Source organism: Stegostoma tigrinum, chromosome 29 (genome assembly GCF_030684315.1).
Source record: "Stegostoma tigrinum isolate sSteTig4 chromosome 29, sSteTig4.hap1, whole genome shotgun sequence".
Classification (NCBI taxonomy): Eukaryota; Metazoa; Chordata; class Chondrichthyes; order Orectolobiformes; family Stegostomatidae; genus Stegostoma; species Stegostoma tigrinum.
Genome location: NC_081382.1, coordinates 2,779,682 through 2,851,770, shown reverse-complemented (window position 1 = coordinate 2,851,770; position 72,089 = coordinate 2,779,682). Strand labels below are relative to the sequence as shown.

The 72,089-nt window shown below is 45.6% G+C and overlaps 2 protein-coding genes, 1 long non-coding RNA gene and 1 other non-coding gene across 5 annotated transcripts in view; 2 read left to right on the top strand and 2 right to left on the bottom strand.

The window, feature by feature from the left end:
• Positions 1-16,669, bottom strand: part of LOC125465531 (protein FAM166A-like) — a 29,328-nt gene extending 12,659 nt beyond the window's left edge. Inside the window, exons 1-4 of the mRNA XM_048559157.2 lie at positions 16,574-16,669; positions 12,638-12,855; positions 3,640-3,788; positions 1,664-1,799 (exon numbers count right to left, since the gene is read on the bottom strand). Coding sequence (XP_048415114.1) covers positions 1,664-1,799; positions 3,640-3,788; positions 12,638-12,855; positions 16,574-16,626 — 556 coding nt within the window. The 5' untranslated portion in view covers positions 16,627-16,669. The remainder of the gene's footprint in view (positions 1-1,663; positions 1,800-3,639; positions 3,789-12,637; positions 12,856-16,573) is intronic.
• LOC132206040 (uncharacterized) lies at positions 15,830-22,492 on the top strand. The gene is made up of 3 exons (XR_009442771.1): positions 15,830-15,916; positions 20,957-21,026; positions 22,073-22,492. It is a non-coding gene; the product is annotated as an uncharacterized LOC132206040 (long non-coding RNA).
• A 2,691-nt stretch (positions 22,493-25,183) lies between these two features.
• LOC125465246 (sodium-dependent phosphate transport protein 2B-like) lies at positions 25,184-63,582 on the bottom strand. Of its 2 annotated transcripts, none has more exons than XM_059638190.1 (13): positions 63,556-63,582; positions 56,405-56,511; positions 53,724-53,852; positions 53,508-53,636; positions 51,580-51,723; positions 51,014-51,125; positions 46,928-47,123; positions 43,808-43,903; positions 41,785-41,902; positions 41,160-41,327; positions 34,937-35,053; positions 33,739-33,863; positions 25,184-28,414 (listed from the first exon to the last, which is right to left on the bottom strand). In XM_059638190.1, the coding sequence occupies exons 2-13, from the start codon at positions 56,493-56,495 to the stop codon at positions 27,899-27,901; spliced, it is 1,941 nt and encodes a 646-aa protein (XP_059494173.1). In that variant the 5' UTR covers positions 56,496-56,511; positions 63,556-63,582; the 3' UTR covers positions 25,184-27,898. The 2 variants fall into 2 exon arrangements, with proteins under 2 accessions (XP_059494173.1, XP_059494172.1); XM_059638189.1 differs by lacking the exon at positions 63,556-63,582 and adding an exon at positions 63,477-63,534.
• Positions 47,688-47,758, top strand: trnag-gcc (transfer RNA glycine (anticodon GCC)). Its single transcript has one exon. It is a non-coding gene; the product is annotated as a tRNA-Gly (tRNA).
• Positions 63,583-72,089: the final 8,507 nt, after the last annotated feature.

Below are 72,089 nucleotides of genomic sequence, written 5' to 3'. Positions count from 1 at the left end.
GGGTGTGTGTGTAGGTAGAGGGATTGTTGGGGCGTGGGAGTGTGTGTGGGGAGAGGGAGGGTTGGGGTGTGTGTGTGGGGGGGTAGAGGGAGTGTTGGGGTGTGTGTGTGGGTAGAGGGAGTGTTGGGGTGTGTGTGAGGGTAGAGGGTGTGATGGGGTGTGGGAGTGTGTGTGGGTAGAGTGAGTGTTGGGGTGTGGGAGTATGTGTGGAGAGGGAGGGTTGGGGTGTGTGTGTGGGGGGGTAGAGGGAGTGTTGGGGTGTGTGGGTGGGTAGAGGGAGTGTTGGGGTGTGTGTGTATGTGCGGAGAGGGAGGGTTGGAGTGTGTGTGTGGGGAGGGGTAGAGGGAGTGTTGGGGTGTGTGGGTGGGTAGAGGGAGTGTTGGGGTGTGTGTGTATGTGCGGAGAGGGAGGGTTGGGGTGAGTGTGTGTATGTGTGGAGAGGGGCTGATGGTGTGTGTGTGTGTGTGTGTGTGTGTGTGTGTGTGTGTGTGTGTGTGTGTGTGTGGGGGGGGGGGGGGGGGGTGGTGGGTGAGGGAGTGTTGGGGTTTGAGAGTATCTGTGTGTGTGGAGAGGGAGTTTTGGGGGGTGTGTTAATGGAGTGGGAGTGTTAGAGTGTGTTTGTGTGTGTGTGTGTGTGTGTGTGCGCGTGTGTGTGTGCGCGTGTGTGTGTGTGTGTGTGTGTGTGTGTTTAGAGGGAGGGTTGGGGTGTGTGTGTGTGTGTGTGTGTGTGGTGGGGAGAGGGAGTGTTGGGGTGTGTGTGTGGGTAGAGGGAGTGTTGGGGCGTGCGAGTGTGTGTGGGGAGAGGGAGTGTTGGGGTGTGGGCGTGTGTGTGAGTAGAGGGAGTGTTGGGGTGTGGGAGTGTGTGTGGGGAGAGGGAGGGTTGGGGTGTGTGTGTGGGGGGGGTAGAGGGAGGGTTGGGGAGTGTGTGTGGGGAGAGGGAGTGTTGGGGTGTGGGAGTGTGTGTGGGGAGAGGGAGTGTTGGGGTGTGGGAGTGTGTGTGTGTGTGTGTGTGTTTGTTAGTGGAATCACTCATTTTAATACACATGGACAAAGCGGGACACCAATTTGACTGGGATAATGTGGCCATCCTAGGACAAGCCAAGCAAATGCACGCACGAGAATTCCTGGAGGCACGTCACTCAAACCGGAACTCTATTAACAAACATGTAGAGCTGGACTCCATTTACCAACCACTAAGAAAGTAATCTGGAAGTGATGCCACCCACCGCAGCAAACCGAGATGTAAATAACAAGTCAGACAGAACACCGACGTTTCACTTGAGGCGCACCGATGATGCTACCTAGCATGGTGTTGAAACATTTGCAAACAAACCTACCTGCTCAGCAAGCATGTCAACAACCAGAAGCTCGTGTCCTTCAAAGTAAAGTTATAACTTTTCAAAACCTGTGGACAAATGTTTGTGTGGGATTAGTTCCATAAATGAATCACCATTTGGGTGAAGAAAAATGTTCCTGTGAACTTCCTTTCACCTGCTAAAACAAATAACATCCCATCCCATGGGACTGAAAGCAGAGTGCAGTCTGATGTGTTTAAACATGTGCTGTTTTAACTCAGATGTGACTGGATCACATGTTCCATGATTAAGTGGGATTTACCATCTCTCAGTATGAATTTGTTTTCACGATTGTTTGTGTCACATACCTGAGATATTTCTTCGCTGGAGTTCAGGAGGTTGGGTGGTGAACTCATGCTTGTGCTTGTACAAATGAGTCCAGACTAGTGGATCCACATTTGGAGCCAAAGGTTTCAGTGGCCTGTTCTCACCAAGTACTGCGACCTAAGAAAGGGAGCGTCACCATATTAGCTGCATCTTAAGATCTTGCCTGTGTTCCCAGTGGAAGTGTTAGTGTCCTCCGTGTCAATGTGTGTCATTCTCTGTCTCCCTTCACCCTAATCATTCATTTCTGGGTTTTCCAGGCCAGTGAATGAGAATATTACTGAACGTTAGTCACATAGTTACTCCCCTGTCTGATACTGTCACAACCAGTGCATTCATGTGTGGACAGGGTCCTATATTTTTTCTGTGAGCGTTAAACTGAAAGTGAAGCTCCCTTGACACTGACACCATCAAACACACCCAGGACACGTTGCACCTGATTAGAGGCAGTGTAAGTGTCCCAGTACTCTCTTAAACTGGAAATAAAGCTGATCCTAATCTTTTAAACTGAAAGTAAAGCTCTTTCAACACTATCTCCATCTGACGCTCTCAGAAACATAGAAGATAGGAGCAGGAGAAGGCCATTCAGCCCTTTGAGTCTGCTCCACCATTTTTCACAATCGTGGCTGACCATCTAACTCAATAACCTAATCCTGCTTTCTCCCCATAATCTTTGTTTCCACTTGCCCCAAGTGCTGTACCTAATCCCATCCTGAATACATTCAATGTTTCGGCATCAGCTACTTCCTGCGGTAATGAATTCCACAGGCTCACTACTCTTTGGGTGAAGAAATGTCTCCTCATCTCTGTCCTAAATGGTCTACCCCAATCCTCATACTGTGACCCCTGGTTCTGGACACAGCCACCATCAGGAACATCCTCCCTGCCTCCACCCTGTCCAGTCCTGTTAGAATTCTATAAGTCTCTATGAGATCCCCCTCATTCATCTGAACTCCAGCAAAAACAATCCCAACCTAGTTAATCCCTCCTCATACATCAGACCCACCATCCCCAGGATCAGCCTTGTAAACCTTCGCTGCACTCACTCGAGAGCAAGAGCATCTTTCCTCAGAAAAGGAGACCAAAACTGCACACAATATTCCAGGTACGGTCTCACCAAGGCCCTGTACAAACGCAACAACACATCCCTAGTCCTGTACTCAATACCTCTTGCAATGACGGCCAACATACCATTTGTCTTCTTTGCATGTGGTTAGATACAGAGTAAAGCTCCCTCTGATCTTTTAAACTTAAATTAAAGCTTCCTCTACCCTTTTAAATTACATGTAAAGCTGTCTCTACACTGTCCCCATCAAACATTCCCAAGGCAGGGGCAGCACAGAGTTAGAGACAGGGTTAAGTTGCCTCTACACTGTCCCCATCAAACACTCCCAGGATAGAGACAGCACAGGGTTGGATAAGACACATTTACACTTTTACTCTGTAAGAAAAGCTTTTAAGCTTATCTGGACGAAGCATCACAGTGCTGGATGAATGGAACATTGTCTGAATTCAGGCGTCTAATGTCAGCCTCAAGCACATCCAGATCAGGTCTAGAGCTCCTATTTGCAACTTAAAGCTTCCTCGACTTTGATTCAGGAGTGACGCCTGGACCCAGAATTGGAAGAGCTGCCATATACGGGGAATGGTCACTACTCCACTCTGACCTTCCACTATCATACAGCGTAGGAGATAAATCCCAGGAAGACCCAAGCTGTGGCTGCCTTCATTCATTTCATGTTGCCTTCTTACAACCAGAAATACATTCAGTCTGATTGAATTATAACACAAGTTGTTTCTAACTCCTCTGAACTAAAACAGATTAAAATGGAGTTGGGTAATATCACAAAAGATCAGTTTCTAAGCTACTTCTACTCACCGAGCCCACGTACATGTGCACCTGCCTATGTATGTGCAAAAATTAATCTTTCTGTTGCCCTCAGTTTCCTACAGCTCCTACCTTTCTCCTCCCATCCACGTAAGTGATGAGCACGGGCTCTTTAAGTTTCTGTGCATATTCCATTTGCTTTCTCCGTAAGTCCAGGCCACACTGGAGGGTCTCCTGGTAGTAGTTTCCACCATAGTTGAATGCCTTTTGAGGAACATAACCTGATGAATGAAGGATGCGGAAGTGTTACAATTCCAGTCCAGATCTTTGATATGGAAATGTTAGCTTTCACCACAAGGTCAATGAAATTCAAAGAGGTAGAAGGGTTTTTAATTTTGTTTGAGTCCAGTGGCCTGATCTAATTCAAGGTGATTTAAAGATTCTATAGGGTAGAAAGATAAGGGTTATATCCTCTGGTGAACGTTTCAATACTGAAGTTGATGGAGTTTTATGAAGGAGGATGTTTGATGAAATGGAACCAAGGAGCAACAGAATGCTACCTATACAGAGTGAAATGTGAAGAGTTGAGGTGAGTGTAAGGGTTTAGGGAAGTGGGGGAAAGAAGCCTTGCTGTGCCTTGCTGCCCTTACTATTTCCTCAGGTCCAGTGAGGGGCAGGGCTAGACCAGATGGAATGGTTCAGAAAGTGAGTGGGTACAATGGCAGCTGCTAATTGGTCAGTTAGTCCTGGTGGGCATTTCCAAACTATTATTTTGTGAGTTTTTGTTTAAGCAAAGGTAGGGATTTTTTTTAAAAAAGTCTTCTAAAGTTTTTACAGTTTAATTTGTTCAGTCAAAACAAACTAGCTATTAAATGGGCAGAAATGGCACTCAGTGGAGTGGTGTCGTCCTCCTGTCAAATGTAGGAGATCAGGGAGCAGTCAAGTGTGCATAGTGACTACATCTGCAGGAAATGTGACCGGCTGCGGTTCCTCTCAGACAGTATGAAATTGTTTGGAGCAGCAATTGGATGCTTTGAGGAGAATACTTTGAGGAGTCAGAGAGTGTGATAGATAGTAGCTTCAGGGAGGTGGTCACATCGCAGGTTCAGTCAGGTAGATGAGTGACCAGCAGGAGCAGTAGGCTGGTAATACAGGAGTATCCTGTGGCCATTCCCCTCTCAAACAAGTTTACCGCTTTGGATTCTGTTGGCGGGGGAAAAGGCAGCAGCAGCCAGACCTGTGGCACCATGACTGGCTCTGCTGTAAAGCAGGAAAAGTCCAACAGATTGGTTGTGATCGGAGGCTTTCTAGTCAGGGGCACAAACTGTTGTTTCTGTGGCCACCAGTGAAACTCCAGGATTGCATCCCTGGTGCCAGGGACAAGGACATCTCAGAGCATTTGGAGCTAGTTCGCAAAGATGAGCATAAGCAGCCAAAGATCACTGTGCACACTGGTACCAAGCACATAGGCAGAAAAAGGGATGAGGGCCTGCAGAGTAAATATAAGGAATTAGGCAGGAAGTTTGAAAGCAGCACCTCAAGAGTGGTATAGTCTCTGGTTTACTCCTGGTACCATGTGCTAGTGAGAGTAGGAAAAGGAGGACAAGGCACATGAATGTGTGGCTGGGGAGATGGTACAGGGGCATGGATTCAGACTGTTGGATCGTTGGGATCTCTTCTGGGCAGAGGTCACCTGTACAAGAGGGACAGGTTGCACCTGAACTGGAGGGGGAACCAATGTCCTGGTGGGGAATATTTAAACTTGTTTGAAAAGTTGTTGCGACTCTAAACAGTGGTGAGAGAAAAGAGAATGTTGAGGCTAGTACAGAAGCTAAAGTGGGCAAGTTAAACAGACAAGGCAGGCAAGATCATGGCAGGGAACAAGGGAAGACTGATGATTTAAACTGCATTTATTGTAATGCAAGATGCAGATCAACTCGGCATGGATGGGAAAATGGGACTGGAACATCATCTCAGGTAACTCACTGCTCCTGGGTACTCTTCCCTAGGATGGATAGAAGGGGAGGCAAGGGAGGAGGGGGAGAGGCGTTTTTGATTAGGAAAACATCACAGAGGATATTCCTGAGCGATCATCCAGTGAAGCTGTGTGAGTAGAACTGATCAGTTTGATGGAATTGTACCATTACTCCCATCCAGTTCTCAGCTGGAAATTGAAGAGCAAATATGTAGGCAGATCGCAGATTGCTGTAAAAATAGCAGAGTTGTAACAGTAACAGATTTCAACATTCCAAACATTGACTGGGGCTGTCATAGTGTTAAGGACTTGGATGGTGAGGAATTTATTAAATGTGTTCAGGAAAGCTTCCTCAATCAATATATAGATGGCCTTATTAAAAGAGGAGCAAAACTCAACCTCCTCTTGGGAAATAAAGCAGGGCAAGTGACTGAGGTGTTGGAGGGAGATCACTTTGAGACGAGTGACCATAATTATATGAGAGTTAAAATAATTATGGAAAAGAATAGATCTGGTCCACAAGGTAAAGTTGTAAATTGAGGCAAGGCTAACTTTGATGGTCTTGGATCGGGACTTCCAGAAGTTTGACTGGGGGAAGCTGTTTGAGGGTAAGGGATGCCTGGCAAGTAGGAGGCTTTCAGAAACAAGATAATGAGAATTCAGGGACAGCATGTTCCTGTTAGTGTGAAGGGCAAGGCTGACAAGAATGGGGATGACCAGAGATATTGAGGCCCTGGCCAAGAAAACGGAAAAGGCATAATAGACAGATGGGATCAACAGAATCCCTTGAGGATTGTAGGAGTACACTTAAGAGGGAAATCTCTTAAAAAGGGGGCACGAGATAGCTTTGGCAGATAGGGTAAAAGAGAATCCAAAGAAATTGTACAAGTATATTAAGGGAAAAAGAGTAACTAGGGAGAGAATTGGGCCCCTTAAAAGTCAGTAAGACCACTTATTGTGGAGCCACAGGAGATTGGTGAGATCCTAAATGAATATGTCTTGTCAGTATTTACTATGGAGAAAGACATGAAGCTGGGGAATCCGGGGAAGTAAATAATGATATCTTGAAAAGAGTCCACATTACAGAACAGGAGGCACTCAAGTTTTTAAAATACATATAAGTAAATAAATCTCCAGGCCCTGATCCAATGTATCCCGGGACATTGTGGGAAACTAGAGAAGAATTGCAGGGCCCCTAGCAGAGATATTGGTATCATTGACAGCAACAGGTGAGGTGCTGGAAGACTGGAGGGTAGCTATTGCATTTATTAGCTTGTGCATTTATTTAAGAAAGACTGCAAGGAAAAGTGAGGGAACTGCAGACCTGTGAGCCTAATATCGGTGGTGAGTAGGTTATTGGAGCTGATTCTGAAACATAGCATCTATATCCACCTACATGCAAGGACTGATTAGGGATAGTCAGCATAGCTTTGTGCTTGGGAAATTGTCTCCCAAATTTGAGTTTTTTGAAGAGCTGATCAAGAAGATAAATGAGGAAAGAGTGGTAGATGTTGTCTATATGGACTTTAGCAAGGCGTTCGATAAGGTGCCACATGGTAGGCTGGTTATTAAAGATCACTCACATAGGATCCAGGGAGAACCAGCCAATTGGATTCAAAATTGTCTTGATGGTAGGAGACAGTGTGGTGGTCAAGGGCTGTTGTTCTGAACTGGACACCTATGACCAGTGGTGTTAGGTACACTGCTGTTCATCATTCATGTAAATGATTTAGATGAGAACACAGGAGAAACCATTAGTAAGTTTGCGAATGACACCAAAATTGGCAGTATAATGGATCAGGAAGAAGGTTATCTTAGAGTACAACGTCATCTTGATCAGTTGGGTCAGTGAGCCAAAGAATGACAGATGGAGTTTAATTCAGATCAATATGAGGTATTGCATTTTGGTAAGACACACCAGGGCAGGACTGACATAGCTAATGGTAGGGCCCTGGAAAGAGCTTTGAACAGGAGACCTAGGGGTGCAGGAACATAGTTCCTTGAAGGTAGCATCACAGGTAGACAGGGTAGTGAAGGAGCTAGTTGGCACGCTTCCCTTCATCAGTCAGATAATTGAATACAGGATAAACAAACAGGAAGCTGGAAGAACACAGGAAGCCAGGCAGCAATTGGAGGAAAGGAGAAGGCAATGTTTCACGTAAAGAAGGGTAATACCCGAAGCATTGACTTCTCCTTTTCTTCAGATGCTGCCTGATTCGCTGTGTGCTTCCAGCCTCCTGTTTGTCCACCTTGGATTCAGCATGGGCAGTTATTTGTCTGTAAACTGAGTACAGGAGTTGAGACATGGGAGAGGCCGGGTTTGGAGTACGGATTACAATTGGGGAAGCAATGGCCGAGTGGTATTATCACTGGAGTGTTAATCCAGAGACCCAGGTAATGTTCTGGGGACCTGGTTTGTATCCCACCGTGGCAGATGGTAGGATTTGAATTCATTTTTTTTAAAATCTGGAATTAAAAATCTAACGATGACCATGAAACCATTGTCGATTGTCGGAAAAACACAGCTCGTTCACTAGTGTCCTTTAGTGAAGGAAACTGCCATCCTTACTGGACTCCAGACCCAAGCAATGTAGTTGATTCTGAACTGCTCTCTTGGCAATTTGGGATGGACAATGAATGCTGCCTGGCCAATGATGCCCTCATCCCGTGAATGAATAAAGGAAAAAGAATTCTGGTCACTCTGCTACAAGAAAGGTGTTATTAAATTGAAAAGGCTGCAGAAAGGGATATTACTAAGACTGAAAGGGTTGAGTTACAAGGGGAGATTGAATAGACTGAGACTCTTCTCCCTGGAGCATAAGAGGCTGAGGGGTGACCTTACAGAGGCTTATAAAACTAAGAGGAGCATCGATAGGGTATATAGGCAAGGTGCTTTCCCCAGAGTTGGGAAGTTCAAATCTAGAGGGCATATGTTCAAGGTGACAGGGGAAAGATTTAAAAGGGACCTAAGAGTCACCTTTTCAGACAGAGGGGGGGTGGTGAGCATATGGAACGAGCTGCCAGAGGAAGTGGTAGTGGCAAGTAACAGTGCAACACTTAAAAGGCATCTGGAATGGATACATGGATAGGAAAGTTTTAGAGGGACATGGGCCAAATGCCGGAAAATGGGACCGGTTCAATTTGGGAGACCTGACCATCAGGTACAGGTTGGGCTGAAGGGCCTGTTTCTGTGCTGTATACCTCTATGACTCTATGGTAAACGGGGTAAATACCGTCAACAATGATTAAACCACATGTGAAAAGGGGCTAAATGACCTCTGGTGTATTTCACTGTATGATGTGACATCCAGAAGTGGGGTTTAAACCAGGCTTCAGGTGCACAGGCCAATGGTTGAAGCAGGTTCTCCACAAGTTCTTTCGGAATTGAAAGCTTCCCATTTTGTCTGATGTTCGGATACACTGAAAACTGGCCGGTTAAAACAAAACATTTCAGTCAGAACTAACGTGTGCTACCTGAAGGAGTGCGGTTGGGTCAATTCCGATTCTGGGAGAGAAAGGAATGAGCACTGAAATGGGCACAGAACAGAAACCTGCTACTTCACTGTCACCAAAAACAGGAAATGCTGCAGAAACACAGCAGATCTGCTCAGCATCTGTGAAGAACTCCTCAAAAATGTAGATTCTTTTCCAGACACAAAGGGCTGTGTTTTATTCCCCTTTGGGAATCTGTTGGAATGTGGGTTTGGGGGAGCTACCCTTAAAATAGTGAGGGAAGATGGGGGAGGGGGCTGGATCGGGAATACCCACTATCTTCATGTCACTGTGCACTTTTTCCAATGATGGGTGAGGGCTAGATAGAAGCCCTCCTGCTCACAGTTCAGATTGTGAGGGAGGGGGTCTGTGTGGTGGGGACAGTGAGGGAGGGGGAACTGTGAGGGGCCAGAATGTGAGGGGGGCACAGTGAGGGAGGGGGAACTGTGAGGGGCCGGACTGCGAGGAGGGTACAGTGAGGGAGGGGGAACTGTGAGGGAGGGGGGAATGTGAAGGGCTAGACTTTGAGAAAGGAGGGACTTTGAGAGAGGGCAGTCTGTGAGAACGAGGGGGTGTCTGTGAGGAAGGGGCAAGCTGTTGGGGGAGGGACTGTGAAAAAGGGGATGACTTAGAGGGGGTGGGTGGCTTGTGAGAGAGCTGGTGATCCCAAAACTTCAGCTCATGAGCCCAGAGATAATGGGAACTGCAGATGCTGGAGAATCCAAGATAACAAAAGTGTGGAGCTGGATGAACACAGCAGGCCAAGCAGCATCTCAGGAGCACAAAAGCTGACGTTTTGGACCTAGACCCTTCATCAAAGAGGGGGATGGGGAGAGGGTTCTGAAATAAATAGGGAGAGAGGAGGAGGCGGACCGAAGGTGGATAGAGGAGAAGATAGGTGGAGAGGAGAGTATGGGTGGGGAGGTAGGGAGGGGATAGGTCAGTCTGGGGAGGACGGACAGGTCAAGGGGGCGGGATGAGGTTAGTAGGTGGGAAATGGAGGTGCGGCTTGAGGTGGGAGGAGGGGATAGGTGAGAGGAAGAACAGGTTAGTGAGGCGGGGACAAGCTGGGCTGGTTTTGGGATGCGGTGGGGGAAGGGGAGATTTTGAAGCTTGTAAAGTCCACATTGATACCATTAGGCTGCAGGGTTCCCAGGCGGAATATGAGTTGCTGTTCCTGCAACCTTCGGGTGGCTTCATTGTGGCACTGCAGGAGGCCCATGATGGACATGTCGTCTGAGGAATGGGAGGGGGAGTTAAAATGGTTCGCGACTGGGAGGTGCAGTTTTTTATTGCGAACTGAGCGTAGGTGTTCTGCAAAGCGGTCTCCAAGCCTCCGCTTGGTTTCCCCAATGTAGAGGAAGCCACACCGGGTACAGTGGATACAGTATACCACATTGGCAGATGTACAGGTGAACCTCTGCTTAATGTGGAAAGTCATCTTGGGGCCTGGGATGGGGGTGAGGGAGGAGGTGTGGGGGAAAGTGTAGCACTTCCTGCGGTGTCCGACCCCACCACCCTTGTCTGCCTTCCAGAGAGACCACTCTCTTCGTGACTCCCTAGTCCGCTCATGAGCCCACTTGGTTTCCCATCCTCCCCAACCCCCTCCCCCCTCCCACCCCTGATGATTTAAATAGTTGGTGGATATAAAATGCGAAGATAGAGAAAGTGAACTTAAATTCATTTCACAGAATATCTCTAAGCATCCTCTGTCTAATGAATTACTTTTGAAGAGTAGTCATGGTGGAAACACAACAGCTAATTTCAGCACAGCACAATCCCACAAGCACTAATGTGATATTAACCAGATAATCTATTGTAGTAGTATTCCTTGTGAATAAATATGGGATTCCTGAGGTAACTCTTTTGTTCTTCCAACAGATGCTGGGATTTTTATTGCCACCTGAGAGGGCAGGCTTATTGTCCCATCTGAGCTGTGGTATCTCTCTGCATGAGGGATGATCAGGACATCTAACATACCTCCTAGATACCTCCTTACCCTTAGTCCTCTGTTAACTTTACACATCTCAAGGCACATCATTACAAGAGTTGGGGAAGTGAAAGTACAGACCCCTGTCTCATCTCTTATTTAGCTGTGCTTCACCCAGCACTAGCTCAGGACTGTATTGGCATTTTCCTGTTGCCATACTGAAGGGACATTATACCCCTACACTAATAATGCCCAGCTTTATCCCACCACCACATCTGTCAACCCCTCCATTTTCACCAATATTTGGAAGAATAAAGTCCTTGCCTTTGTTCTCCACCACAAACTCCAGGCACCAGTCCATTTATTTTTCTGGGGCTGAGCTAGACTGCCTACAAACTTCTATCTGGCTTTGAGATAAACTTCAGGGTCACACACCCAGGCCATCAGTAAGATTGCCTACGTTTGCCTTCCAAAGATTTCCTGATTCTGACCGAACCTAAATTAATCCAGTGCTGATATCATCAACCTCAACTTTTTTATCTCAAGACCTGATCCTTCCAATGCACTCCTGGTCAGTCTCCCCTGGTCCACCAAATCGATGTTTAAAATCATTCCAAACTCTGCAGCCATGTCCTAACTCACTGAGAGGCCCATCATCCCTTTTCATTCTGACCTGCATTAACTCCCAGCCTGAAAAAACCTCTGATTTAAATTTTTCATCCTCGTTTTCAAATACCTATGTTTGTTCCTCCAAATCTAGCCTTGTATCCATCTTAAGCTATCTCCAAAACTCCAAAGTTCCCTCCCCAAACCTCTCTGTCTCTCCTTCCTCCTTCAAGATGCCCCTGAACAGTTAGGTTTTGGGTCAACTGCCCGAATATTTCCTAAAGTGAATTAGCATAGGATATTTTACTCTGTTAAAGCCAATGCAACCAATAGTACTTGTTACATGTATGATTCTGAATTTCAGTGTCATCTCCAAGTCTGAAATATGCCTCTTGAGGGCTGGAGCCCTGAGCTGAGCACATTTCCTCCGGATGGAGCCTAATCAATGCTCAGTACTGCAGAATTATCACTTCCCCACTTTGTATTCCAGTCCTTTATAGGTACAGTTGAGCATTCCTTTAGACTTTTACTTACCTTGTAATGTTTACCTGGATATCCTAATTCTGTGCAGTGTCCTCTTGATTCTGGATATCTAGACTGTATTGTAATCTGTACAGTGTAGGTATAGGGTGGCACCGCGGCTCAGTGGTTAGCACTGCTGCCTCAGTATCAGGGGCCATGGTTCCATTCCACTCTTGGACGACTGTCAGGATGGGTTTCCTCTGGGCACCTGGTTTTGTCCTGTGGTCCACAGATGTGCAACTTAGGTGGACTGGCCAACTAAATTGCCCATAGTGTCCAGGGATGGGCAAGCTGGATGAGTTATCCATAGGAAATAGAGGGTTATAGGGGGTGGTTCTGGGTGGGTTGATCTTCGGGGAGTTAGTGTGGACTCAATGGGTTGAATGGTCTGCTTCCACACTGTAGGAATCCTATGATAATCTCACCCATGCCATTCACCTCAGAGAGGCCTGCTTTGCCTTGTTTACACATACCCTGTAAAAGTGACAGTGCTGAGGGACTGCAATGTCAATAAAGATGGTTGTTGTTGCTTCAAAATGGGATGAAAATACTGACACTAAACCTGGGATGTTTGTGGGACCCATGCCCCGCTGTATGTGACTCACCAGTGTAACCTGGAACAAGTTTTTGTGGGTGGATCTGGTCCGACACATCGGGGGGACAGTAATCGCTGTATTCTGGCTGATAGTCAGGACCCCCAGTGGTAGGTGACAGGAGTGTGTGGTCAGCTTGAGCAGTTTTCGGATTCTTCAGGATATCGTGGGTTATCCTCCCGTAAGTCTTACCGAAACGGAATGGGATTGTGTGAGCGTATCCTGTATATCTGTAGGAGAGATACAAGCAAAACACATTCTGGAGTGTACTGTGGACTTTACTCAACTGCGAAGCAATGCAAACAATCAACTGTAGGTTGGTCCTTAATGACTGGGAATTTGATGGTAACTGTGCAATGCCCAGGGAATACAGGGCAGCTGCCACTCACTCTGACAAGTGATTGGTGACACTGTCCTGTACCTGACATCTCTCCACAAACCCACCCCCACACTCTCCATCAATTGTATTACTTTGTGCATATTTCTGAGAACAGATTAGCTTCTTGAGAGGCACAGTGACACCCCGTGCAGAGACCCAGTCTCCTTCAGTTGTTTCATAATGGCCTCTCCCTCATCATGAGTCCGAAAGTGGATAAAAGCTGCACAGTGTTCAGAGTTATTTGTGGCTTCTTGCAGACCAAAACAGTCAGCGTCCAAATGCAGCAAGACCTGGACAATATTCAAGCTTGAGGAGATATGTGGTAAGTGACATTTGTGCCACACAAGTGCCAAACAATGACCATCTCCAGCAGGAGGGAATCTAACCATGACACCTCATAACATTTAATGGCATCACAATCAGTGTAACCCCCACAAGATTGCGGCTGATCTGATTGTAACTTCCATCCTACAATCCCACCTACCACTGATAATCTTTCACCCCCTTGCTTAACAAAAATCTATCCACCTCTGCCTTTACAGCATTCAAGGATTCAGTTTCCATCGCCTTTTCAAGAAGAGATACAAAGACTCGCAATGCTTTGAGAGAAAAGAAAATGGCCTTACTTCTGTTTTAAGCGGTTGACCCCTGACTTTTAGCAGTGTCTCCTAGTTCTACATTCTCCCATAAGAGGAAACATTTTTTCCACATTCACCCAGTCAAGAGTCCTTGAGATTTTTGATGTTGCAATCAAGTTGTCTCTTACTCTTCTAAACGCCAATGGAATCAAGGCTAGCCTGTCTAGCCTTTCCTCTTGAGACGACCAACTTGGTCCAGATATTAAGATAACAAAGTGTGGGGCTGGATGAACACAGAAGGCCAAGCAGCATCTTAGGAGCACAAAAGTTGATGTTTCGTGCCTAGACCCTTCATCAGAAAATAAGAAGGGTCCAGCCCAAAACATCAGCTTTCCTGGTCCTCTGATGCTGCTTGGCCTGCTGTGTTCATCCAGCTCTACACCTTGTTATTTCAGCTATGAAGGCTGGGTTTTTTTACGCAGAGAGTGCCTGGAACGAACTGCCAAGGATGGTGATGGAGGCAGATATGATTGGGGCATTTAAGGGGCTTTTAAATAAGCACATGGAAGGACATGGACTAAGGGCAGGCAAAAGGGATTACTTTAATTTGGCATCATGTTTGGCAGAACACTGTGGGCCGAAGGGCCTGTCCCTGTGCTGTACTGTACTGTTCTATGTTCTGTGGTTAATGTGCTTCCTGGTTTCTTGTCTGTGAGAATACACCAATATGATTGGCTACTTGCCTTGTTTGACAGCATCACTGTTAATGGACATTTAGAGATCCCTATGATTTAGGACCAGTTTGAAACTGATGTTGGAAGTGAGTTAACTCCTCCACAGAGATTACTCGTTTTTGTGGGAAGTTTTCTCAATAGTCAGCAGTTTTATCTAAAAATAGATCAATGCACTGAATAATAGAGACCAGCATAGACCTTAAACAGGGAGGCTGAAAGGGCCAGTTGACCACTTTCCCCTCATGCTTCCAAGCTGATTTAGGAAACTATTCAAATCAAACCATAACAGCACAGAGATATTGAAAGACTGAGGCATGGAGGGCTAATCAGTGGTTACTGATGTAGAAACAGAAAACAAAGGAAATACTCAGCAGCCCAAGGAAGCACTTTTGGAGATAGAAACTGCACCTTCCAGGTCAGAACATTTCCGGTGAAAAGTCATGAAACTTGAACATTAACACTGTTTTTCTCTCTGTAGTTACCGAGAGACCTTCCAGCATCTATAATGTTGGTCACTGGTGCATATATCATAGAATGCCTACAATGTGGAAGCAGGCCATTTGGCCCATTGAGTCTGTACCGACCCTCTGAAAAGCATCCCACCCAGACCCACCCCATCCCTGTAACCTTGCATTTACCATGGCTAATCCATCTAACCTGCGCTTCTTTAGACAGTGGGAGGAAACCAGAGCACCTGACAGAAACTCACGCAGACACAGGAAGAGTGTGCAAAATCCACACAGATATGTGTTGGAGGCTGGAATTGAATCTGCGTCCCTGGTACCGTGAGACAGCAGTGCTAACCGATGGGCCACAGTACCACAATAGCAGATGGGAAGCACTGACATAGTGGTAACGTCACTGGGCTAGTAATCAAGGATCCCACGCTAACGGTCTGAGGAGATAGTAGGAACTGCAGATGCTGGAGAATCTGAGGTAACGAGGTGTAGAGCTGGATGAACACAGCAGGCCAAGCAGCATCAGAGGAGCAGGAAGGCAGACATTTCGTACCTAGACCCTTCTTCAGAATCAGTGATGATGTCTTCTTTTTTCTCTGAAGAAGGGCCTAGGCCTAAAATGTCAGCCTTCCTGGTCCTCTGATGCTGCTTGGCCTGCTGTGTTCATTCAGCTCTGCACCTTGTTATCCCTAATGGTCTGAGGAATTTAAAACTAGCCTCGTTGTGACCATGCATTAGGGTTAGAGTGTTGTTTCTAAATAAAAATAAGCATCTGGTTTCCTATTGTATATTTGGAAAGTAAAACAGCATTCCTCACCTGGTCTGGCTAACATGTGACTCCAGATCCACAACATTTGACTGCCCTCTGTGCAATTAGGGACAGACAATTAGTTCCTGCAAGTGATGCCCACATTCTGCGATTGAAAAATCTGTCACAAATCTGTCACAACAGTGGCTAATAACAGTAACCAGTGATGCTCCAGATTTATTACTCATTAACCAGTGCAAAGTTCATTCACCCAAATCTAACTCACTTTCACAATAGGGTAACATTCCAAATTTCTCCACAGAAGCAGAGTCAAAAAGGAAGAGAGAGCAAAACATAGAAGATATTTTTTAAAATGAGAATCTGGGTAAAAAGGGTGAGTTTTAAGAATTAGGCTGAAGCGCAAGAGAGAGAGATAGACTGAGATTTTGGGATGGCATTCCAGAATCTAGGATGTAGACTCTCGATGGTACAGCCCCCTACGTTGGAACAAAGTGAGTTGGGGCTGTGTGAGGGGTTGCCAGAGGCAAAGGGAAACAGTGGGCTAAGGCAATGAAGAAGTTCCAACAGAAATGCAGATATTTTAAAATTACAGTAAGGTGTAAGGTCAACAAGCACAAGGGCAATGTGTGAGTGAGCTCAGATAGATGTAGTACAGCTTCAGATAAGCTGAAGTTTATAGAGGGCACAATACAGGACGGCATCAGAACAGGAAAATAGTTTCATCTGCAGATGACAAAGGCAGGAAGGAAGGTTTAGATAAATGATAGATGAAATGGACTATCGGGGTGTGGTAATGGAGATGATTTGGGCTGGAGTACAGGCAAAAGACTTGACAGGGATGGTACAGAGAGGGCTGCTCATACAGTAAAGACTACTTTACTGGGAATCCGAAATCTAAGCAGAAAGTGTTTGAAATACTCAGCCAGTCAGGCATCCATGATATAGTAACTCATTGTTACAGGGTATGTAGAGAATCTTGTTACATCCCTTCTTAAGATGCTTCTGTTGCCTGTCTGGGAATGTGACTTACCCAGGTATATAATGTGGTTCTGGGGTGAAGAGCGTCTGTTTTTGAATATCCATCCTCTGGGTGCAGTCTCCTGTTGCAAATTACTGGATGTTCAGGAGCCTGAGGGCTATCTTACTGTCAGTGTAAAGCTGTTACTTAGCAACCAGCTTACAATACCCATGACAACAGCATTGGCACCCCTGCCAGTCAGCAGTCCTCAATCTACTGCTTGATGCTGGGACAATCTTTGGGCATCAGGATACACTCCCTGCAGCAAACATGATGGGCTCATCAATCCCCTTCCGGTCACACTGGCCAAAAGTATTGGTAGATAGTAGTGGTAATATCCTAAATACACCACACGATGCGGGCAATTCAATATCCCGTAAGCCTGCTTATCGTGGGAAAGCCCCTCTCCATCCCCCTCGACACTACTGTTTCAAAGAGAAATACTTCCCCCATGGTAGCCAAGCCTTTCAATCTCTTCTAGCGCAATACCAAGCAAGAGCTATGATACAACCTGGACTGGAATGTGTGGGAGTACACATCCTGACCCCAGCAGAGAGGCAAGCTCTAGATCAAGACCAGCAAGGATCTTCAGCAGCTGACCAGCCCCAGTCAGATGTTCAGGGAGGTCAAGAAACAGCGGCCCCTGACAGCACTGAGGCAGGTCCAATGGGGAGCCAAGATCCAGAACTCCAGCAGAAATGCCCGTGTGAGCTGGTCACTAAGAAGTGCTGCCCATGCAAACAACTCATGGAACGTGAATTAGCTAAAATGGCAGCATCGTGTCCGCAAGATGAGCAAGTGGTGGGAGAATCAGTGGTGGGAGAATCAGTGGTGCGAGAATCAGTGGTGGGAGAATCAGTGGTGGGAGAATCAGTCGTGGGAGAATCAGTCGTGGGAGAATCAGTGGCCCCATCACCCGTTGAACCAACAGAGAACTTAGAAGCTTCTTCGACCCAAGCAGAAGTAGAAACGTCACCTGAACCACCAGAGACCTTGGTAGCATCTCCTACCACACCGTTAGAGAACCTGGAAACCTCCCCAGAGCCACCAGAGAACTTGGAAATGTCTCCCACTGAGCCATCAGAAAACCTGCAAATATCTCCCGAGCCACCAGAGAACCTGGAACCATCTCCAACTGAGCAACTGGAGACTTTGGAAGTATCTCCTGAGCTTGGGGAGAACCTGGAAACATCCCCTGAGGCACCGGAGAACCTGGAAACCTCCCCAGAACCACCAGAGGTCATGGAGCCAGTGGAAAATCTGGAAACATCCCCCGAGGCACCTGAGAACCTGGAAGGCTCTCCCACTGAGCAAGTCGAGAGCTTGGAAACACCACCTGAGCCACCAGAGAACTGACACATCTTCAATATCATCATCATCATCATCAGGTATTCACACAGACAGCTTGGGGGGAGAAAGGACCTCTGCTAAAACTCAGAGATACGGGGAGTCTGGGACTCACTTTTTATTAGTGTAACAAATTAATGCCTTTACTACTTTGTCTAAATTGCTTGGTGTTACAGATTACACAATTAGACAGTTGTGGTGTTTCTTACCTGGCATCAGCAGAAATTCTGGAAAATTGTTCAATATGGTGCTGTCTAAGACCCCTCACCCAATTGACTTTAAAACGGGTCTAATGCGTCATGTTATAATACCACCTACAATCTTTGACAGCTAGGCACAGTCATGTTATTTCATACAGAAATGTGAGTAGATAAATTTCTCTCTTCCTCCAGCAAAATGACTTCCTACCTTTGAATCAGGCCTAGCAGTTAGATGGTCACATTAATGATCCAAGCAAACATTCAAAACACCAGCACGGCTCAAACAATGTTTTCAAAGGGCTCCTGATGTGTTGGACCCAGTTGAGCCATTACTGAATGGAATTCTGAAAGCAGTTGAATTGTTTTATGATATCATGCGGCAGGCATTCTGACATCAGAAATGAAGTGAGATGAATCAAGGTGAGCATAAGCTACTCAGTAATGCCAGACTGAGCAGAATTTGTGACTGTGTCTTCTAAAGCTGGGAGACATATTTTAAAACACTATGTCACGGAAACAACCAGAAATAAGGCTATGTTAAACCTCATGTTGTGAGACATTGTCAATTACTAATCTCATCTTAAAGCATTCTCTGGGGTAGAGTGACCATATGATAGAATTCTATGTGTCAGAATGACATGATCACATCTGAAACTCAATTTAAACAAAGTCAATATGATGGAGTGAAGGATGAACTATGGATTAGGAAATCAGACGAAAGGATGTGACCGTAGATAAGCAAAGGAAACATTTTTTAAAAACTGTAACTCTCAATTTCTTCAAAGAATCAAATCCACTCGAAATATAGGAAAAGCTCCAAACCACAACTGCCTAGTGACGTTAGATTACATTGAAAAAAAAACGCAATGTTGTCCGAGTCTATAAAAATTAATCAGCAAAAGAACGACCAAGAGATTAATATCAAAGGGAGAAGGCATATGAGAATATTCTAGAGAAGCAGTTGTAAGAGCTTTTACAATTACCCAAAAAGAAGAGGTCAGTGAAATAAATGAAGTATGTTAAGAGGCATGAATAGCAGAAATTGTAATAAAAATTAAACAAATACTTTGCGCCTACTTACACAGTAGAAAATAAACAAAAAGTACAGGAACAAAAGTCTAATGGCAATGAAGAACTGAAAGTCATTAATTTGAGACAACTGGAGGAAGGGTTAAGGTTAAGAGTTAACAAATCCCAGTATACGAGGATTTTTAAAGAGGTGCCTGCAGAGATGTGCATTGATTTTGCTTTTCTACCATTTGCTAGTTTCGAGAGTAGTTTATTGGAAGGTAAAAAACAATTCCAATGCTCAAGAAAGGAGGAAGAAAAGGAACTATGGGGTAGTTAATCTAACAGCAATAAGTAGGGAAAATGATGGGATTCCTGATTAAAATTGTGGTTAAATTGGAAATACAATACAAGCAGATAGAATCAGAAAAGTTTTATAAAAGGTATATCAAGCTAGATAAATGTATTAATAGCTGCACTACCCTTCCATCTACTGACAGGACAGTGCCCTGACTCCCTCACCCTCCCATCTGACAGGGCAGTGCCCTGACTCCCTCGCCCTCCCATCTACTGACAGGACAGTGCCCTGGCTCCCTCGCCCTCCCATCTACTGACAGGACAGTGCCCTGACTCCCTCACCCTCCCATCTACTGACAGGACAGTGCCCTGGCTCCCTCACCCTCCCATCTACTGACAGGACAGTGCCCTGACTCCCTCACCCTCCCATCTACTGACAGGACAGTGCCCTGGCTCCCTCACCCTCCCATCTACTGACAGGACAATGCCCTGGCTCCCTCACCCTCCCATCTACTGACAGGACAATGCCCTGGCTACCTCACCCTCCCATCTACTGACAGGACTGTGCCCTGGCTCCCTCACCCTCCCATCTGCTGACAGGAGACTGCCCTGACTCCCTCACCCTCCCATCTACTGACAGGACAGTGCCCTGACTTCCTCACCCTCCCATCTACTGACAGGACAGTGCCTTGACTCCCTCACCCTCCCATCTACTGACAGGACAGTGCCCTGACTCCCTCACCCTCCCATCTACTGACAGGACAGTGCCCTGGCTCCCTCACCCTCCCATCTACTGACAGGACAATGCCCTGGCTCCCTCACCCTCCCATCTACTGACAGGACAGTGCTCTGACTCCCTCACCCTCCCATCTACTGACAGGACAGTGCCCTGGCTCCCTCACTCTCCCATCTACTGACAGGACAATGCCCTGGCTCCCTCACCCTCCCATCTACTGACAGGACAGTGCCCTGGCTCCCTCACCCTCCCATCTACTGACAGGACTGTGCCCTGGCTCCCTCACCCTCCCATCTGCTGACAGGAGACTGCCCTGACTCCCTCACCCGCCCATCTACTGACAGGACAGTGCCCTGACTCCCTCACCCTCCCATCTACTGACAGGACAGTGCCTTGGCTCCCTCACCCTCCCATCTACTGACAGGACAGTGCCTTGCCTCCCTCACCCTCCCATCTACTGACAGGACAGTGCCCTGGCTCCCTCACCCTTCCATCTACTGACAGGACAGTGCCCTGGCTCCCTCACCCTCCCATCTACTGACAGGACAGTGCCCTGACTCCCTCGCCCTCCCATCTACTGACAGGGCAGTGCCCTGACTCCCTCACCCTCCCATCTACTGACAGGACAGTGCCCTGACTCCCTCACCCTCCCATCTACTGACAGGACAGTGCCCTGACTCCCTCACCCTCCCATCTACTGACAAGACAGTGTTTGATGGTTAACTGTTGCAGCCACTGCGAGGACAGATATTTTCTCCACCCAAAACACTATTTTCAGAATGTCTACTAATTTACATTTCTTTGCAGCCAGCTAACCACATTCCTGATGGCAGCTGCTGAACAGCAAAGACCAGCATTTGGAGACTACAATATAACGGTAAGCACATCAACTTCCAGAATAGCTACTGGCAGTTCAGAAAGTTCTCCTTCGCATTGATCAGAAAATAAAATTTTATTTGTGTTAAGTTTTTCAATCAGGATCTGTTAGACTGATTGTGAAAATCTGTGCAAGAGTTTGCAGTGTTGGAAATGGTGTTTATATTAGAGTTTGTATTAGAGATTGGGTTTTCTTACAGATTGTGTAAGAGAAAGTGTTGTGTTAAGCACTGTACTTGTGTTAGAGACTGTACGAAGTATGCTTTTGGATTCAAAGATTGTGTTGACGTTTGGATGAAGTAAAGTGGGGGTTGTGTGGAGGACCCATTGGTTCATAAACACCAGCACAGAGTGGCCAGACTGAATGGCCTCACCCTATATCATATATTCTATATTTACTCATACATGGTAGGGAGGTTACAGCAATTGTATGAGCTCCTGAATTTGATTTATTCGTCATGCCCCACCCCTTGCTTTCCCACCTTCTTTAACAAGTGAAGGGTGATCTATTTGTCACTAATTTTGGTGCCTAAGAAAGGCCTCACTGAATCTCTGCTCAGAACTCATTAAAGATCCTTGTTAAAACGTTGGAGATAAGAGTGAGCGGACATCTTGCCCCTCGAGTCTGCTCATTCAGCTAGATTGCAGATCAACATCTACCTTATTACTATTTCCTACTCTATCATCATAATCCTGCCATCTTCTCATTGTCTAGCGTGGACTCCACTGACATGATCAAACACTGATCTACTTGTTTAAAGGAGATGCCACATTGGTATAGGCTGACAAGACAGATGTCTTCCTTTGATACCTTGCCCTAAAAGTGTCTCCTCTGGCAAATTGCCTAAAGTTTCAGCCTCAGTAATGGATACACAGGTCTGACAAAAGGCTGAAGTGACAACTTCCTGATCTTCAGAGGTGACAGGATTTCTTTCCTGAGCAATAGCTGACTGTACAACATTGCGAAGTCGCCCTGCAGATTTACCATTAACCAGTCAAATATGATTGCCAAACTGTAACAGATATTCTTTTCGCACTCTCTTTCAGGGACACCACCAGGGAATGCTGCAGGCCCTTCATCCCTAGTTTAGGGAGAGTGGCATTTATCCTTCAACATACACCTTTTTGGCGATAAATGTGAGATGCATTAAAGAACCTCAGCAACAAGAATAAGTTGTCTCCCTGCTGTTTTTTAAACTTAGAAATGAAGGCTTCATCAATTTAATGGGGGCTATGGAGATTTTGTAGAGACTGTGTTCTTTTACAGACTATCATTTATCTGGGGCCAATGTGTATCAAAAGGTCTCTGATGATATTTATTGTATTGCTGCATTGACTAGATGGTTTGTTCTATTGAATGGGTTTCTCACAGTTATTGGGGTACGGATGTCTCTGACTGGGCCAGCATTCATTGTGCATCCCTAAACGCTACAAAAAATAGTGCTGAGCTGCCTTCTTAAACAGTGATAATGGGAACTGCAGATGCTGGAGAATCCAAGATAATAAAATGTGAGGCTGGATGAACACAGCAGGCCCAGCAGCATCTCAGGAGCACAAAAGCTGACATTTCGGGCCTAGACCCTTCATCAGAGAGGGGGATGGGGTGAGGGTTCTGGAATAAATAGGGAGAGAGGGGGAGGCGGACCGAAGATGGAGAGAAAAGAAGATAGGTGGAGAGGAGAGTATAGGTGGGGAGGTAGGGAGGGGATAGGTCAGTCCAGGGAAGACGGACAGGTCAAGGAAGTGGGATGAGGTTAGTAGGTAGGAGATGGAGGTGCGGCTTGGGGTGGGAGGAAGGGATGGGTGAGAGGAAGAACAGGTTAGGGAGGCAGAGACAGGTTGGACTGGTTTTGGGATGCAGTGGGTGGAGGGGAAGAGCTGGGCTGGTTGTGTGGTGCAGTGGGGGGAGGGGACGAACTGGGCTGGTTTTGGGATGCGGTGGTGGAAGGGGAGATTTTGAAGCTGGTGAAGTCCACATTGATACCATTGGGCTGCAGGGTTCCCAAGCGGAATATGAGTTGCTGTTCCTGCAACCTTCAGGTGGCATCATTGTGGCACTGCAGGAGGCCCATGATGGACATGTCATCTAAAGAATGGGAGGGGGAGTGGAAATGGTTTGCGACTGGGAGGTGCAGTTGTTTATTGCGAACCGAGCGGAGGTGTTCTGCAAAGCGGTCTCCAAGCCTCCGCTTGGTTTCCCCAATGTAGAGGAAGCCACACCGGGTACAGTGGATGCAGTATACCACATTGGCAGATGTGCAGGTGAACCTCTGCTTAATGTGGAAAGTCATCTTGGGGCCTGGGATAGGGGTGAGGGAGGAGGTGTGGGGGCAAGTGTAGCATTTCCTGTGGTTGCAGGGGAAGGTGCCGGGTGTGGTGGGGTTGGAGGGCAGTGTGGAGTGAACAAGGGAGTCACGGAGAGAGTGGTCTCTCCGGAAAGCAGACAGGGGTGGGGATGGAAAAATGTCTTGGGTGGTGGGGTCGGATTGTAGATGGCGGAAGTGTCAGAGGATGATGCGTTGTATCCGGAGGTTGGTGGGGTGGTGTGTGAGAACAAGGGGGATCCTCTTTGGGCTGTTGTGGCCGGGGCGGGGTGTGAGGGATGTATTGCGGGAAATGCGGGAGACGCGGTCAAGGGCGTTCTCGACCACTGTGGGGGGAAAGTTGCGGTCCTTGAAGAACTTGGACATCTGGGATGTGCGGGAGTGGAATGTCTTATCGTGGGAGCAGATGCGGCGGAGGCGGAGGAATTGGGAATAGGGGATGGAATTTTTGCAGGAGGGTGGGTGGGAGGAGGTGTATTCTAGGTAGCTGTGGGAGTCGGTGGGCTTGAAATGGACATCAGTTACAAGCTGGTTGCCTGAGATGGAGACTGAGAGATCCAGGAAGGTGAGGGATGTGCTGGAGATGGCCCAGGTGAACTGAAGGTTGGGGTGGAAGGTGTTGGTGAAGTGGATGAACTGTTCGAGCTCCTCTGGGGAGCAAGAGGCGGCACCGATACAGTCATCAATGTAACGGAGGACGAGGTGGGGTTTGGGGCCAGTGTAGGTGAGGAAGAGGGACTGTTCCACGTGACCTACAAAGAGGCAGGCATAGCTGGGGCCCATGGCCACCCCCTTAGTCTGTAGGAAGTGGGAGGAATCAAAAGAGAAGTTGGGCCTCCTGCAGTGCCACAATGATGCCACCTGAAGGTTGCAGGAACAGCAACTCATATTCCGCTTGGGAACCCTGCAGCCCAATGGTATCAATGTGGACTTCACCAGCTTCAAAATCTCCCCTTCCCCCACCGCATCCCAAAACCAGACCAGTTCGTCCCCTCCCCCCACTGCACCACACAACCAGCCCAGCTCTTCCCCTCCACCCACTGCATCCCAAAACCAGTCCAACCTGTCTCTGCCTCCCTAACCTGTTCTTCCTCTCACCCATCCCTTCCTCCCACCCCAAGCCGCACCTCCATCTCCTACCTACTAACCTCATCCCACCTCCTTGACCTGTCCGTCTTCCCTGGACTGACCTATCCCCTCCCTACCTCCCCACCTATACTCTCCTCCCCACCTATCTTCTTTTCTTCCATCTTCGGTCCGCCTCCCCCTCTCTCCCTATTTATTCCAGAACCCTCACCCCATCCCCCTCTCTGATGAAGGGTCTAGGCCCGAAACGTCAGCTTTTGTGCTCCTGAGATGCTGCTGGGCCTGCTGTGTTCATCCAGCCTCACATTTTATTATCTTGCCTTCTTAAACAGTTTGTTCAGAATAGTGTTAAGCTTCAGGCTCCTTGAGTTAGGGTTTGCACTCATCCAGGCAAGTGAGGCTAATATCTGATTAGTCGCAGTTTGTTAATATCCTTTTTAAGAAAAAGTATTAAAAGTATTAAAAAGTAAAAAGGTTAAGAAAAAGTATCTGGTCATTATTAAATGTCTGAATACATATTCAAAGAGCACCTGTAAATTGGGGTCTGGAAGGTACTGTGAGGTTAAGTAGTCAATAAACTCTAATAACAAAGGAAGGTATGTTGATTTTCTGTCTCACTCAAGGTTTTGGATGCAAATTGATAGAAACCCTCTTTTTATATCCATTTTACACAATGCAAGCCAGCAATCAGAGAATAATATGACATTCAGCAAATAGACACTTCCAAAGAAATGTTTTATTTGACTGTTCCAAAATTACTTGCATACAACAGTGCCTAGCAATAGAGTAGAGCTTGTTGCAAGGTTTCCAGTAGGTTGTTCAGAACAGTTTTATTTGATGTGCTGTATGTCTGTTAACCTCCATTTAATTTCATTTGTATGTTACTGTACAAGTTGTATGTGTATTGTATTATTGTGAAGTGTATTGTTGTTTGTTTATAATCGTGCAAACTGAAGTTTCTTCTCTTAGTAAATACCTGAGAAGTCACACTTGCTTCATTTTTTAAAAAAATTAGTTTCTAGAGTCTAGCCAGATTGTAACCTAAACTTGGGGACTCTTCTGGGTTTGAAATACCTATCCCGCTTGGGTCTAGGGTCTATTTGTTCTGACATGATCATGACATCAATGATGACATTCCTCTAATTATCATGCTAACCCAGCACTCCTCACTGGAGCTGATGGAGCTGCGTTCATTCAAGAAGGAGCAGCTCATGTTTTTATTACACCCCAGTGAGTCAAGAAGGGAAAAAGGAAGAAAAAGGAGGTGAAAAACCCCCCATCCTTCATCCTTCTCCAGTCAGTTTGAAGCAGAACTCTATTCACGAGGAGGCAAACCTTGTCAACAGCAAATATTCTGCATGTCCTTCAGGAAGTCAGCAGGAGCTTGATGGCCCTGGTGCAACAGACTGTAGTGGAACAAGACTAGGGTAAAATAGAAATAGTTTGCTGGTAGAACAAAACTTGTGTAGGAGTGTAGTTTAAGAGGTTAATTGCTATTATTCTAATTATCAGTGGTGTCAACCGAGGCCGTATCACAGGGAGATGGAACCTGAGAAAGATTCTGTGGAACTTTTAACAACAGTTTACCTTAAAAATAGTCTAAATAGCCACTAAATGTTCAGTAGGTTGCACTAGTTCTCTTCCAGTTCCATCAAGGATGTGCAAATGCCAGCTACGATTTTAATGCATTGTGCAGCAGGTAAGTCCTGTTGCATTAAATGCAATTACACATATTGTATACTTGTTCATTCTGCTGATATGTGTGAATGATGTAGTCACTCTTAAAACTTTAGCAGTGAAAGCTTCCTGTCCTGACAATGACACTTGACAGAGAGAGAGGTAAGCAGTGATGTGTGGATCCTTCTTACTGTGACCCTGTTGGGCATTACACAATGTGTAGCTACCTGGAATATCCAGACATTAACCTTGGAGAAGATAGACAGGACATTGGTTTAACAATCCATTCTGAAAGGTGACACCTCTGGCAGTGCAGCGAGGAATGGAGGGATCAGTCTGGACATGAGTCTGTGACTGCAGATGCTGCAGAGCCTGATATAACAAGGTGTAGAGCTGGACAAAGACTGCAGGTTCTTCTAAAGAAGGGTCTAGGCCTGAAACATCAGCCTTCCTGCTCCTCTGATGCTGCTTGGCCTGCTGTGTTCATCCAGCTCTACACCTTGTTATCTCCAGTGGTGCTGCTTTCCCATTTATGGAGTATCTGAATAGATCAGTAACATGTGATGAGTCTGCCCAGCTACGGAGGGCAGATACTGCAGAGCCAGCAAAGAGAATCTGATATTGTCTCACTGCACACCCTGACAGCTCATTGTGCATGATGTGAGGGAGGGTGACGTGGTTAAAGAGTAACTCAAGCAGAGTACAGAGTATGATGCAAAAAGGATACAACAGAGAGTGAGTACTTTGTTGCACTGGTGCAACTCAATTTCCAAACAGCCCGCAGGTCTGATAGAAAGACAGACTGCTAGATCAGCATTGGCAGACTCTGAGGCACTGGCATGTCTTCTATTGGATTCAAGAAGGGAAGTGTCACAATGCAGCCCTGAAGCCTCTCCTCACACCCCAGATACAATGATGAGCATTGTGCAGGAAAGCACATCCACTGAGAGCAGGTCATCACTGTCAAGGTGGGACAGAAAGCCAAGATTCTGTCGATGCTGATGGGGCAGTGAGCTGGGCTATCAGTTGGTGAGGCAGAAAGATCCCCTTGTCAGCAAAATTAAAGGTTCCTGGAGACAGTTAAGAGTAAACTCTGCTGGACTGTGATTTACAAGCATTAATAAAATTGCTGCAAGAGAGGGAAGCTGCCAAGTGGATAGTTATTAGGAAGATATTAGCAATATTATCAGTCAGAAATTGACGTGCTGACAAACATGTTTATCACAAACATACCTGTATAGCTACTGACGAAATGAGCACAACACTGATGATCCCTTGCCAAAGGGTTTAACTTGAGAAATTACTCATTATCTTTGAAATTACTGCACAGGAAACAGCACCATGGCCATAAAGGGGAGATAAAGACCTTCTTATCTGTCTAATCAAAGGTCAGGCACACAGTAACCTGAAGGCACAAACCAACAGGTAAGACAACATCCAGGCAGCTCTGTACAGTCAGAACTTCTGCTGACAATTGCTTGATTTGGAGCCAACACTGAACCAGTAGTGACCGGGATTAATGAATTGAAATGATCTGAGCAAGCTCAGACAGTGAGTGAAACATTGGCCCATATAGTTAATGGCTAAAGGTATATGGCCATGGGACCGGTGGGAAGGGAAGTTCATGCAGATGGGAATGTATCTGAGGTGTTGGGTAGACTATACAGTACCTGCAGAGAGTGACAGCTGATCCTATAGAGGTTACAGATGAAGTTCACCTGTTTGCTGAAATTGACATAACAATTTGAAGACCAGACTCCCTGAGAAATGGATGGATGATGACTCCTCACAGATGTGCACTTTCTATGTTCACTGTGTTATCATAGCAGTGGCTTTCCTTTGATGGAGCGTGTTTCTGGGGCTGGTCTGTTATGGACTTCTGGGAATTGTCTGTAATTGGCCGACAACATTGACAACAGCAGTGGGCACAGCAAGCTGTCAGGACTCTGTCCAGTGGGCTGAAAGAGTGCATCCAGAGGGGTAGGAAGTCCCAGGACCGCAGCTTCGAGGGCAGAATTTGGGGGCATTTCTTTTGGATGACGTTGATGATGACAACAAGGATGACGATGATGAGGATGGGCCCAGCAATGGCTCCTAGCACTATCCAACCTGCCATGGACAACCCAAAGAGAGTCCCTGGGATCAGGATGAAACTGAGCAGCAAGTACATGATGGGAAACCAACGATAGCGAGCAGTAACATTCCCAAACACCTTGGCCAACTGGATCGGGATTCGCATGTGTGGAATACAATACCAGATGAGAATTCCAGCCAAGTTAAAAAACAGATGGATGAGGGCAACCTGAAAAGGGAGAAGTGCCATCAGTGTGAGGACAGTTAGCTCATTAAAATGACATAGAATGGTCATCAATCTTACAAATCTCTGCAATCCCCGTCCAACCAGCTCCTACAGAACTCTGTCTTAGAGTCACAGGGTCATGGAGTAATACAGCATAGAAACAGGCCCTTCAGCCCAAATTGGTCCATGCTGACTATCATGTCCCACTCAGCTAGTTCCAACTGCCCGCATTTGGCCCATATCCCTCTAAACCCTTCCCATCCATTTACTTATCCAAATGTTTTTTAAATGTTGCTGTTGTAGTTGCCTAAACCAGTTTCCCTGGCAACCCGTTCAAGATACGCACCACTCTCTGTGTGAAGAAGTTGCCCCTCAGGTCCTTCTTAAATCTTTCCCCTCTCACATTAAACCTGTGCCCTCTAATTTTTTAATTCCCCATCAGTGGGACCATCTTATCTGTGTCCTTTATGGTCGACTCACATTCAGGGAAATCTCCAGACCAATTCCTCAAAAACTAGACTAATTTTGAGATTCCATATTCTAGACCAGGGAATTCCAAGCTCTTGTCTCATTGGCTATTTAGATGGTTACCACGGAGTCCCCGGAAGCAGATATCAAATTCTGATTGGTGTTTGTGTTGAGCTGTGTAAATAACTCAAGCTGTTCCTACTACCCTTACTGAATAACAGCGCATGGGAGTGCCCTTTACAAACCTCCAGGAGATACAAATTTTAACCCATGTGTTAAATGAACACTTGTCTTCTGTCTTCACTCTGGAGAAGGAGAATGTTGGTATGGAATTCAGGAAAAGAGACTGTGAGAAACTTGCACTGTTTGACATAGGAAATGGGAGGTATTGGAGGTTCTGTCAGGCTTAAAAAACAGGCAAGTCCCCTGACCCAGGTGAACTACATCCCAGGCCACTGTGGAATGTGAGGCAGGTAACTGCAGGAGCTCTGACACAAATTTTTAATTCTCTGGCCCTGGCGTAAGTGCCAGAGGTCTAGAGGATGGCTAAGGTGCTTCCACGCTTTAAAACGGGTGATAGAGATGAGCCAGGGAATCTCAGACCTGTGAGTCTCACATCAGTGGTAGCGAAACTACTGCAGAAAAGTCTGAAGGAGCAAATCTATACCCACTTGGAAAGGCGTGGGTTAATTAGGGATAGTAGAGGGCGATCATGTCTAACAAATTTGTTAGAATTTTTTGAAAATGTGATCAGGTATGTGGATGAGGAAAGTCTATGTAGTTTATATGGATTTTAGCAATGCTTTTCACAAGGTCCCACATGAAACACTGATTGATAAGGTTAAAGCACATGGAATTGAGGGAAACTTGTCAAGATGGATCAGGAACTGGCTTAGTAATAGGATACAAAGTGTGGTGGTAGAAGGCCATTTGAGTGACTGGAGTCCAATGTCCAGCGTTGTACCACAAGGATCTTCCTGTTTGTTACACATATAAGTGAAATAGATGAAAAGCAAGTTTGCAGATGACACCAAGATTGATAGAGTAGTTAATTGTGAAAAAGATGGTTGGTCGGATGGGCAGACCAGTGGCAGATGGTACTTACCCCTGATAAGTGTGAGGTTTTGCACTTTGGAAGAAGAAACAACATGAGGGAGTATTTAATGAACAACAGAACACTGGGTATCTTAGGGGAACATGGGGATCTTGGGATAATTATTCACAGAGCCTGAAGTCAGCCGTGCCCATCAATAGGATAATTAAGAAGGCATATGGGACACTTGCTTTCATCAGTTGTGGCATAGAGTAAAAGAGCAAGGAGATAATGTTGGAGATGTAGAGCATTGGTCAGGCCACAGCTGGTGTACTGTGTGCAGTTCCGGTCACCTCACTATTGGAAGGATGTGATAGCAGTAGAGGGGGTGCAGAATGTAGCCCGGGATGGAGAAATTGAGCTGTAAGGAGAGACTAAATAGGCTTGGACTGCTTTCTTTAGAGCAGAGAAGACTGAGAAGATATATTTTGTGAGAAAGAAAGCTTTTTCACTCAGCAGTTGGTGGGAATCTGGAATGCACTGCCAGGGAAAGTAGAGGAGGCTGGAAACCTTACCACATTAAAAAAAAATTTGGATGAGCAGTCCAAATTTCATAACATTCAGGAAATGGGGCAAGTGCAGAAATAGCACACCTTCAGTGGTAGTCATGTTGATGCAGATTCAGTAGGCCAAAGGGCCTTTTCTGCACTGAATCTATGCATCTATAAATTGCACCTGGGGTATGGGGCTTAAGTTTGGTCCCCTTCCTTCAGGAGTGATGTGGATGTGTTGGAGGCAGCTCAAAAGGGGGTTCACGAGACTGATTCCAGAGATAATGGGTTTGTCATATAAAGAAAGATTGGGCAGTTTTGGGCTGTGCTCCCTGGAGTTTGGAAGAATGAATGGAGGCCTAATTGAGGTATTAAGATATTAAAGGGAATTTACGAAATCGATGTAGACAGTATGGTTCCTTGCTAGGGGAATCTAGAATGAGAGGTTATAGTTTTAGGATAAGGGGTAGCAGATTTAAAACAGAAATTAGGAGATAGTAGGAACCGCCGACGCTGAAGTATCTGAGAACAAGGTGTAGAGCTGGATGGACACAGCAGGCCAAGCAGTATCAGAGGGGCAGGAAGGCTGACATTTCAGTTCGAGACCCTTCTTCAGAAAAATGCAAGAAAGGTGACGTTTTGAGTCGAGACTCTTCTTCAGAAATTACTTCTCTCAAAGGGTATTGAATCTATGGAATTCACTACCCCAGAGTTCAGTGGATGCTGGGACATCGGGTAAATTTAAGGAGGAGATAGACAGATGTTTAGTTGATGGGTTAAAGGCCTGTTGAGAGTGGGCAGGAAAGTGGAGTTGAGGCTGAGATGAGATCAACCAAGATCGTATTCAATGTTGGAGCAGCCTCAAGGGGCCGATTGGCCTAGTCCTGCTCCTAGTTCTTACGTTTATGATCTTGAGTAAGGAATCGAAATACTAACGAGTTCCCTGGGGTCAGAGGGTTGGAGTTGTATTCCTGTTCCGTTTACTTGTTCCCCAAATTCCTTTTCCTTATTCCCAGTGCAAAACTACATGACACACACGTGATATTCTCTAATTTGTACCTTCTGTGTATCCCAGTCTGCATTTCTTCCTACCTCTCTCTCATATGTAGGATCCACTTTCACTTGTTTTTTTACACAAATTTCCAATATTCATATAATCATGAAATGTTTACAAGGCAAAAGGAGCCCATTTGTCTCAGGTATCTGTTCCACTTGAATAGAATTAATCCGGTCAACCCTCAGTTTCCAGCTCTTGGTCCCTATTCCTGTCATTTATGGCTCGTCAAACACAAACCCTTTCAGTGTGATGAGGGCTTCTGGCTCTTCCGCAATCATATCCCTGTGAGTGAAATACTTTTCCTCAACTCTCCCCCAGACTTGCCAGTTGAGGCAGGTACAATAGCAACATTTAAAAAAAAAACATTTGGATAGGCACGTGGACGGGAATGGTTTAGAGGGATATAGACCAAATGCTGGCAATTGGAACTAGTTGAGTGGGCATCATGGTCAGCATGGATCAGTGTGGGCTGAAGGGCCTGTTTCCTTGCTGTATTACTCTGTGACTCACTGTCCAGGGAAGTGAGCCCTTTCTTTGAACTCTCCCACAGTGCCTCATAATCTTGTACACCTCACTTAAATCTCACCTCAGCCTCCTATATTCCAAAGATATTAATCCCAGCCTGTCCAAGCTTTCTTCATCATTAACTTTCTTCCCTCCTGCCAACACCTCTGTAAACCTCCCCTTAACCCTGACAATGTGATCAGATCCTCCCTTCAATATAGTGACCAAAACTGTGAGCAATACTCTACTGTGATTTTAACTGGTGTTCTATGCAGTTCGGTCCTGGCGGTAACATTCTCGGTCTCTGCTAAGGAGGGAAAATATCCCCCAAGCCTTCTCAACCTTTTCTAATTGCCCTGGTACCTTCAGAGACCTGTGTTCCAAAGTGCCTCATTTCTTCCACACTTGTCAATCTGCACCCATTTGCTGTTTATTCAACATTGTCTTACACTTTATTGCAATTTATAAATTCTTTAGTTGCCCATTCATAGTCTTAATTGTACATCTAACTGTCAGTTCTCCAAACTGAACTGTTCAGTATTGTCCAACCCCGGATTATGTCCCTGATCCCAAATTTCAGACTCAGCCCTGTGTCCCTCACCTCATAGGTTAGTTTCATGGCCCAGTCTTTTGGGTGGAATAAGGAATGGCTGCTGGTTACCACGGAAACATGATCCATCAAAGTGAAAGGAGTGAAATAGCAAAGCACTAACAATTGGAATAACATGCAGCACGGAGCAGATGGAGGGGGAATGGGAAAGGGGTTCCTGGCTTACTCAGAATTGCTAACAACTTTTAAACATTGAGAGAACCTTCATGTGGTGTATGCTGCACTGATGGGAACGTGTGAGAACATAAGTGAGCATTTACGAGTGAGTGTGTGAAGGTCTGTCGCAGAGTATGTGCGAGTGTCAGCAAGTGTGCGAGAGAATAAGTCTGAGAGTGTGTCTGAGCGTGAGAGTCTATGAGTGCGTTGGTGAGTGAAAACGTGAGTAAGAGCAGTGTCTGTGTGTGACTCAATGCGAGGATGAGTGTGACGGTGTGAATGTGTATATGTAAGAATGTGAAGGAAAATGTGTGCAAGAGAGTGTGAATGAGAATGTATGTGAGCATGAGAGATATGCAAGTATGCATGTGAGAAGTGTGTGAATATGTGAGAGAGAACCTGGGAGAATTTGCAACAGATGCATGAGAATGAGTGTACAAAAGGATTTTTGCAAGAGAGAGAGAGAGAGTGTGTGCATGTGTGTTTGTGTGTTTGTGTGTGTGTGTGTCTATGTCTGAAAATGAGCATGTGTAAGTCAGTGTAACAGTGAGTGTGTCTCTGAGAATGAATGAGTGTGTGTGAATGTGAGAACGAGTGTGTTTCTGAGAATGAGTGTGTGTGTGAGAGTGAGAATGGGTATGAAAGTGTGAGTGTGAAAATGAATATGGAGGTATCAGTGACTGTCAATGAGAATATAAGCATGAGTGAATGTGAGAATAAATGTGTAAGTGTAAGTATGTGATGTGAATAGGTGTGAGAATGAGTGTGAAAGTGTGAGTGTGTGTGAGAATGAATGCAAGGGTGTGAGTGAGTGTGAGAGCAAGGGGAGTGTGAAAGTGATAGTGCATGTGAGGAATGTGTAAGCAGGAGGGAATGTGAAAATGAGTGTGCGGGTGTAAGTGTGAAAGTGGTTGTGTGGGGGGGTGTGGAGGAGAGCGGGTATGTTACCTGTACAGCATTGCCCAGTTGTTCGGCTGGGCTCGCCAGGGCTGCCAGTATTGCTGTGGTTGTTGTTCCAATATTTGACCCCAAACACAGGGGATATGCCCTCTTCAGACTGATCACACCGATCCCTGCACAGGTCAAAGGGACAATTACAGCTCGATTGCTCTGATCCCGTCACCAGTCAGTCCAATGAAAAGCCCCAGCATTCAATGCCAGTCAGTGCAGTGTGAGGGGGATGAAGCCCAGTCACAGTCTTTGGCTGTGGAATTCCTCTTAATACAGAGCCTGTGTGGCCCTTCTCCCCGAGGGGACCAACTTACCTCTTTAAAAATCATTTCCCGACCCATCTTAGGCTTTTAAAGTAATTTCCTCTTATACCCCTGCAAGGTCCAAAGTCCTCAATAGGCCCAGTTTGGGACTGCCACCTGCCCACGATCAGACCTTCTGGAGCTCATTGTGTGAGCCAATGTTTACACCAGCACCATTCCAATATCTGCCACCTTTGGTGACAGTCTGACTGGGCAAATTGCAGGTGTTTCGAGATCCCCGTCTGGCCCAGGAGCCCAATCTATTGCTACAGTTTGTACCTGATATATCCATCATCGACAGTGAGCTTCCAAACACCATCCCTCAGCCACTGGATCATTCCTGAATCGCAGTTTGGCTCTGCTCACACCATCACATGTGATGAAAGGGTTTGAAGGAAATGGCAATGATTTTGACAGAACATTTAGATTCTCACTGGCTCCTGGGAGCATGGTGTTTGGAAGCTCACTGTCGGTGATGGATATATCAGGTACAAACTGTAGCAATAGATTGGGCTCCTGGGCCAGACGGGGATCTCGAAACTCCTGCAATTTGCCCAGTCAGACTGTCACCAAAGGTGGCAGATATTAATTTTTTAAATTCGAGAGAGACTCCAGACAACTTTGGGAGCTGCAGGGCAGGGGGAGGAGACTTGGAATGGGCAGGGCCTTGGCACAAATGGAGCCTGTGGATTGGATGGAGCCTGGGAGTGGGCGTGGCCTGTGTTGATGGGGTTGGAAATGAGGAAGATCGATATGGGGAGATCTGTTTGAGAGGGAGCAGGTACTGGACCCAGGTCAATGACAAACTGGCCCTCAGTGCTATGGGACCACGCCAGTCAATATCTGAGACTGTTATAAATGTCAGGAAGGCTTCTAGAAGCATTGTCTCTTACCTATAAGTGGGACAATCGCTGATGTGAACACTGAGCTGCTCTGAAGAATGAAAGTCATGACAGCACCAACTAAAATCGCCAAATACCCATTCAGCCAACCGAAGGGATAGGGGAAGTCTGGAAGGAAACACATAAAAAGTTTTTACAGTAATATAAAACAAAGGACTGCTGATGTTGGAAATCTGAAACACAAACAGAAATTGCTGGGGAAGCTCTACAAGTCTGGCAGCATCTGTGTGAGAGAAAGCAGAGTTAACATTTCGGGTCCAGTGACCGGGACTAGTTCTGTAGAAGGGTCACTGGACCCGAAATGTTATCCTGTTTTCTCTCCATAGATGCTGCCAGAGCTGCTGAGCTTTTCTGCTATTCTCTGTGTTTAAGAGTCTTTACAGCTTCATTATTACACTGGCAGTATCAGTATTGCGTTGATATTAAATAATGCGCAATCAGAGTTTGACATAGACTTGGATAAAATATTGATACTATATTAGATTGATACCACAGTCAGAGTATTACACTGACCCTGAATATTGTACAGACGCTATTACACTGGAAGCTTGAGTATTAAGGCAATAGAGAGTATTTTACAGTCACTGAGATTGCTATACAGACATTATATATTCAAATGACACTGCGTTAGACACATACTTGGTGTAAGTATAGTACAATGCCAGCAAAAATACTCACAATATCACTACAATGCTCACAGAATCTGTGATTGTGCAGACTCTGTGAGTGTTACAGTGACAATATCAACAGTACACTGGCATTGTGAGTATTGCGCTGACACTGAGCATTTGTCAGACTGCTAATTACACTGATATTATAAAGATTTTATGCAGAATGCAAGTATCATACAGACCGTCCTTGCCAACTATACACCTGAAATGAACTACTCCCTGCTGAAGATCAGATGTGCAGCGTTCAAGTCGGGTGGTCCAGGCCACTACAGAAAATTCAGATATGACACTCACAAAGCTATCAAGGAGGTCAAGAGGCAATACCAGACCAAGTTAGAGGCCCAGACCTACCAAACAGACTCCAGCTGTCTATGGCAAGCCTAAATAACACTACAGGATACAAAATGAATGCATCCCTTACTGACACATTCAATGCTTTCTATGCTCAGTTTGAGCAGAGTATCATCGTCATGGCAACACATGTCCTGACAGCCCCAGACAGACCAGTTCCCTCTGTCACCGCTTCAGATCCATCTTCCTGGGAGCCAACCCAAGGAAAGGAATGGGCCTGGACAGCGCCCCCGGCCGAACACTCAGATCCTGTGCGGACCAACTGGCGGAGGTATTCACCGACATCTTCAACCTCTCCCTCCCACAAGCCAAAATCCCCACCTGCTTCAAGAAGACCACCATCATCCTTGTAGCCCAAGAAAACACATGCAGTGTCTCTTAATAATTACTGTTCAACAGTTCTGACTTCAACAATCATCAAGTGCTTTGAGGGGCTTTTCATGGCCCATATCAACTCCAGTCTCCCAGCCTGTCTTGATCTCCTATATTCTGCCAACTGGTGTAACAGGTCCACAGAGGATGCCATATCCCTAGCCCTGCACTCATCCCAGGAACATCTGGACTACAAAGACACTTATGTCAAGCTCTTGTTTGTTGACAACAGCTCTGCTTTCAACACCATTATCCGCTTGAAACTGATCTCAAAACTGTGTGACCTTAGTCTTGGCACAACCCTCTGCAACTAGATCCTCAGCTTTTTGACACACAAGCCGCAATCTGTGAGGGTAAGTAACTGTACCTCCTCCACAATAGCACACAACACTGGAGCGCCCCAAGGGTGCATCCTCAGTGCCCAGTGTACTCGGTGTACAGCTACGACTGTGTTGCCAAAATCCAAACAAACGCCATCTGAAGTTTGCTGATGACACCACCGTAGTGGGACGGATATTTAACAATGACGAGTCAAAATACAGAAGGGAGATGGAGGACTTGGTGGCATAACGCAATGAAAACAATCACTCTCAATATTGGCAAAACCAAAGAACTGATCATCAACTTCAGAAAGAAAGGAGGAGAATACATCCCCATCTGCATCAACGGAACTGAGGCTGAGAGAATGAAAAGCATCAAGTTCCTCAGAGAGACGATAACCGATGACCTGTCCTGGACTTCCTACATAAATCTGACAGTCAATAAGGTACAACAATGCCGCTTCTTCCTCAGGCAGCTCAGGAAATTTGGCATGTCCATAAGATCCTTCACCAACTTCTACAGATGCACCATTGAAAGCTTACCGTCCAGGTGTATAGCAGCTTGATGTGGCAACTGCTCTGCCGAGGTCCATAATAAACAACAGAAGGTGGTCTGCACAGAAGCCAACCTTCCATCCATGGGCTCTATTTACACGGCACGCTGTTGCAAAAACATGGCCAACATCAAAAACTCATCATACCCTGGTGATGATCTACTACCTTTTCCATCAGGCAGAAGATACAGAAACCTGAACACACACACAAGCAGGTTCAGGAACAGCTTCTTTCCAGTCGTTATCAGGTTGTTGAATGGACTCTACCCACCTGTAAGCCTCTCAGTCTTTTTGATCTGGACATCCTTTGCTTGCTGTGATCTGCCCGTATGGCTCATAAACAAAGCTTTTCACTGATTTCGGTTCACATGACAATAAGATCAATCAACACGAGTATTATACTGACACATTAACATTCTACTGCAAAAGTATGGTGCAGAATGTGAGTACGTGCTGACGAATGAGTACTACGCTGGTGCTTTTATGCATTATAAATAGTTTTAACTAATACACTGATGCTGTAAACATTACAGTGACACTGTAACCGTTACAGTGACTCTGTAACCATTACAGTGACTCTGTAACCATTATAGTGACACTGTAACTATTACACTGACACTATTATAGTGACACTGTAACTATTACACTGACACTATTATAGTGACTCTGTAACTATTATAGTGACTCTGTAACTATTACACTGACACTAACTATTATAGTGACACTGTAACTATTATAGTGACTCTGTAACTATTACACTGACACTATTATAGTGACACTGTTAACTATTATAGTGACACTGTAACTATTACACTGACACTAACTATTATAGTGACACCATAACTATTATAGAGACTCTGTAACTATTACACTGACACTGTAACTATTACACTGACACTATTATAGTGACACTGTAACTATTACACTGACACTAACTATTATAGTGACACTATAACTATTATAGTGACTCTGTAACTATTACACTGACACTGTAACTATTACACTGACACTATTATAGTGACACTGTAACTATTACACTGACACTAACTATTATAGTGACACCATAACTATTATAGTGACTCTGTAACTATTACACTGACACTGTAACTATTACACTGACACTATTATAGTGACACTGTAACTATTACACTGACACTGTAACTATTATAGTGACACTGTAACTATTATAGTGACACTGTAACTATTACACTGACACTAACTATTATAGTGACTCTGTAACTATTATAGTGACTCTGTAACTATTACACTGACACTAACTATTATAGTGACACTGTAACTATTATAGTGACTCTGTAACTATTACACTGACACTATTATAGTGACACTGTTAACTATTATAGTGACACTGTAACTATTACACTGACACTAACTATTATAGTGACACCATAACTATTATAGTGACTCTGTAACTATTACACTGACACTATTATAGTGACACTGTAACTATTACACTGACACTGTAACTATTATAGTGACACTGTAACTATTACACTGACACTATTATAGTGACACTATAACTATTATAGTGACTCTGTAACTATTACACTGACACTATTATAGTGACACTGTAACTATTACACTGACACTAACTATTATAGTGACACCATAACTATTATAGTGACTCTGTAACTATTACACTGACACTGTAACTATTACACTGACACTATTATAGTGACACTGTAACTATTACACTGACACTGTAACTATTATAGTGACACTGTAACTATTATAGTGACACTGTAACTATTACACTGACACTAACTATTATAGTGACACTATAACTATTATAGTGACTCTGTAACTATTACACTGACACTGTAACTATTACACTGACACTATTATAGTGACACTGTAACTATTACACTGACACTAACTATTATAGTGACACTGTAACTATTATAGTGACACTGTAACTATTATAGTGACTCTGTAACTATTACACTGACACTAACTATTATAGTGACACTGTAACTATTATAGTGACTCTGTAACTATTACACTGACACTAACTATTATAGTGACACTGTAACTATTACACTGACACTGTAACTATTATAGTGACACTAACTATTACACTGACACTAACTATTACACTGACACTGTATCTATTACACTGACACTAACTATTATAGTGACACTGTAACTATTATAGTGACACTGTAACTATTACACTGACACTAACTATTATAGTGACACTGTAACTATTATAGTGACACTGGAACTATTATAGTGACTCTGTAACTATTACACTGACACTAACTATTATAGTGACACTGTAACTATTATAGTGACACTGTAACTATTACACGGACACTAACTATTATAGTGACACTGTAACTATTATAGTGACACTGTAACTATTACACTGACACTAACTATTATAGTGACACTGTAACTATTATAGTGACACTGTAACTATTATAGTGACTCTGTAACTATTACACTGACACTAACTATTATAGTGACACTGTAACTATTATAGTGACTCTGTAACTATTATAGTGACTGTGTAACTATTACACTGACACTAACTATTATAGTGACACTGTAACTATTACACTGACACTAACTATTATAGTGACACTATAACTATTATAGTGACTCTGTAACTATTACACTGACACTGTAACTATTACACTGACACTATTATAGTGACACTGTAACTATTATAGTGACACTGTAACTATTACAGTGACACTAACTATTATAGTGACACTGTAACTATTATAGTGACACTGTAACTATTACAGTGACACTAACTATTATAGTGACACTGTAACTATTATAGTGACTCTGTAACTATTACACTGACACTAACTATTATAGTGACACTATAACTATTATAGTGACTCTGTAACTATTACACTGACACTGTAACTATTACACTGACACTATTATAGTGACACTGTAACTATTACACTGACACTGTAACTATTACACTGACACTATTATAGTGACACTGTAACTATTATAGTGACACTGTAACTATTACAGTGACACTAACTATTATAGTGACACTGTAACTATTATAGTGACTCTGTAACTATTACACTGACACTAACTATTATAGTGACACTGTAACTATTATAGTGACACTGTAACTATTATAGTGACTCTGTAACTATTACACTGACACTAACTATTATAGTGACACTGTAACTATTATAGTGTCACTGTAACTATTACACTGACACTAACTATTATAGTGACACTGGAACTATTATAGTGACTCTGTAACTATTACACTGACACTAGCTATTATAGTGACACTGTAACTATTATAGTGACACTGTAACTATTACACTGACACTAACTATTATAGTGACACTGTAACTATTATAGTGACACTGTAACTATTACACTGACACTAACTATTATAGTGACACTGTATCTATTATAGTGACACTGTAACTATTACACTGACACTAACTATTATAGTGACACTGTAACTATTATAGTGACACTGGAACTATTATAGTGACACTGGAACTATTATAGTGACTCTGTAACTATTACACTGACACTAACTATTATAGTGACACTGTAACTATTATAGTGACACTGTAACTATTACACTGACACTAACTATTATAGTGACACTGTAACTATTATAGTGACTCTGTAACTATTACACTGACACTAACTATTATAGTGACACTGTAACTATTATAGTGACACTGTAACTATTACACCGACACTGTAACTATTACACCGACACTAACTTACACCGACACTGTAACCTTATAGTGATGCTATTATACTGGCACTGTAACCATTAGACTCATGCTGTATATTTTACTGCCCCTGAATACTTTGCTGACACTGAGTATTACACTGTCACTGTATTAGACTGACATTCTGTGTGTTATATTGCATCTGTTTGAAATATGTCCTAAGGGATGAATTGCACAGTTGTCAGACATACCTGTATTGAATACTTTTTTCATCACTTGTGCCATCTTTCCCTTTAGAGCTGAATTCAGTAGCTTTACAATGAGGACAAGGCAGACACACAGAACAAACAATGATGCTACAAGCAGAATGAACCCAACTGCCGTATCAGAGAGGGTTGTGTTCACAAATATATGGTCACCTGTCAGAAAAGATAAAGAGTTTGCAAATGAGGTCCGGTAATTTGGTGATAAACTGGTTACAAGAGTCTCTCTCTGTTGTATCTATTTGCCGACCACTTAATGACTTCCAGCACTGGTATGGTAATAGGTATGTGTCTTAAATTATAGCATCTGCTGATCAATATCAACAGCATGTTCCTTTGTTTTGTTATTAGAGCAGAACAGTCCTCACTAGCCTGAATTTGAACAGCCCAAAAATAACATTCTACTTTAGATGGGACAGTCAGCGGTTGCTACATAGTCACAGCTAAACAGCTTATTAATCTCACAGGTTCCTTTTCTGTAACACCTTCTGGATTCTTCTTATCACGCTCTTGGAAAACATTGGGTTAAGAAGAATGACTGGATTTACATAATAAAAATCAACGTTTAACCTGAAAATCTGCCACAATTCCTTGGGGTTTGTGTGTCACTTACACAACTGCAGGTTCTCAGTCTCTGTGTTGTTTTTCAGTGCGATTGTCGCATTCCCTGTTTGAAAGCAGTGTAAAACCTCACACTCAGTCTGATTTGTCACTGTTATATTTTTCAAAACCTATTCACAGAAAGGAAAACGTGAGCCGAACACAATTGTGACATTTCACCGTTATTTGCCAGCACTGTGTAAACAGTTATCATTCTGACCACTGAAACAAAACTCAGTGGTTCCAACATGGAGACTGGTGTAAACGCTTCACTGGCAAGGTATTACAGAGTTCTGCACTGTCATACAGACTGGGATGCTTGGAATGAATTGTATCAAGTGTAATCTCACCGATCCAAAACATTCTCTAAATTGTTTCCCAATTACTGCTCTGCAGAGGGGGATTACAGCAGCAGTGCGACAGTGTTGGAAGGTCAGTGCTAAGGAATAGTGCGATGTTGGCGACTGGTATCAAAGGAGCACTATTTTGATGGACCTTCAGTACTGAACTGACAGATGCAGAGCTGTAGTGTTGGAGAAGTAGTTCAGAGGGTGCCCTGCACTGTCGGAGGGCCAGTGCTGAGGGAGGGCGCACTGTCGGAGGGTCAGTGCTGAGGGAGGGGGCACTGCCGGAGGGTCAGTGCTGAGGGAGCGCCGCACTGTCGGAGGGTCAGTGCTGTGGGAGCAGGCACTGTCAGAGGGTCAGTGCTGAGGGAGCGGGCACTGTCGTAGGGTCAGTGCTGAGGGAGCGGGCACTGCCGGAGGGTCAGTGCTGAGGGAGCACCGCACTGCCGGAGGGTCAGTGCTGAGGGAGCGCCGCACTGTCGGAGGGTCAGTAATGTGGGAGGGGGCACTGTTGGAGGGTCAGTGCTCAGGGAGCGCCACACTGTCGGAGGGTCAGTAATGTGGGAGGGGGCACTGTTGGAGGATCAGTGCTGAGGGAGAGCTGCACTGTCGGAGGTTCAACGCTGAGGGAGCGTCGCACTGTCGGAGGGTCAGTGCTGAGGGAGAGCTGCACTGTCGGAGGGTCAGCGCTGAGGGAGTGCTGCACTGTCGGAGGGTCAGTGCTGAGGGAGCGGGCACTGTCAGAAGGACAGTGTGTAGGGCACGCCGGACTATCGGAGGGTCAGTGCTGATGGAGCGGGCACTGTTGGAGGGTCAGTGCTGAGGGAGCACCGCACTGTCGGACGGTCAGTGATGAGGGAGCGCCGCACTATTGGAGGGTCAGTGCTGAGGTAATGCCGCACTGTCGGAGGGTCAGCGCTGAGGTAGTGCCGCACTGTCGGAGGGTCAGTGCTGAGGGAGCGCCGCACTGTCGGAGGGTCAGTGCTGTGGGAGTGCCGCACTGCCGGAGGGTCAGCGCTGAGGGAGTGCCAGACTGTTGGAGGGTCAGGGCTGAGGGAGCGGGCACTGTCGGAGGTTCAGTGCTGAGGGAGTGCTGCACTGTCGGAGGGTCAGCACTGAGGGAGCGGGCACTGTCGGAGGGTCAGTGCTGAGGGAGAGCCGCACTGTCGGAGGGTCAGTGCTGAGGTTGAGCCGCACTGTCGGAGGGTCAGTGCTGAGGGAGAGCCGCACTGTCGGAGGGTCAGTGCTGAGGGAGCGGGCACCGTCGGAGGGTCAGTGCTGAAGGAGAGCCGCACTGTCGGAGGGTCAGTGCTGAGGGAGAGCCGCACTGTCGGAGGGTCAGTGCTGAGGGAGAGCCGCACTGTCGGAGGGTCAGTGCTGAGGGAGAGCCGCACTGTCGGAGGGTCAGTGCTGAGGGAGAGCCGCACTGTCGGAGAGTCAGTGCTGAGGGAGCGGGCACTGTCGGAGGGTCAGTGCTGAGGGACAGCCGCACTGTCGGAGGGTCAGTGCTGAGGGAGAGCTGCACTGTCGGAGGGTCAGTGCTGAGGGAGCGGGCACTGTCGGAGGGTCAGTGCTGAGGGAGAGCTGCAGTGCTGAGACTGCAGTGTTGTTGAATGTGCAGAATTAAATTTTGGTATTTATATAAATACTGATATATAAACAAACCTAGGATTGCAGACAGTTCTGACTCACCGTTAGTTTGTTAAATTTGCACCACTTCCGGATGAGACTCCTATTCCTGGCCCCTGCTTCTCCAGTGGCAATGGCTGAAATCACTGACTTATCCAACTGCAGAGTGAGAATTGCTGTATTAGCACCAACTTCTCATCCTTTATCCAAATGCGCAGTTGACAGCTCAGAAAAAGAGCAATCGTAACAGTTGGCCAGTGAACCCTGAGCCATGATGGAACTCGTGGGCTGATTAGGAAGGTTAGATCACTTGGGATCCAGGGAGAGCTTGACAGTTGGAGATAAAATTGGCTTGATTGTATGAATGGGAAAGTTGGAAGAGGTTTGCTGGTCAGGCTGGAGGCCTGTGAACAGCGTTGTGCCAAAAGCTTCAGAGCTGGGTCCACTGTTGTTTGTTATTTATATCAATGATTTGGATGAGAATACAGGAAACATATTTAGCAAGTTTGCAAATGTCACCAAAATTGGAGGTGTAATGGAGAGTGAAGAAGGTTAACTAAAATTACAATGAGATTTTGATCAACTGGGCCAGTGGGCTGGGCAATTGCACTTGGAGTTTAATTCAGATAAATATCTGTGTTGCGCTTTGGTAAAACAGACAGGGACAGGACTTACACGGTTAATGGTAGGGCCTGGGGAGCAATGTCAAACAGAGATACATGGTTCCTTGAAAGTGGCATCACAGGTAGAGACGGTGGCGACAAAGGCATTTGACACACTTGCCTTTTTCACTCAGAGGATTGAGTGCAGGAGTTGGGATGTCATGTTGCAGCTATACAAGACATTGGTGAGGTCACATTTACAGAGCCGCATACAATTCTGGTCGCCCTGCTATCAGAAGTGTGCTGTTATCTCAAAGGGATGCAAAAAAGATTTACAAGGATGGCTCTGAGATTGGAGGGTTTGAGTTATCAGGGGAGGCCGGAAAGGTTGGGATTCCCTGGAGTGTCAGAGGCTGAGGGGTGACCTTATAGAGGTTTATGAAATCATGAGGGGCTTGGGAAGGGTTAATAGTCAAGGTCTTTTCCCCCAGGGTAGGGGAGTCCAAACCGGGAGGCCATAGGTTTAAGGTGAGTGAGGATAATTTAAAAGGGACCTGAGAGGCAACATTTTCACACAGTAGGCGATGCGTGTATGGAACGAGCTGCCAGAGGACATGGTGGACGCTGGCACAATTACATCATTTAAAAGACATTTAGCCAGGCACATGGACAGGAAAGGTTTAGAGGGATATAGGCCAAACAGAGGCAAATGGCACGTGTTCAGGAAGAGCAGTGACATTGGGGCACAGAGCAAGAAGCAGCTTTAACTTGGATCAGACAATTAGCGATGACAATGCTAACACTGAAATAGTCCAATTGCAATGGCCAAATCGCCCAGCAGTGTGAAAGCAGCGAGACAGGGAGCTTGCAGCAACTGTTATACTGCAAGGACAAGCAGTTGTGCTTCCGTCCAGAGTGATAACTCAAGCTGAATGACACCTGGAAGAAGAGTGCCCAGCTACTGTCGTTGCTTCTGGACATTCTAATCAGTGTTTGTTCAGGACAGACAACATGACAGGAGAGTTTGACTCCAACCCATTTCATAACATCTGCGTCAAACCACTTCTATGTTCTCCAAAGTATGTTTGTGGGCATCTCATCCTGATGTGACATGAGTAGGAGAAACAGGTAGACAGTTACCAACAGCACTCAGCCCTTGCTGCCTGTGTGTTGTGCTCCCACTCACTACTGTTCTTTCACTGATGTTAGTTATTGCTGAGTCCATGTCTTATGGGGAATGTTGAGGGTAAGTGAGAAGGGCTAAATAGTTACCAAGGCTTTAGCCTTCAGTAAAATTAAAGCAAATCTGTGGGAGTTATTCAAAATAATGTAGTATGGTACAGACCCACTTCAAACTCCATAGCCAAAACAACCAGTTGTGGATGAAGAAATACACACAAGACAACAGCTTAAAAGCAGAACATGATTGTTAAAAACGCTAAAAACAATGGGTGAAAAAGGATGATAAAAATTCTGACAAAAGGCGGCAGTCAAAGCAACAAGAATGGAGTACGAGAAGAAACTAGTGAGGAATATTAGAATCATCGCCATAAATTTGTTCAACTACAACTGGAAAGAAGAGGGTAGCGATGGGAAACGTGGGTCCCTTGATAATTGACGAGGGGCTACTATGATGCATTTAGTGGTTAAAATGTAGAATAATGAGTTTGAAAAGGTATTTATTGCTGAGGAATAACATGCCAGACATCCCAAGGAAATTAGTATTGAATAAGAGACTTTGACTCAGCAGTAACTAACATCAGTGAAAGGACAGTAATGAGTGGGAGCACAAGGAACAGACAATGAGTGTAATGAGGAATGAATGCTCATTTGGGAATATGGTGTAAGCAGTAAATTTTGGTAATTTTTTTTCTTCTCAAGCTATAACTTAGATTAGCAGTTAGACTTCGACTCAGAATTTTAAAGCAGTAAGTTAGTTAAAAAAATACTGAAAGAACAGCGGATGCTGTGAATCAGGAACAAAACAGAAGTTGCTGGAGAAGCTCAGCAGGTCTGGCAGCATCTGTGAAGGAAAAAACAGAATTAAGGTTTTGGGTCTGGGGACCGTTCCTCACAACCGGTTCTGAGGAAGAGTCACCAGAGCCGAAATGTTAATTCTGTTTTTACCTTCACAGGTTGGTTAAAAGACCTAAAACAGTTTAGCAGAAACGGCTTAGCACTGGCAGTTTTCTGTCAATCCATTAGAAATGTTGTAGTGTAATCGGAATAGTGTAAATTCGGAATGGTATAATGGGAAGCTGAATTAGCAGTTGCAATGAGGGTGTGAATCATTAGAGCTCTACAAAATCAGACAGAGTTTATGGCCACAGTGGAACTGACAAGGAGTGTGTGTATGACCAGGAACAAGTGCTGATTTGGGAATTTGGTGCTCGTGGGAATTTGTGGCAGAGGGCAGAAGGAGAAGCCGTTTCTTTAAAAGCTTTTACTTATTCTATTTTTCTAATCAACCTGTTCAGGGATGTTATTACACACCGTATGGAGCAGGTGGGACTTGAACTCAGGCCATTAGGTGAGTGTGGGTCCCTCAATTTCTGAGTGTGTGGGGAGACAGCACACGTACCTGAATGATTAGGTGGGTAAAGGGCTCTGTGATGACTTTCAGGATGTCTGGTGCAGTCTCTCCTGACTGAATGTTGAAGCTTTTGATGCAGACCTTGCTGACTTGGTACAGAAAGCCAGTGCCAATCTCAATTGGAAGGAGAACGATCACTGTCATCCAGTTAAATATGCCATGTACCGCTGAACCTGCAAAGGCCCTGGTGACAGAACAGGAGCGCGTTATAACAGGAATTTTAATCTCCTGGGCTTTGTGTATAGCTCTAGGACTCTGTTACTTGAAGAAAGAGAAGTGAAATAAGATTCAACGTGACAATAATGGCCAAAGGGCTAGCATCAGAACAAACAGAATGGGCTGAACAACCTCCTGCAGGAATTTCTAGCATCTATTTTCAGAAACCAGAGAATTTTGTTACTGTAAATTTACCAGCTGGTTATCCAGTTTTCTGAATTGGAAAGACAGTTGAAGATGGTACCAGTGGAAGTGATTGTGAAGGTGTTGGGTTATTGTAAAAATCCAACTAACTCACTCAGGGCTTTTAGGGTAGGAAACCTGCCATCCTTATCCAGCCAATAAGTGACTCCTGCCTGCAACCCATGTGCCTCACCCTTGCCTGCCTTTGATGTTGTCTTAGTTACTCAGGGTGTATAATAAATACTGGCTTGGTGGATATTTTCTTGAATTGGGTGCCAATATCAGGAAGTGCATACTGACTCGGCCCAAGGATGGTCTGTTAACGTGCCTGTGGAAGATTACATGATGTGCATCGGTGGTTCAGTGGTAGAATTCTCGCCTGCCACGCGGGAGGCCCGGGTTCGATTCCCGGCCGATGCAGCTTCCATTTTAGGGCGGCTCAGTGTTTAGCACTGCTGTCTCACAGCGCCGGGGACCCAGGTTTGATTCCAGCCTCGGGCGACTGTCAGTGTGGCGTTTGCACATTCTCCCTGTGTCTGCGTGGGTTTCCTCCCACGGTCCAAAGATGTGCAGGTTAGGTGGATTGGCCACGCTAAATTGTCCGTAGTGTTCAGGGGTGTGTGGGTTATAGGCGGATGGGCCTGGGTCTGGGTGGAATGTTTCAAGGGGCGGTGCAGACTTGTTGGGCTGAAGGGCCTGTTTCCACACTGTAGGGAATCTAATAATCTAATAAAAAAGAGAGGGAGCTGGACAGGGATTTTACACAGGCGCTTGGGGCTCCTTTATTCACTGTCATCTGTCGTGTTGGTTGCTAATTAAAGCTCACAGACAAACATCTCACTATACAGATTGGAACAGGAGTCGGCCATTTGGCACTCTGTACCAGCTCTACCATTCAGCAAGAGCAAGGCCAATCTATCCGGTTCAAATTCTTCAGTCCCACCTACCCCATAACCCTCTTGTCAACAAAGAATCCACTCACTTCCCTCTTAAAATTATTCAATGGCCCCACCTCTACTCCCATGTGAGGCAGAGAGTCCCAAAGCCACACAACTCTCTGAGAAATAGAGATAACACGGTGTAGAGCTGGAGTAACACAGCAGGCCAAGCAGCATCAGAGGAGCAGGAAAGCTGACGTTTCGGGCCCAGACCCTTTGCTAAACAGCTTGGCCTGCTGTGTTCATCCAGCTCCACGCTTTGTTATCTCAGATTGTCCAGCATCTGCAGTTCCTACTGTCTCTATGTCCACTTGCAACTTGCTTACATTTTCTTCTTAACATACCTTCCCACCTATCAAATTTTAATTACCAGCTCTTCACATTTCTTATCAAAGTCATTGATATAAATTGTAAAAGGTGAGGTCTCAATACAGAGTCATGGAATCCCTACAGTGTGGAAACAGGCCATTCAGCCCAACAAGTCCACACCAACCCCCAGAGTATCCCACTCAAACCCATTGCCCTATAGCCCACCTAATCTGTGCATCTCTGGATGCTATGGACAATTTAGCATGGCCAATCCACCTAATTTGCACATCTTTGGACTGTGGGAGGAAACCGGAGCACCTGGAGGAAACCCACACAGACACAGGGAGAATGTGCAAACTCCACACAGTCGCCTGAGGCTGGAATCGAACCCAGGTCCCTGGCGCTGTGACCACTGAGCCACCATGATGCTCATGCTGGCTCCAAAATTAACAAACAGTGTGCTCTTAGGCACAGATGGGGATCGAATCCACGAGCTTCAGTCTACAAGGCCAACAAGTTCCCACTTGGCCACCACGTCCTGCATATCCTGGCACATCCTGCCAATCAGAAAGGGAAATTATTTCGGCGTGTCCTCTGTTTTCTGCCAGCCAGTCCTCTCTCCACAGTGGTTTATTATCCCCAACACCAGGAGCTCCCAGTTTGTACAATCATCTTTGATGTGACACTTTGTGAAGGTTATGTTTAACTGTTCGTCACCTGAAGATAAACAAGATCCCTCCACCATGCTGATACAAAACAAGTGAAAACATTACCACTCTGCCTCAACTCACTGAGATCCATTCCTGATTTGTGCTGGGTGCAGGGAGCCCAAGCTGAGGCCCACAGGGTCACAAGGCACAGAATAGGCCATTCTACCCATCAACTCTGAACCTACTCTAAATCTACACCAGTCCCACTTCCCAGTGCTTAGTCCATAGCCTTGACATTGCCATCCAAATGTTTTGTAAAGAGTGTGAGTTTTCTCACCTCAACTACCCTCCTGTTTGGTACATTCTGGACCCCCTCCACCCTCTGGAGGAAAATATCTTCCATTACCTCCTATCTAACCCTTCTACCTTTCACCTTAAAATGATGCCCCCTTGTTTTTGACCCTTTGACTAAAGGAAACCATTGCTTCCCATTCACCCCTGTCCATGCCCGTCATAATATTTTGACCTCTATCAGATTCCTGTGCCCCCCCAAACCCCACACAAACCTTCTCTGCTCCAAAGAAAATGACTTATCCAGACGCATTCAGGGATCTGTGGTCAAGCATCCCAAGATACCTCAGGACAACCATCATCATCACTTGGTCACAGAGTGAAGAATCATCTAGAATCAAGTTAGAGTCCATCTCAGTGTGGGTCCCAGAGTCAAATAGGACATTATCGGATTCAGCAATCTCCTGACACCTATGGTCATGTGAACCTGTATCCCCAGAGAATATTCTCCCCAATCCCCCCTCTGTGGATTCTCTCCTAAACTGATGGGATTATAATCTGGATGGACCAGAAGCTTGGGCGGGTTCTACAAGCTGTGTCGGTAACTGCAAAGAACAGAACAAGGAAAGAGAGAGAGGAATGGATGACGCAAAGAGTAGAGGGGAAAGGAAGCTGAGGGAGTGGCTTTAAAATGTCAAACTTTGGAGGCCTATTGCAGCCATCTTTACCCAGAGCCACATTGAGGAACAGGTAACAAGCCTGCTCTTGAGAGACAAGACTATCATTTAGATACGTTCATGGAGGTTGCATGGGGACGCACAGGTGCAGATGAATGTGTTAACACCATGAGGAGTCCACTAGCCACTCTCCCTCACCATCCTTCCAGAAGCTAGGATACAACCTACAATCTCCATTCTCTCCAGTCCAGGGTCACAGCCTGACACACCTTTACAGGGGACTCTCAATCTGACCACCTTCCGCCTGGGAAACTGAATATCTGTTCCGGAGTTATTCAATAGGGCCTCCTCATGAGATGATCTCCCAGCGTTCCCAATCACCTTCCCCGCAGGTACCACTCTCTGTGTGTGGGGGATCCTGCAGCAGGAGCACTGAGAAAAGTGGAGCACACCATCTGCAGGCACCTGATTTCTGTTGGATCGTGACTGGTTCGGGCCCTGACCCACAGATCCCTCTGCCCTGTGGCAGTATAGCCAATCAGGAATGTCTTACAGAACCCCACCCCCCCACACAAACCTAACAACCAGGTGAGTGCAAGAAGGGGGCCAGTTTGGATACAAGGCAATGGCTAGATGCCCAGAGCAGGGCCAGACTAGTGAAATGTTCCTGCACTCCATTAGAACCAATGCTTTCAACAAAGAGGAGCACGTGAGAGGAATTAATTAAACCCCAAGCCAGACACATTAATGAATATAGAGGGATCCTACACTCAGACTCCAAGAGTTAGAAAGCAATCTGTATGACCTTACCTCCTGAACTCATTACGTTCTCCAGACTGAGCTAAGGATACCAATGTGCTGGTCACTGATGTTCCTACGTTAACCCCCATGATAATGGGAATTGAAGCCTCGACACTGAGCACTGTGGAAGAAAGACATTGTTTAGAACGCACTGCGGTCACACCCACTTCCTCCATCTCTCAACTTGGGGCCGTGCAGTACACACTGCCCCCTGGGGGTGAGGTTTGGCAGAGGAACAACAGCAGCCAACTGAGGCCCACGCTGTCCACGTAACATTGACAGGACTCATTGTCACTGAAACCAGCATCCGCACAGTGACTTGCACTCACACCCCCAACCAAAAGCAACCACAAACACTGGGGAGGACAGAGGCTGAGTTCATCTTTTGGTGGGAGGGGGTGGTGGAGGTGCTCGTGTATGGTGGGTGACAGTATTCCCTAAAGCTGTGGCAGGAGATTAAACTTGTTACATCCAAACCAGTGAGAGCAACAAGGAGTTTATTCCAAATCCACAAGTTTGGTTCTGTCACATGTTTGTCCAGAAAAGGTACTAAGCCAACAGACAGCCATACTTACAGCCCGAAGAGACCATGCTAACCACGATGGAAGAGGAGGTGCTGGAACTCTGTACCAGGATGGTCACCAGCACCCCCAGCATAAGGCCAGCGATGGGGTTGGCCAGAATTGTGTTATCCCCAAATATATCACCGGCCGCCTTCCCTGAAGAAAAATAGTGACAATTTATATCAACAATTAATGACATCCAGTAAAACCAACGAATGCCACACCCTGGACCGACCTATCTTTCAAAACAGAGCTCCCATACGATCAGCATGTTCATTTCCAAGCATGGCTGTTCTTGTCTACCCTTTCCCTTCTCTCTTATTACAACAACAGCTGCAGGGTGCATTTGCAAGACACCTTTAAGATAGTAAAACACCCAAAGGTGTTTCAAAAGTGCCTTATCCGACAAAGTGTCACAGCCCTGAATATGAAATACTGAGGATGGAAGCTTCCTGTTTCAAACTGAGTCTGAAAACTGAAGACTTTCCCAGAGAGAAGCTTGATGCCTACTTTGGTTAGGCAATGCTTGCTGGACTTAGCACCAATCAGGCAGCAGGACTGGAGCTATCAGCCAATCAGAGACCAGCATCATCAGCAATGGCGTATGCCATATACAATTGCCCCCTTTACCCTGTCCTTTCGATGGAGGATCAGGGAGTGTATGTACATACAAAATAGGAGATGGAGTAGACCATTCTGCCCCTCCAGGCTGATCTGTCATTCATGGCTGACCCATTTTCACATTCCCACCTCCCCCAAAGGCCCCCGATTCTCCTACCTAAACAAGCATCTACCCAGCTCTGTCTAGAGAACACTTAATAACCCTGAACTCCACAGTCTCCTGAGGCAGAGATTTCCAAAGTCATACATAAAATAAATTCCTCTCATCTCAGTCTTAAAAGGCCACCTCTGATCTTAAAACAGAACTCCCTAGTTCTGGACTTACTCACAGGAGGAAACATCTTTTCCATATCCACCTTGTCAAAGCCATCCAGGATCTGATACACTTCAACCTTGGCGCTCCTCACTTTTCTAAACTCCACAATAAACAAACTGAGTCTGTCCTATCTTTCCTCACAAGAAAACCCACCCATTCCAGCTATCAATCGAATAACACTCCTCTGAACCACTTCCAATATATTTACACCTTTCCTTAAACGCAGAGACCAAAACTACACACAGTATTCAAGCTCCAGTTTCACCAAAGCCCTGTTTAACTGAAGCATAAGATTATTGGAGTTATGTTTAATCCCTCTCATAACAAAGGAAATTATCCCTTTAGCCTTCTGGATTCTGAGCTGCACCTCTACCTTCTGGGGTACGGGGAGAAAGTGGGATCAGGGGACTGAGTTGGAGGGTCGGCCATGAGCATATTGAATGATAGAACAGGGGTCACAGTCCAACAATATGGGATAGGCCATTTAGGACTGAGATGAGAGAGAATGTCTTCACTCAGAGAATGGTGAGCCTGTGGAATTCTGTACGCCAACTGAGGCCAAACCATTGAAATGTTTACAAGAAGGAGTTAGGTGTAGTTCATAGGGCTAAAGGGATCAAAGGACATGGGGAGAGCACAGGAACAAGTGTCTAAATTGGATGATCAGCCACAAACATAGGAGAATAGCAGCGCAGGTTGAAAGGACCGAATGGCCTACTCCTGCTCTGATTTTCTGGGCCTCTACTCACTCATTCCAGATTCCTTTGGGCTGGGAATGGGTACTGAAATCACCAGCCTCCTGTATTCCTCTTAACTTGGACCCCAATCCCTCCTCAACCTGTGCAGAGCAATCCTGCTCTCTATGCTCTCCCTTTCCAGGCCCCAGGCCCCAAGTTCCAGACTGGGCTCTGGATGTTGGACTCTGATGAGCACCCCCCCCCCCCCACCCCCCGATATTCCTGGGGATGGGAGCAGTCTCCACAAAACGCTCGAATCCAATTACCTCCAACGAGTTGAAATGCTGAACTGAGGACATCAAGAGAACAAACAAAGGCATAAAGAAAAGCAATGAGAAGAACAGCCATGATGATCCTTTTGATGACATGCTTCATCTTCCCAACTCGATCCAAATCTGTAAAAGGACAAAAATAACAGGAAGGTAAGAGCCAGAGACTAAGGGAGCTGTTTGGTAAACAGTGAGGACAGAGAGTTCATTTACCGCTCCATTGGGGCCCCTGGTTCTGGAGCTGGGGGAGTGTCCATGGATCATCCTCCTCTATCTCCGCTACCTCCTCCTTCACACCATCATCCTCCAGTTGGACAGGATCAGCTACTGTTATCACATTCTCTGTCACAAAACACGGAGAGCAGTGCTTTTCATTCCCAACTAATGATACAGTTTGACACAATTACAACCCACTTGGGAACGGGCATTGATTCCCAAGTCCCACCAATTCTGGGGTCGCCCACAACAATTAATGAATTAATCAATGTCAGCAAAGTCCCAAGTGGCCTGTGTTTGTTGGAACTACATTAACAGAACACATTGACCAGCTTCTGCATTTAACCATGACGACTATTTAATACAAATTCGCAAATTCTAATCATTGTAAACAGCTATGAACTATCAACGTGTGGTTCTACTAATTAAAACCTAACCCCCTTTTAAAGCCTCTACACACACACTCAGACTGTATACACTCTCACAGACACAAGCACTCACTCGTACTCTCATACAGACACACACACACACACACACACACACACACACACACGCACACACACTCTCAGACACACACTCTCAGACACACACTCTCAGACACACATAGACACACATAGACACACAAACAGACACACATAGACACACACACTCAGACACACATAGACACACACACACACAGACAGAGGCAAGCTAAAAAATACATTGGTCTTACGGATGGAGGTTAAAATAGCTGAAAGCCACAGTTCACTAGTACCAATCCACAGGGTTCATTGAGAGTTTCTTTCTGTGTACCAGGACTTTCCATTCTGTAATCTCTTTTCTCAAGGTATTTTTAACTTCTTCACAGGGATATGGTAGGAAATGGCCTAGTGTTATTATCTTTAGATTATTAATTCAGAGACACAGGTAATGATCTCTGGGCCTGGGCTCAAATCCCGCTGTGGCAGATGGTGGAACTTGAATTCAATAAAAATCAGGAAATAACCTCTGATAATGGTGATGAAGATGAAATCGTTGCTAATTGTCACAAAAAAACTCACCAGGTTCACTAACTAATGTCCTTTAGGGAAGGGAATCTGCTGTCCTTAATTGGTCTGACCTACAAGTGATTCAGGCCCACAGCAGTGTGACTCCTAGCTGTTCGTTTAAAAGTCTCTAAAGTATCTGACTCAACTAACACTGCCAGCAGCGCAATCCACACGCCCACCACTCTCAGTGTAAAGAACCTACCTCTCTCATCTCCCCTATAGCCTTCCTCCAATCACCTGAAAATTATGCTCCCTTGTAATAGGCATTTCTGCCCTGGGAAGAAAATCTCTGGCTATCAACTCTACCTATGCCTCTTATCACCTTGTACACCTCTATCAAGTCACCTCTCATCCTTCTTTACTCCAATGAAAAAAGCTCTGGCTCCCTCAACCTTTCCTCACAAGACCTGCCCCCCATTCCAGGCAGCCTGGTAAATCCCCTCTGCACCCTCTCTAAAGCTTCCATATCCTTCCTATAATGAGGTGACCGAAACTGAACACAATATTCCAAGTGTGGTCTAACCAGGATTTTACAGAGCCTCAGCATAACCTCATGGCTCTTAAATTCAATTCCCCTGCCAGTGAAAGTCAACACACCATATGCCTTCTTAACAACCCTATCAACTCAGGTAGCAACTTTGAGGGATCTATGGACATGGACCCCAAGATGCCTCTGCTCTTCCACACTACCAAGAATCCTGCCATTAACTCTGTAACCTGCATTCAAATTCAACCTTCCAAAATGAATCACTTCACACTTTTCCGGGTTGAATTCCATCTGCCACTTCTTTGTCCAGCTCTGCATCCTGTCAATGTCCCATTGCACCCTACAACAGCCCTCCACACTATCCACAACTCAACCAACCTTCATGTCATCAGCAAGCTTACTAACCCACCCTTCCACTTCCTCATCTAAGTCATTTATAAAGATCACAGAGAGCAGAGACCCCAGAACAGATCCCAGTGGCATGCCACTGGTCACCGAGCTCCAGGCTGAATACTTCCCATCTACTACTACCCTCTGTCTTCAATTGGATAGCCAGTTTTAAATCCAGATAGCCAAATTTCCCTGAATCCCATGCCTCCTTACTTTCTGAATGAGCCTATCATGTGGAACCTTATCAAATGCCTTGCTAAAATCCATATACACTACATCCACTTTTGTTACATCCTCAAAGAATTCATTAAGGTTTGTGAGGCATGACCTGCCCCTCACAAAGCCAAGCTGACTATTTCTAATCAAATTGTGCTTTCCCAAATAATCATAAATACTATCTCTCAGAATCCTCTCCAATAATTTGCCCACCACAGAGGCAAAACTGACTGGTCTGTAATTTCCAGGATTATCCCTATTCCCTTTCTTGACCAAGGAATGACGATTTGCAATACTCAAGGGAGGTTGCTTTGAGGTTCGAGGCTGAGGCATGAACATCCCCAGAGGAGTTAAGGTGAAGTGAGTGACAGATCTGGAGTCAATGACACTATGTTTGATGGTGGGACTGTAGTCCAAGAGAAGACAGGAGGAGGTGGCAGATGTAGTGATCAATCCCTACCCAGGTTGAGACTTAACTGAGTCCTTGCTGTGACCCAGAAAATAACAATTCTTCTGGATCTGAAGGCTATTTGACACAAGTTAGGATTACTACATACCTGAGAATGTTGCTGGAGTTGGATCAATTTTCGCTGAATCACCAAAACTGAACTCTTCGGAGTGAATGGAGTTGCTGTTAAATGGAGGCATTCTGACAGTGAACACTCTGAATGGAAATAAAGCATCTGTAATGAGGTAATATCTGCATAACCCAACTGGAACCTGATCTAAATTTTTACAGACTTTGCCTTCACCCAGTTTGGTACATCTGTATCTGTACGGCATCCACTTTATATTTTTGACTGCACTTGTTACCATTTATCTGCATTGTATCTATTTTATATTCAAAAGCAACATTGTATAAGCCATTGACATTGTCATTACAACACTGGACCCTGGATTATATACCAACATAGTAAACTTTTAATTACAAAAGAGGGAAAAAAGTTGAAATGTGCCTGAGAATGTCCATTTGTGAGCAATGCAATTTGTTGGCTGTCTGGGACACCTGTGATGATTATCCTCCACCTTGAGGGACACCTGGATGTGTGTCCAGGAGGCTTCAAAGAGAAGGACTTCAAAGGGAGAGATATATTTTGCAGAACTTCATCTGGATACTGGCAGCCACAGTGAATAACAAGATCATCAGTGCACTTCTGTTACAGCTTCCTTCCCAGTCGTTTCACAGTCTGCAGGTTCTGCTAAAGAATCGTAAAGTACATCACCTTCCAAACAATGTGCCATATTTTGAGTGCTTTTGACAGGATGATTTTCTCCAATATGCATATTTTCAGCTCTTTCACCAGATTCTTCTTTAGCTGTGCAGACTTGGGAGTTGATATTTATTCCTTGTGAATGATCACTAAATTCATTGTTTCTTCTATCACATGATAATTCTATTGGCTTTGTATAATCTTCCAAAATTTTCTCAATGAAAACATCTTCGAGGCCTTATTCTCACAGGAGGCTTTTCACCCATTCTACACGCTGCTGAAACTTTACTGATGAAATTATGGGCATATACAGAGGTTTGGCAGCATTTTTGGACTTAGGGGTGGCACGGTGGCTCAGTGGTTAGCACTGCAGCCTCACAGCACCAGGGACCCAGGTTCGAATCCACCCTTGGGCGACTGCGTGGAGTTTGTACGTTCTCCCTGTGTCTGCATGGGTTTGCTCTGGTTTTCTCCCACAGTCCAAAAATGTGCAGGCTAGGTGGGTCGGCTGTGCTGTATCGCCCAGAGATGTTCAGGTTAGGTGGGTTAGACATGGGAAATACAGGGGTGAGATAATGGATCTGTGTGGAATGCTCTGAGGGTCAGTGTGGACTTGTTGGGCTGAATGGCCTGCTTCCACACTGTAGGGATTCTATGATTTCTATGACATGTTCCCAACTGAACCAGAATCTACCGTCAGTTATCTCAGACTGTGAACAAGATGGGAGGAAAGACAACTTGGACAGGAGTAACATTTCTCTCATGCATACAGACCTACACCCATATACACAGGGGCTCAATGGGTAGCACTGCTGCCTCACAGTGCCAGGGACATGGGTTCAATTCCAGCCTCGGGCGACTGTCTGTGTGGAGTTTGCACATTCTTCCCGTGTCTGTGTGGGGGATGAGTCTGTGGGAAATGCTCTGAGGGTCAGTGTGGACTTGCTAGGCCGAAGGGGCCATTTCCATACTGTAGGGATTCTATGATTCTCGTAGACACAAACACACACACACACACAAAACCAAAAAACTGCAGAACTCAGAAGGAAAATCAGAAATTGCTGGACAAACTCAGCAGGTCTGTCAGCATATTTGGAGAGAAAACAGAGTAAATGTTCGAGGTGCAGCGACTCTTCCTCAGGAAATGATTGTAGGTAGGAAAAGTTTTGTACCTATGCTAAAATTCGGTTGAGGGGATGGTGGAGGGATAAACAACAGGTGGGGATAGAGTATAGAGCAAGAGGACAACAGTTGGGCAATCGATGGGATGGGTCAAGGGCAGGCTGAGAGAATGAATAGCTGCTAATGGGGACCAGTAGTGGCTGACAATGGGTTGTTAGTTGAAGCAACCGATAAAATGACAAGGCCTGGTATGCGAACACATGGGACAGACACTTGAGAGAAGGTGCTCAGGCCCTAAAATTATTGAATTCGATATTGAGTCCTGAAGGCTCTAGGGCTCCTGAGCAAAAATCGAGGTGCTGTTCTTCCAGTTTGTGCTGAGCTTCGCTGGAGAACTGCAGCAAGCCTGAGATAGAGGTGTTGGGGCCGGGAGAAATGGTGACGTGTTAAAGCAGCAGGCAAATGGAAGTTTAGGGTCATTTTTTGCAAACAGAACATAGGAGTTCCACAAAGCAGTCACCCAGTCTGCATTTCATCTCCCCAAAGTAGAGCAGACCACATTGAGATCATATCTGAGAGTCATATTCGTGCTTTTGTCCCAACTCATGAGAGAGATATTCAGTCCTGCTGTTCACTAAGTTGCACAAATTGTGAGAATTTAATTAAACAACTAAAATGCCCAATGGACTTTTCCATTGGCAGCACCACCAGTGATATATCTGCCAGTGGGAGGTGGCCCATTGTATCTGCATTTGCCACTTGGCCTCCTGGATGGTGTTCCGATTTGTAATTGTACACACTCAGAATAAGACCCCACCACTGAATTCAACCTGAAGTTATGGATGACCCCGTCCTCTTTAAGTATCCCCAGCAAGGGTTTGTAGCCGTTGCTATTACAAACTTACGCTTGTAAAGTTATTGGTGGAACTTCCTCTCACCAAGCACGGCCGCCAAATCTTCCTTCTCTGGCAGGGTGTATCTTCGTTCAGCATCATCCAGACTCCAGGAAGCAGATGCTATCGGGCGGTGGGCCAACACTACCCCAATGCCACACAGGGAGGCATTGCATGTCAACACAGCACCTCGCTTGGGACTGTAGTGGGCCAACACGTTAGACAACGATAGCTGCTTCTTCACTTCCCGAAAGGCTACCTCTCGGCTATGGGACCATTCCCAAGCCTGACCTTTTTTCAATTGCAGATGTAACGGTGCCAGGATCAGGGCTGGGTTACGTATGAATTTTCCGTAATGATTCACTAATCCAGGGAAAGGCCGAAGCCAGAGGCCCTGTGATCACCCTCACATTATCTTCCAACAGGTGTAAGCTGGTCCTGTCAACTCTGCAGCCCAAGTAAGTCACTTGGGGTGCCTGGAACACACAGCTTTCCCCTTCTAAGGTGTACACTCGCCTGGGAGAAATTTTTAAGCGCTATGTCCAAGTACTCCAAGTGGTCTTTATTAGTCTTCCCAGTTATTATCTCACCTCACAGACAAATGACAACCTGGGGTAGAATGTAATTGTAAAATGTTCTCCATCATCCGCTGAGAAAGTGCTCAGGCTGTCGAAATCCCAGCCTGGTATGTTGGTACAAACCCTTATGGGTATTAATTGTCGCATTTGTCTGGGAATCCTCATCTAACTGCAATTGCAAGTACACATGGCTCATGTCCAGCTTCATGAAGGACAAAGCCACCCCCACCCTCCCACCCACTACCAGTTTTGTGTAAAAGTCTTCTAAGCGAGGGATCGGGTATTATCCAGCTGTGAGAAGCGGTTTACTGTTTGTTTAAAATCCTCATAAAGGTGAACCAAGCCATCGGACTTCACAAACTGTAGAACTGGTGCTGCCCATTCCGCAAACCGTACTGGTTTGATGATTCTTTCACTTTCCAGCCTCCTGATTTCTACCTTTACTTTTGCTTGTAAGGCAAATGGCATTGAGCGGCCCTTGCAGAATCATGGAATTGCTTCCTGGTCAACATGCAAGGTGGCCTTGGCCGCTTCGATAGTGCCTGGACCTTCTAGAAAAAATTCCAGAGCTTCACTCAGGCAGCTAATCAAAAAATGTTGATCCAATCTAGGTGAATCTTTCTCAACCAATTTTGTCCTATAAAGCTTGCACCCAAACATTTTACTACAATCAGTGGTGACTTAACTAGCTGCTTCTCATAAAAGGCCAGAACTGAAGTTATACCCTTAATCTGTGAAGGTCGCCCAGTACAGGTTCTCAGGCTAGCCAAGGTTGTACGCGAACGTAAGGTTTGGTTTCCAGAGTGAATTTTGTTAAAAGACTCATTTTGCAGTCACTGAAACAGCCAGGCTAATATCGATCTCCATTAGAAGTGGGTGACCATTTAATCCGACATTTATTTTGTTTGGCACTGATTCCCCTAAGAGAAGGCAATGGCCTGCTGGACTATTAAATCCAGAGACCTGGATAACATTTTGGGAACCTAGGTTCAAATCCTGCCATGGCAGATGGTGGAATTCAATAAGATATCCAGAATTAACAATCTAATGTTGACCATGAATCCATTGTCAATTGTCACAAAAAACCCATCTGGTTCACTAATGTCCTATAGGGAAGGAAACTGCCATCCTTACCTGGTCTGGCCTACATGTGACTGCAGACCCACAGCAATGTGGTTGGCTCTGAACTACCCTCTGGGCAATAAATGCTGTCTAAAAGCAATGCCCTCATTCCATTAATGAATAGAAAAAAATAAATTTGGGCTTTGCTACACAATCTAACCAAATATAGGTGGATTTTCCAGGGTGTGCAGTCTCCTGGATACCAGCCCATGAGTTAGAAGATAGAACACAGAACAGTACAGCACAGTGTAAGCCCTTTGGCCCATGATGTTATGCCAAACTTTTACCGTAAACCTAAGGTCAATAAATCTTAATCAATTTCCATCTCAGGACTCTTTCGCCATCTTAAGTCCACACATCGACAGCAGCTCCAATGGTTTGCTGACCCAGATCCTGAACAAAATTTGAACTTTTTGGCTGAGGCTTGGCTCGATTTTGCGGTTTTGCTGTGGGCTGACTTCGAGCCCCTCTGTTTAGGATATGCCCTGTTTGAGGTTCAGTTTGTACAGTATATTCTGCCTGTACTGCATGCAAAACAAAACTTTCCACTATACCCAGGTACATGTAAAAATAACAAAGCAAGTCAAATCAAGTGGTGTTCCCCAGTCTCAGTCAGACTGGCAAAGGTGTCCATATCCAGTGGCATAGCCCCTCACTCATGTGTTCCACTTGATGCATTTTCTAATGATAAAGCCAATTGAAGTGCCTGTTTGAAGTCTACTTGGGCTTCAGCTTTTGCATGATCACATTATTGATTTCATACATCAAACAGTCTTTAAGCATCTCATTAAGGGTTAAACCAAAATCACACTGTCATCTTAACCTGGTTAAAACTCCCAATACAGATACCCCTGGTTCTCAAATTGCTGAGTAAAACCAACAGAGGAGGCTTGGGGTGATAATATTCCTCAGCTAAACCCGTCAGCTCTTGAACTCTGCTGCCTCAGTGAAAGTTAGGCTTCTAATAACCAAAAAAGCTGCAGGCCCACGAGGTGTCAGGAGAATTAATCGTTGCTTTTCATTTGCCAGGAAGAAATAATAAATTCTTTACACATACTGGGCCCAGCCTTCGATGGCAGCATCAAACCAGTCAAACCTCCCAAATAATGGCATGGTGCCAGAAATGCTTACCCCAACTCAAAGATGACAGTTCCAAGTGAATCCCTTTCAGGGATGTGATTTTCTCTTGTCATTGAAATAACTCCCCAAAGGCCAGCATAGCATCTCCAAGTCACCGTTTACATATATGTCCCTAGTACATGGCACTAACCTAGCTAGCTCGGACCTGGCTTCTAGGGTGAGCAGAACACCTTACACTCCTGTTTTTTCTCTATCAGCCAGTGTTCCCTGATTGTGCCAGCATAACAACCCCGATCAGGGAACTCCTATTTTATAACGCCTCCTGGTTGACCTCATTCAAGTCGCTGCATTAACTTTATTGCGGCTAATTGAGGGTCCTCCTATACCCTGCACTTTCCTGCTAAAGCCCAGGATGGTGTATCCTTTATTCACTGCTGTCCCAGCCTCTCTGCCCAGTGTCCCCGACTGAAACACAATCACACCCCGCACCCCCCCAGCTTCCTGTACTCCTGCAACCCCCTTCACAATGATACATATCCTTTATATTGTGCTCTTCAAATTAAAAATGAGCTATTAAATCACCGAAAATAAATCTATCAAACTAACCATCATACTACACTGCTCACTCTCATTATCGCTAACCTGCTCTCGCTCACACTCATTAACTCCCTCACCCTCACATTCATTATCCTCCTCTCTCACACTCACACTTACCATCCCCCTCCCTCATCCTCACACTTACTGTCCCCCTCCCTCCCCCTCACAATCACTATCCCCCTCCCTCCCCCTCACAATCACTATCCACCTCACTCCCCCCCACACTCACTATCCCCCTCCCTCCCCCTCACAATCACTATCCACCTCACTCCTCCCCACACTCACTATCCCCCTCCTTCCCCCTCACACTCACTATCCCCCTCCCTCCCCCTCACAATCACTATCCCCTCCTCCCCCTCACATTCTCTATCCCCCTCCCTCCCCTCACACTCACTATAGACCTCACTCCCCCCACACTCACTATAGACCTCACTCCCCCCCACACTCACTATCCCCCTCCCTCCCCTCACACTCACTATCCCCCTCCCTCCCCCTCACAATCACTATGCCCCTCCCTCCCCCTCACACTCACTATGCCCCTCCCTCCCCCTCACAATCACTATCCCCCTCCATCCCCCTCACACTCACTATCCCCCTCCCTCCCCCTCACACTCACTATCCCCCTCACTCCCCCCACACTCACTATCCCCCTCCCTCCCCCTCACACTCACTATCCCCCTCCCTCTCCCCCACACTCACTATCCCCCTCCCTCCCCTCACACTCACTATCCCCCTCCCTCCCCTCACACTCACTATCCCCCTCCTTCCCCCTCACAATCACTATGCCCCTCCCTCCCCGCCACACTCACTATCAGACCATTCACTCACTAACTGTTGAACGCTGGAACTGACAGTAACTCTGGGCCGTGTGTACCTCAGGAATGCGCATGGACACTCAGAACAGTGTAGCTCACAGTCTGAGCATCTTCGTTGTCAGGCACAAATTCACCCTCCTTACAGACACATGGCTCCAAGTTCAGACTTCCCATGAAAGGCACAGCCCTGCAGTGAGAGACTGGGACTCACAGAATTAGCTGGAGATGAGACAGTGATGAAGTGAAGCAGTAGTCCCACACTTCAAGAAAGTTCATTGTGTCGCTCTTACCTGACTGACAGAACAGGTGTCTGCTGTAAATTCTTCAAGGGATACCCTATCTTTATAGAAAATTGTAGTGGTCAAAGTATTGTGCCACCTACGCACTTGTGAACAATAATCAAACCATATCAGCTCCACAATTAATATTTACCCAACTCTCCTGATAACTGGGTAAAAAGGGCCTGATAAGGGCTTGATACTTCTGTTGTTTTCTAGCAAGTTATTGGAATCTTAATTATTTAATCGATACTTCTATCCTCCACCAGATTAGTCCTGGACAAACTGCAGTACAAGTGAAGCAACCGATAAGCAAAATAGTTTGGAAACTCTCCGTTCCCTAATCGAACCCACAGGACAGATTGGGGTGTGATATTGACACAATGTAAGGTGTTGGGTAAGTCCTGAAAGAATCTGGAACAATATCAGAGTCTTCGCTGACTCTCTGCAAAACGAAAAGCAGCAAAGCAAACAGAGCTTGGACTGATGTTATCAGGCTGGTGGATTGTGAGGTTATTCAGGGCTGCACCTTGGGTGCTCAGTTTGGATCAGATCAGAGCAAAAGGGAAAAAAAATGTTCAGGAATGAGCTTTGAGGCTTTGACACGATAAGGTGCCACTGTGCCAGAGGGAGTGCAGGCCTCAATATTATCCTGCTCACTATACACCAAACTTCATCCCATCGAAATAGTCACTGGAGTATAGGGAGAGATTTACAATTCTCCAGCACAGAAATGAGGGAACTGGGCAACTCTAGTGATCAATAAAATTCAGCTCCTATTCCCCGAACGTGGCCTGGAATGTCAGCTGGCATGGACAGGACAGTGCAGGCCCGTGGATGTCCCCAAGACCAGGGACTAGGGTGAAACAGGGTTTGTGTATCAGGCCAGGAGTTTACAGCAAGGGCTGATGGGATCAGTGAATAGGGACTGTGTACAGCTCCTGGTAAGGAGTTCATCTATCAGAAAGTAGGCTATAACTGAGGTGACAACGCTGTGACACAGGGTGAGCCGATGAAGCCTGGCTCAGTTTTTGTTGATGATTCACTCTCTTCCATTTTCCTGGCAGTTTTTGTCATAGAGTCATACAGCACAGAAACAGGTCCTTCAGCCCAACTCGTCCATTCCAACCCGCTCAACTAGTCCCATTTGCCTGTACTTGGCCCATATCCCTCCAAGCCTTTCCTTTACATGTACCTGTCCAAATGCCTTTTAAATGTTGCACCAGCCTCCACCACTTCCTCTGGCAGCTCGTTCCATACACACACCACCCTCTGTGTAAAAAGCTGACCCCCGGTCCCTTTCAAATCTTCCCCCTCTCACCTTAAACCTATGCCCCTCTAGTTTTAGACTCTGCTACCCTGGGGAATAGACCTTTGCTATTGACTCCACCTATGTCCCTCGTGACTTTATAATCCTCTATACGGTCACCCTTAACCTCCGAAGTTCCGGAGAGAAATAACCCCAGCCTCTCCTTATAGTTCAAACCCTACAGTGTCAGTAACATCCTATGCCTAATGTTCTATCCTGTGCCCACACTTCGGAACATCAGATCACAGCACTGTGTTCATCCTCCCAGCTTCCTAGCAGAAGCTGAAACAGGAGGGTCCGTCACAGAAAGAAATACAGTGCTGGTCTGTGGCAGCAGAAAAGTGTCTCTAGGACTGCTTGGAATCTGTGGACTAGTCCGTATTCAAGTACGTGGCAGAAAACCTAGACGCATACATCACTACCGTCGTGGACCTCATTAGCTAATGCGTGAAGGACTGTGAGCCGAAGAAGGCAATCTGGCTGATCCCAAACAGAAACTTTGGATGAACTGGCAAGTCTACTCCCTATGGAAGTTAGGCATGCAGCATTCAAGTCGGACAACCCCCGGTCTATACAGAAAATCCAGATATGACCTCCGCAAAGCCATCAGAGATGCCAATAGGCAGTGCAAGGACCAAGTTAGAGGCCCAAACAAACCATATGGACTCCTGCCACTTGTGGGAAGGCCGAAACAATATGTCAGGATACAACGTGAAGCAGACCAAGATAGTGGACAAAGACACATTCTTCCCTGATACACTCAATGTTTTGTATGCTCAGTTCAAGCAGAATGCCCTGCTTCTGACAGCCCCGAAAGCTCCTGCCCCTGCTCCCTCCATCACGGCTGCAGATGTCAGATCAGCCTTTCTGGGAGCCAACCCAAAGAAAGCAACAGGCCTGGACGGAGTCCCTGGCCGTGCAATTAGATCCTGTGTGGCCCAGCCGGCAGAGATATTTGCTGACAATGTCAACCCTTCCCTCCTACGAGAAGTTGCCACCTGCTTCGAGAAGACCACCATCATCCCTGTAGCCCAAGAAAACACATGCAGTGTCTCTTAATAATTACCGTTCAACAGTTCTGACTTCAACAATCATCAAGTGCTTTGAGGGGCTTTTCATGGCCCATATCAACTCCAGTCTCCCGGCCTGTCTCGATCTCCTATACTCTGCCAACTGGTGTAACAGGTCCACAGAGGATGCCATATCCCTAGCCCTGCACTCATCCCTGGAACATCTGGACTACAAAGACACTTATATCAACCTCTTGTTTGTTGACAACAGCTCTGCTTTCAACACCATTATCCGCTTGAAACTGATCTCAAAACTGTGTGACCTTAGTCTTGGCACAACCCTCTGCAACTAGATCCTCAGCCTTTTGACACGCAAGCCGCAATCTGTGAGGGTAAGTAACTGTACCTCCTCCACAATAGCACACAACACTGGAGCGCCCCAAGGGTGCATCCTCAGTGCCCAGTGTACTCGGTGTACAGCTATGACTGTGTTGCCAAAATCCAAACAAACGCCATCTGAAGTTTGCTGATGACACTACCGTAGTGGGACGGATATTTAACAATGACGAGTCAAAATACAGAAGGGAGATGGAGGACTTGGTGGCATAACGCAATGAAAACAATCACTCTCAATATTGGCAAAACCAAAGAACTGATCATCAACTTCAGAAAGAAAGGAGGATAATACATCCCCATCTGCATCAACAGAACTGAGGCAGAGAGAATGAAAAGCATCAAGCTCCTCAGAGAGACGATAACCGATGACCTGTCCTGGACTTCCTACATAAATCTGACAGTCAATAAGGTAAAACAATGCCGCTTCTTCCTCAGGCAGCTCAGGAAATTTGGCATGTCCATAAGATCCTTCACCAACTTCTACAGATGCACCATTGAAAGCTTACCGTCCAGGTGTATAGCAGCTTGATGTGGCAACTGCTCTGCCGAGGTCCATAACAAACAACAGAAGGTGGTCTGCACAGAAGCCAATCTTCCATCCATGGGCTCTATTTACATGGCACGCTGTCGCAAAAACACGGCCAATATCAAAAACTCTTCATACCCTGGTAATGATCTCCTACTACCTCTTCCATCAGGCAGAAGGTACAGAAATCTGAACACACACACCGGCAGGTTCAAGAACAGCTTCTTCCTGGCTGTTATTAGACTGATCAATGGGCTCTGTAACTTCAAATAATGTTGATCTTGCTAATGTTGATCTTAAGGTAGTGCACACCCTGTGTGATGTAACTTGGATGCCTCTGTCTAGTATTTTTCCTACTCAATACCTGTACCTCCTTGCTTACTGTGATCTGCCTGTACAGCTTATAAACAAAGCTTTTCACTGTACTTTGGTACACGTGACAATAAATCCATCAAATCAAATCAAATCATCACCCTCATAAATTTTTTTTGCACCCTTTCCAAGTTAATAACATCCTTTCAATAGCAGGGTGACCAGAATTGTACACAGTACTCTCAATGTGGCCTCACCAATGGCTCGAACAGCTACAGCATGACATTCCAACTCCTGTACTCAATGCTTAGAGTGATGAGGGCAAGCGTGGTCAGCACCTTCTTCACCATCCTGTCTAACTGTGGCACCGTTTTCAAGGGACTACATACATGTACCTCAACGTCTCTCTGTTTGACAACACTGATCAGGGCCTTGCCATTAACTGTGTAAGACCTGCCCCCGTTTGTCTTGCCAAAATGCAAAACCTTGTATTTATCTGCATTCAAGTCCATCTGCCATTCCTCAGTCCATTTGCCCAGGTGATCAAGATCCCATTTTACTCTTGAGCTAACCTTCTTCACTGTCCACTACACCACAATTTTGGTGAGATTTGCAAACTTATTAACCATGTCTCTTGTATTCTCATCCAAATCTTTTATATAAATGATGAACAACAGTGGACCCAGCACCAAGCCTTGTGGTACACCGTTAGTCACAGGTCTCCACGCTGAAAAACAACCCTCTACTACCATCCTCTATCTCCTACCAACAAGCCAATTCAAATGGCTAGCTCTCCCTGGATCCCATGTGATCTAACCTTCTTAACTAGTCCACTCTGTGGAACCTTGTCAAAGACCTCACTAAAGTCCATGCAGAAAACTTCTACCACTCGCCCTCATCAATCTTCTTGGTCTGAAACAGAAATTGCTGGAAAAGCTCAGCAGGTCTGGCAGCGTTTATCGGGTGAAATCAGAGTTAAAGTTTGGGATCCAGTGGCCCTTCTTTAGAGCTGATGGTAGCTAGGAAAATGTTGATATTTATACAGATGATATGGTGCGGTGGGGGAGTGGGGAGAGTAAATGATAGGTGGAGATAGAGCCCAAGAGACAAAATTGGTTGGACAGACAAAGGAGTGGATAAAAGTCAGACTGGGGGAATGAGTAGCTGCTAATGGGGGCTATTAAGGACTGACAATGACTGCTCCTAATCAACATTTGAAAGTTCTTGTCCAGTACCATCAAAATTGGCCTTGCCCCAATTTAGAACTTCACCCTGTAGACTGGATTTATCTTTTTCCATAATAATTTTAAACCTAATACAATTATGATCACTGGTTCCAAAGTGCTCTCATACTTCAGTTATTTGCCCTTCCTTAGTTTCCCGGAGGAGGTCGAGTTTTACCCCTTCCCTAGTAGGGCCAATAATATTGTTTGAAAAAGTTTTCCTGGACACATCTAACAAATTTCTCCCCATCCTCGTTGTTAACATTATGGCAGTCCCAGTGTACGTTTGGAAAATTAAAACCCCCACTGCACCAACCCTATGATTCTTCACCCACCTGCGATCTCCCTACACATTTGTTCTTCAATTTCCCCCTGACTACTGGGAGGCCTACGGTCCAATCCCATCAAGGTAATCATCCCCTTGTTATTTCTCAATTAGCCCCCCATCCCCAACCACGCAGCATCTCTGGATGGTCCTTCAGGAATATCCGAAGTACAGCCATGATGTCTTCCTTAATCAAAAATGCCACTTCTGCTCCTTTCTTGCCTCGCCTTCTATCCTTCCTGTGGCATCTAAATCCTGGAACATTGAGCTGTCAGTCCTGTCCCTGTCCCTCCCTTCACCATGTTTGTGTAACAGCTACAACATGACCGGCCCATGTACTTGTTGGGCTTCTTGTATTGAAATAGATACAGTTTAATTAGTCCCTCTTCCCTTAATTGCTGCCATGCTCCTGCCCGCTATCTCTTCTGTCTGTTCACGGGCCCTCTCCCCCTCAGTCTAGTTTAAACACTCCGAAGTGTCAGTGGTGATCTCACAGCCTTCCACCCTCTGGTCCTAAACCAACCTCAACTATAATGGGAGCAGAACCCTCGTTGTCAGTATCATTCTGAGTCACACTTTAACCATAAAGCTAGATTTTTTTTTACAAAAATCCAGTGGTATCAAGATTACCGTGACCTTATGTTTCTGATTCAAGTAATTCATCTGATGTATAGATGTCCCATACATCTTGTGGGATTTGACCTCTGGGTCATTAGTTCAGTAACAGATACCATGTCTATATCTCTATAAAGGAGAAGGGTCTGCACACAATGTGCTGTGTACTAGGATTGGGACTGTGAGGCAGGGGAATGGACTATGTAACAGAAGGGGCAGCACGGTGGCTCAGTGGTTAGCACTGTTACCTCACAGTGCCAGGGACCCGGGTTCGATTCCAGCCTCGGATGGCTGTCTGTATTATTACACATTTGCCCCAGGTTTACATGGGTTTGTTCTGGGTGCTCCAGTTTCCTCTCACATGCTAAAGGTTAGGTGGATTGGCTGTGCTAAATTGCCCATAGCGTTCAGGGATGTGTAGGTTTGGCGGATTCACAATCAGAAATGTAGGGTGGGGGATGAGTCTGGGTGGGATGCTCTTCAGAAGGTCGGTGCAGACACAATGGGACGAATGGCCTGCCTCCACACTGTAGGGATTCTCTGAATGATTTGACTGTGTAATGCGGCAGATTCATAGAATCACACAGTACAGAGGAGGCCCTTTGGCCCATCAAGCACATGCTGCTAAAAAACATACTACTGCCTGCACCGGTCCCAACTTCCACCACTTGGCCTTGTCAATGCTTTGACACTTCAGAGGCTCATCCAAGTGCCTTTTAAAGGCTGTGAGCTCTCCTCCCAGGCAATGCAGTCCAGATCCCCACCCGCTTTGGGGGCAATTTCCTTTACCCCAAATCCCCATTTAAACCTCCTGCCTTCCATGTTAAAATTATGCCACCTTGTTCTTGACTTTCAACTAAGGGGAACAGCTTGTTTCTACCCAATGGGCCATGCCCCTCTAAGCTTACTCACCTCTAACAAGTACCACCGCACACCCCCACCAAACCTCTCTGCTCCCAAGAAAACAGCCTGAGCTTAGCCAGCCTCTCTCCATCACTGAAATGCTCCATCCCAGCCAACATCCTGGTGAATCTCCTCTGCACTCCCTCCAGTACAATCACACCTTTCCTATAATGTAGGGGACAGACCTGCACACAGTGCTCCAATTGTAGCCTAACTAAAGTTCTGTGCAGCTCCAACACGACCTCCCTGCTCGTCATAATCTTTGACTTGACAGATAAATGTAAATGTCCCATGAGCCTCCTTTATTACCCTACTAACCTGGCCTGCCACCTTCAAGAATCTGTGGACAATCACCCCAATTCCCTCTGCTGCTCTAAGCTTCCTAGTATCCTTCCATTCATTGAGTACTGAGATAACAAGGCGTAGAGCTGGATGAACACAGCAGCACAAGCAGCATCAAAGGAGCAGGAAAGCTGGCGTTTCGAGTCTAGATCCTTCTTCAGAAAACCAGACATCAGTGTTCCTGCTCCTCTGATGCTGCTTGGCCTGCTGTGTCCATCCAGCCTCACATTTTATTATCTTCAGCTCTACACTTTGTTGTCTCAGATTCTCCAGCATCTGCAGTTCCTACTGTCTCTGTAACAATTCATTGAGTACTCCCTTGTCTTGTTCCTTCTTCCAAAGTGCATTTCCTCAGATTTATCAGGGTTAAATGCCATCAGCCACTGATCTGCTCATCTGACTAATCATTTAAATTCTCCTATAATCTAACATCTTCACCCTCACTCTCACCCACTTGGCCAATCTTTGCATCATTTGTAAATTTACTCACCATCCCCCCACATTCTCATTCAAATCAGCTATGAATATCACAAACAATAAGGGACGCAGCACTAATCTCTGTGGTAGCCCACTGCACACCGGGCTCCAGCCACACAAACAGCCTTCCACCGCCATCCTCTGACTCCGGTTCCTAACCCAGTTTTCAATCCATCCTGCCTCATTATCCTGGATGCCATGAGCTTTTTCTTTACTCATTAGTCTCCCATATGGGAACTTGTCAAAGGTTTTGCTGAAATCCAAATAAACTGCATCAACCTTCCTAACCTCGCTCAAAAGCTTGGCCATCTCCTCAAAAAATCCCACCAGATTTGTTAGGCATGATCTCCCTCTGATAAAGTTGACTAGCCCTAGTCAAACCTTGCCTCTAAATGGAGATTAATTTTACACTTCACTATTTTCTCCAATAGTTTCCCTCCCACTGAAGGTAGACTTGGAGGTCTGTAGCTCACTGCCGTATCTTCACTTCTTTCCTTGTAAAGTGGAACCACATAATTTAGCCTCTTGTACCTCCGCTGTGGCCGGGGTTCATTCAGAAATTTGGGTCAGGACCTTTGTAATTTCTGCCTATATCTCTCATAGCAGCCTGGATACAAGTTACAGGATAGCAGTAATGGAGCAGGGTCTGTGTAAAAGAGGAATTGACAGTGTATTGTAGCATGGTCTGTGTAAAATAAATCTTGCTTTAATCTGATGCTCAGCTCTGTAGAAGGGTCTCTTGACCCGAACCATTAACTCTGATTTCTGCCTACAGATGCTGCCAGGCCTGCTGAGCTTTACCAACAATTTCTGTTTTTGTTTCTGATTTATAGCATCCGCGGTTCTTTCTGATTTGTTTTTAGAAACATTTTCTCATTATTTGTGCAATTAAAACATCTATCATATCATCAGACTGTTTCCTGAGCTGATTAAAGATAACAAAGTGTGAAGCTGGATGAACACAGCAGGCCAAGCAGCATCTTAGGAGCACAAAAGCTGACATTTCGGGCCTAGACCCTTCATCAGAGAGGGGGATGATCTAGTTCTGTAGGCAGGTCCTGAGGAAGGTGATGTGGCTGTGATGCCCGGTTTGCTTCAGGTCGTGGTC

Coding starts and splice junctions, on each gene's coding strand:
- LOC125465246 (XM_059638190.1), bottom strand. CDS start 56,495: ATGCCTCCATTTAACAGCAACTCCATTCACTCCGAAGAGTTCAGTTTT. Junction 51,724..53,507: donor AGCATTTCAACTCGTTGGAG/GTAATTGGATTC, acceptor ATTTTTCTTCAG/GGAAGGCGGCCGGTGATATA. Junction 41,903..43,807: donor GCAAATTTAACAAACTAACG/GTGAGTCAGAAC, acceptor TTCTGTGAATAG/GTTTTGAAAAATATAACAGT.